The sequence below is a fragment of the Erinaceus europaeus genome, chromosome 2 (assembly GCF_950295315.1).
Source record: "Erinaceus europaeus chromosome 2, mEriEur2.1, whole genome shotgun sequence".
Lineage (NCBI taxonomy): Eukaryota > Metazoa > Chordata > Mammalia > Eulipotyphla > Erinaceidae > Erinaceus > Erinaceus europaeus.
In genome coordinates this window covers 74,678,677-74,750,594 of record NC_080163.1, presented here as the reverse complement: position 1 = coordinate 74,750,594, position 71,918 = coordinate 74,678,677, and the positions used below count along the sequence as shown (strand labels likewise).

At 41.4% G+C, this 71,918-nt stretch overlaps 2 protein-coding genes across 6 annotated transcripts in view; one reads left to right on the top strand and one right to left on the bottom strand.

The window, feature by feature from the left end:
• The window catches only part of UBXN8 (UBX domain protein 8), a 31,259-nt gene extending 7,163 nt beyond the window's left edge, over positions 1-24,096 (top strand). For 2 of the 4 annotated variants that reach the window (XM_060182931.1, XM_060182928.1), the window contains exons 4-9: positions 1,601-1,723; positions 6,228-6,362; positions 7,964-7,993; positions 8,687-8,728; positions 23,018-23,092; positions 23,841-24,096. In XM_060182931.1, coding sequence (XP_060038914.1) covers positions 1,601-1,723; positions 6,228-6,362; positions 7,964-7,993; positions 8,687-8,728; positions 23,018-23,092; positions 23,841-24,008 — 573 coding nt within the window. In that variant the 3' untranslated portion in view covers positions 24,009-24,096. The remainder of the gene's footprint in view (positions 1-1,600; positions 1,724-6,227; positions 6,363-7,963; positions 7,994-8,686; positions 8,729-23,017; positions 23,093-23,840) is intronic. The other 2 variants (XM_007532140.3, XM_016192141.2) reach the window with 2 other exon arrangements.
• Positions 24,097-28,492: 4,396 nt separating this feature from the next.
• Positions 28,493-58,281, bottom strand: PPP2CB (protein phosphatase 2 catalytic subunit beta). Of its 2 annotated transcripts, XM_007532141.3 has the most exons (7): positions 57,704-58,269; positions 42,254-42,463; positions 39,753-39,926; positions 34,829-34,918; positions 34,559-34,720; positions 31,226-31,344; positions 28,493-28,845 (listed from the first exon to the last, which is right to left on the bottom strand). In XM_007532141.3, the coding sequence occupies exons 1-7, from the start codon at positions 57,803-57,805 to the stop codon at positions 28,773-28,775; spliced, it is 930 nt and encodes a 309-aa protein (XP_007532203.1). In that variant the 5' UTR covers positions 57,806-58,269; the 3' UTR covers positions 28,493-28,772. The 2 variants fall into 2 exon arrangements, with proteins under 2 accessions (XP_007532203.1, XP_060038902.1); XM_060182919.1 differs by lacking the exon at positions 42,254-42,463 and having other exon boundaries at positions 57,704-58,281.
• Positions 58,282-71,918: the final 13,637 nt, after the last annotated feature.

Below are 71,918 nucleotides of genomic sequence, written 5' to 3'. Positions count from 1 at the left end.
GGCTTGAACCTTGGTTCTTGAACCCTGGTCCTTGTGCATTGTAACATGTGCGGTCAACCAGGTGCACCACCACTTGGCCCCACTCAGGTTGTTTTTTTAACATTGAAATCAAATTCACATGCTAGAATGTAACCATTTTAACATGTACAGTTGAGTGACATTTAGAATATTCATGATGTTGTACAACCACTACTGTATCTAGTTCCAAAACATTTTCTTCATCCCAGAGAAGACCCAGTATCCATTACATAGTCACTTCCTCACTCCCTGCTTCTTTCATCCTGTGGCAACCACAAATTTACTTTTTTTTTTTTTCTCCAGGGTTATTGCCTGGGCTCAGTGCCTGCACCGCGAATCCACTGCTCCTGGAGGCTATTTTCCCCCTTTTATTGCCCTTTTTAATTAATTAATTATTTTTATCATTGTTGTGGTTATTGTTGCTATTGATGTCATTGTTGTTGGATAGGACAGAGAGAAATGGAGAGAAGAGGGGAAGACGGGGAGAGAAAGATAGACACCTGAAGATCTGCTTCAGCACCTGTGAAGTGGCTCCCTTGCAGGTGGGGAGCTGGGGGATCGAACCAGGATGCTTACTCTGGTCCTTGGCTTTGTGCCATATGCGCTTAACCCGCTGTGCTGCTGCTGGACCCTTGATATTTATTTATTTATTTATTGAGGGGGTTAATGCTTTACAGTGTAGTCATTAATATATGCACAGGACTCTCTAGTTCTCTTCTACCCATCCTTCCCCCCCCCTTTTTTTTTTTTTTTGCCTCCAGAGTTATTGCTGGGTGGGACTCATGCTTGCACTACAAATCCATTGCTCCTGGAGGCTATTTTTTCCTTCTTGTTGTCCTTGTTGTTTTTATTGTTGTTGTTATTGCTGTCATCATTGTTGGGTAGGACAGAGAAATGGAGAGAGATTGGGAAGACAGGGGGAGAGAAAGACAGACACCTGGAGACCTGCTTCACTGCTTGTGAAGTGACCCCCCTGCAGGTGGGGAGCTGGGGGCTCGTACTGGGATCCTTTCACTGGTCCTTGAGCTTTGTGCCATGTGCCCTTAACTTGCTGTGCTACCGCCCACCCCACCTCCCTTTTTTTAAGAAGACTTACTCATTTATGAGAGAGAGGGGAGGAGAGAACCAGAGCATCACTCTAGCACTTGAGATACTGGGGATTGAACGTCAGATCCTCAAAAGACAACTCAAAGCTTCATCCATTCATTGATCCACCCACTGGGCCCTGAAATAGCCCTTTTTCTCCATGTCTTCACCAGAAGTTGTTTGTCCTTTTTAAAATATCATTTATTATTTTATTTTTACCAGACCACTACTAAGCCCTGGCTGGTGGTGGTGTGGAGGACTGAACCTGGGACCTTTGACACTAAAATCTCTCCGCATAACTATTATGCTATCTCTCCCACCCTTGTTTGTCCTTTTTGATACATGACATTCTCACAGTTGTGAGGTGGTAATGCATTGCTGTCTTCAGAACAAACAATTTCTCAACTTTTGTATTTACAACTTTGCAGACAGTTTAGAATCTGAGGAATGTTAAAGTATGGTAACTGTATCTAATTTATTTATTTATTTTTAACAGAGTAGGAGATATATTGAGAATGTTTTAAAGCCTCACCAGGAAATGAAATTGCGAAAACTACAAGAACGTTTTTATCGGATGACTGATGAAACATGGAAATTAAGCAACGGACATAAGCTTGGGGTTAGAAAATATTCTCATTTTCTATTTTGAATTCTTCTATTATGTTTGCCTTTACATGTATTATTTTTTTTGCAAGTAATGTTATACTGCTAGTGCAATCTTTTTAAAATTCTTAGAATTTGTTTTTAAGAAGTCTTCATTGTTAATGATAGTATATCATTTTTCACTCAGCAGTAATTTTGTTTTGTTTTGTTTGTTTTTGTCACTGGGGTTTCACTGCTCCAGGCCTACTTTTTCAAGTAGACAGACAAACATAGAAAGACATCAGGGGGCTAGGCAGTGGCACACCCGTCTAAGCGCACATATTACCAAGCACAAGGATCTGGGTTCGAGCTCCCGCTCCTCACTTGCAGGAGGACTGCTTCACAAGTGGTGAAACAGGTCTGCAGGTGTCTTTCTTTTCCTCTATCTCCCTGTCCACTCTCAATTTCTCTCTGTCCTGTCTAATAACAACAACAGCAAATTGGAAAGGAAAAAATGGCCGCTGGGAGCCGTGGATTCGTAGTGCCAGCACTGAGCTCCCCAATAACCCTGGTTACAAAAAAAAAAAAAAAAAAAAGGAAAGAAAAAAGAAAAAAAAAAAAAGAAAGCCATTGCAGCACTGGAGTAATAGAGGCCAGGCTCAAACTTCCATTATGCCCATAGAGAGGAAGCAACTTAGGGGGCTGGGCAGTAGTGCAGCAGGTTAAGCATACATGGCTTGAAACGTAAGGACCAGCCTAAGGATCTGGGTTTGGGCCCCCAGCTCCCCGTCTGCAGGAGTGTCACTTCACAATTGGTGAAGCAGGTCTGCAGGTGTCTATCTTTACTCCTCTCTGTCTTCCCTTCTTCTCTTGATTTCTCTCTATCCTGTACAACAACAAAAGCTATAACAATAACAACATTGGAAAAATAGCCTCCAGGAGCAGTGGATTCGTAGTGCTGGCACCGAGCCCAAGCGATAACCCTGGAGGCAAAAAGAAAAAGAGAGGAAGCAACTATCAAGTGAGCTCTCTTGCCAGATCTAATAATCAGTTTTTGTTCACTTTGAAAAGCTAAATGACTTCTTTTAAAAAATATTTTTATTTGCTTACTATTGGATAGAGACAAAGAAATTGAGAGGGGAGGGGGATATAGAGAGGAAGAAAGATATATACCTGCAGCACTGCTTCACCATTCATGAAGCTTTCCCCCTGCAGGTGGGGACCACGGGCTTGAACCCTGGTCCTTGTGCACTGTAATGTGAGCACCTAACCAGGCACCTAACCACTGCCTGGCCCCACTAAGTGACTTTTGTAGTGAAAGAGCATATGACTTGTTTCCTTGGAAATATTCTACTGGGAGTTGGGCAGTAGCACAACGGGTTAAGCACACGAGGTGCAAAGCGCAAGGAATGGCTTAAGGATCCCGGTTCGAGCTCCCGGCTCCCCATCTGCAGGGAAGTCGAGTCACTTCACAGGCAGTGAAGCAGGTCTGCAGGTGTCTGTCTTTCTCTCCCCCTCTCTGTCTTCCCCTCCTCTCTCCGTTTCTCTCTGTCCTAACAGCATCAGTAACAATAACAATAATAACTACAACAATAAAACAACAAGGGCAACAAAAGGGAATAAATAAATTTAAAAAAAAAAAGAAAATATTCTACCATATTATAGTACTTGAAAAACAAAACTCTTGACAAAATCACTGTGTTTTGCATGAGGAAATTTTAGTCTTTCCTTAAGTAAGCTTTCCAACTATTATAAATTCATTATATTCACTATGCTTGACTTATTATTTTTATTGTTTATTTAAGAAAGGAGACATTAACAAAACCATAGGATAAGAGGGGTACAGCTCCACACAATTCCCACCACCTGATCTCCATATCCCATCCCCTCCCCTGATAGCTTTCCCTCTGGGAGTATGGACCCAGAGTCCTTGTGGGTTGCAGAAGGTGGGATGTCTGGCTTCTGTAATTGCTTCCCCACTGAACATGGGCATTGACTGGTCGATCCATACTCCCAGTCATTATTATTTTTTAAAGATTTATTTAGGTGGAGGAGGTAGTTCAACTGGTAGAGAATGGGACTCACATGCCTGAGGCTCCTGGTATAGGCCCCAATGTCATATATACCAGAATGGTCCTCTAGTACCACTCCCTTACCAGTGAAAATGTATATATGATGCTAAATAAAGAAAAATAAATGTTTCATAAAGAAAGATCCACTTGCAGAGGGAAAGCTTTGCAAGTGGTGAAACAAGGTTGCAGGTGTCTCTCTGTCTTTATCACCCCTTCCCTCTGGATTTCTGGCTATCTCTATCCAATAAATAAAGATAATAAACAAACAAACAAAAAAAAAAGAAAGAAAGACCATGAAATATCTCTGCTGGTAGAGTACATACATTACAATGTGCCTCGACCCAGGTTCAAGCCACAAGCCACCACATAGAAGCACCTGCAGGGGGAAAACTTAACAAGCAGTTTTGTAGTGACTCCTCTCTCTCTTTCCTTCCTCCTGATCTACCTACAAAAGAAAAAAAAAAAAGTTCATTGGGAGCTATGGAGTCCTTTAGGCACCAAGCTGTAGCAATAGCTTTGGTGGAAACAGTAAAATGAAATAAAATAAAATAACAACTGGCAAGATAGCTCACTTGGGAGGTTGTCTTCTTTTCTGTGAATGTGACCTAGTTTTGAGCCTGGCTCCTACTTCCTTGGGAGAAGTTTTCATGCTGTGGTATCTTTCCCTCTCTCCCTATGTCTTTCTTTGTGTCTGGAAAAAAAAATAAGTAAAGCTGTCCTGGAGCAGTGAAATCTGGAGACTATAAAAGTCTATGTAAAAATTAGGAAGATATTTAATAAGAGAAAGAGGAAACAGCATAACTATGGCACACGTGTTACTGGAGATTGTATCCAGGACCCTATGCATATGGGCTGTGTATTCTACAGCTGAGCTACCTCCCTGAATAGTTAGCTAACTAAGTTAACTTCTGACTTATCTTTTTGCTTTGATATTGAGTATAATTTTTCCCTTTGCTAATGTAAGTTGACAATTAAGTTTTCTTATAAATGGAAAAAGACAAAAGAATTAAATACTACAATAACTTGTTACAGATAATGTATGTGAGATAATCTTTCCATGACTTTTTATTTATTTTGGATTCAGAAATTGAGAGGGAAGGAGGGAGATAGAAAGGGAAAGAGAGGGGGTCTGGGTAGTAGCGCAGTGGGTTAAGTGCACAAGGCGCCAAGCACAAGGACCGATGTAAGGTTTGAGCCCCTGGCTCCCCACCTGCAGAGAGGTTGCTGCATAAGCGGTGAAACTGGTCTGCAGGTGTCTGTCTTTTTCTTCCCCTCTGTCTCTTCTGTCTTCTCTCGATTTCTCTCTGTTCTATTCAACAACAACAACAGCAATAACAACACTAAAAATAACAAGGATAAACAAGGGCAACAAAAGGGAAAAAATGGCCTCCAGAAACAGTGGATTCATAGTTCAGGCACCCAACCCCAGCAATAACCCTGGAGGCAAAAAAAAAAAGAGGAAAGAGAAAAATCTACAACAGTGTTTCACCACTTGTGAAGCTTTTCTCCTGCAGGTGGGAACCAGGAGCTTGAACCTGGGTCTTTGTGCACTTTAATGTGTGCACTGAACCAGGTGCAGTAGCACCCAGCCCACCCCTTAAAACTTTTATTTATTTGTTTGTTTTTTTCTGGGGCCAGGTGGTGGCGCCCTTGGTTGAGCGCATATGTTACAGTGCACAAGGACGCAGGTTCAAGCTCCCAGCCCCCACTTGCAGGAGGAAAGCTTCACAAGTAGTGAAGCAGGGCTGCAGGTGTCTCTCTGTCTCTCACCCTTTCTATCTCCCCATTCCCTCTTGATTTCTGACTGTCTCTATTCAATAAATAAATAAAGATAATAATAAAAAAAAACATTTAAAATTGTTTTTTTCCTAGAACACTACTCAGCTCTCGCTTATGTTAGTGTGGGAGATTGAACCTGGGACTTTGGAGCTTCAAGCACAAAAATCTTTCTGTATAACCATTATGCTATCTCCTCTAGCCTTTTTTTTTTTTTTATTTAATCTAAGGAAAAAATACTTCATTTTCTGATTCTTATCATGACTAAGTTATTATTATTATTTTTACTTAAATGCCATAAAACAAAATAACCGTCTATGAATAGGAAAAAGCTGATGGAAAACTATGTGTCTTGAACTATTGAAGTTTCTGCTGGAGGGTGGTGGAGACACAGAACTGGTGGTGGGAACGGCATGGAATTCTACCCCTGTTATCTTATAATTTTGTAAATCACGAATATAAATAAATAAATAAGAAAGTCTTGTGGTTTGGGAGGTGGAACAGTGGATATAGCATGGGACTCTGAAGCATGAGGTCTTGAGTTCAATCCCTGGCGGCACAGAGTGATGGTTCCAGAGTGATGTCTGGTTCTTCCTCTCTCTTTTCTCAGCCTATCTTCTTCATGAGTAAATAAATAAAACCTTTCAAAAAGTAAAATAAAAAAAGAAAGTCTTGTCTCTTGTTTTTGACCAGGGGGATGAAGATTTGGTGATTGAAGATGAGAGTCACATATCTTTTGAAACAACAAGCAGAGAAGCAGCAAAGAGACGGAAGTTGCCTAAGACTTTAACCAAAATTTCACCACCTGAACAGCCCAAACAGAAAGAGGTTCATTACTTAATACTTATTCACAGAATTGTATCAATGTGCTTTAGGAGTATTAGTCTATGGAATAGGTAGTATACTGAGTGAAAGCTATTTCTATTCAGTGCTGGTTCAATCATCTACAACCTCGTGCATGGGACAGATATGCTATAACCATAGAGCCACCTGGCTATATCTGACAGTAACTTCTTTGTCTTCTTTTCTTTTCTTTTAAATAGAGAAGCAGAAAGATAGAGTGAGAGAGAAGAGAGAAAGAGAGAGATGTGAGGGGGGTAGATATCATAATGGTTATGCAAAGAGACTCTTGTGCCTGCGGCTCCAAAGTCTCAGGTTCAAAATCCCTGTACCACCATAAGCCAGAGCTAAGCAGTGCTCTGGTTAAAAAAAAAAAGGAGAGAGAGAGAGAGAGACTGAGACTACAGCACTGAAATTTCCTTGTTGGGAGGGGGTGGGGACTGGGCTCAAAGCTGGTCTGTACACATGGCAAAGCAGGAACTCTATCCAAGTGAATTATTTTGCCAGCCCTACACTGCCACTTCTAAAGGCCTGGTTAATAGCTATCAGAATCTTAAGTCGTTTTTATCATTTATCCATATTTCCTTTCTTCTAGTGATAAATATGTTAAAAAAGAAGACTTTCTCTTAAAATACTTGTTACCAATAATTTTGAACTCAAGATTTTTTTTTTTTTTGCCTCCAGAGTTATCACTGGGGCTCGGCACCTACACTATGAATCCACTGGTCCTGGAGGCCATTTTTCCCATTTTGTTGTCCTTGTTGTAGTTATTGTTGTTATAGCTGTTGTTGTTGGATAGGACAGAGAGAAATCGAGAGATGAGGGGAAGACAGGAGGAGAGAAAGACCTGCTTTACCGCTTTGAAGCGAGCCCCCTGCAGGTGGGGAGCTGGGAGCTTAAACCAGGATCCTTAGGTGGGTCCTTGCACTTTGCAACATATGCACTTAACCTGCTGCGCTACCGCCCAGCCCCCTCAAGAAGTTTTTGCCTGAGGGGTGGTGCACCTGGTTGAGTGCACAGCTTATAGAGCACAAGGACCCAGGTTTGAGCCCCCGGTCCACACCTGCAGGGGGAAAGCTTTATGAGTGGTGAAGCAGTGTTGCTTTTGTAGAAAAATATTTACTCATCTTAAAAATGTTTGAGTATATATAATTTTGGGATCTTATTGAACTTGCTAATAATACTTATCCTCTTGAAATTATATGTAGCATTATAGGAGATACATCTCTGTCAGGAATATTCAAATCTCTCTTCTAAATTCAAGGAACTGTCTAAAATATAAGTCACTACAAGTGACTAAGATGAGTGCAGAATATATAGAACCTACTGCAAAATGGTGTCTTGAAACTAAGAAAGTACTGGTTTTCATCATTAAATTGAATCCAGTAATCAGTGTACTAATTTTTACAAGTATGTAAAAAAAAAAGAGAAAATATATGTAGCATCATCATAAGGACCTTTATCTAAATGTGTAAATTGGTAGCTGTGATCTAAAATCCTATTTTTATTTAATTTCTAAAATGCTTATTTATTTTTGTTTATCTATTTTTTAAAAATATTTTACTTATTTATTTGTTTTACCAGAGCAGTGCTCAGCTCTGGCATATGGTGATACTGGGGTAAGTTGTTAATAGAAAGTTGTTTTCTTAAAAATATTTATTTACTCAGCTTCCATGCGTGCTCTCTCTCTCTCTCTCTCTCTGGCTGGGGGGAGGCAGAGAATCAGAAAAATTGAAAAAACCATAGCACTGACTCTTTCTTCAGTGCAGTGAGGGCTGGACTCAAACCCAAGTCAAATGCATGGCAAAGCAGCACACTGTCTAAGTGAGCTATTTCAGTACCCCCCCATTTATTTATTATTATTTGTTTGTTTTGTTTTTTTACCAGAGCAGTGCTCAGCTCTGCCTTATGGTGGTGTTGGGGATTGAGCCTAGGGTCTCAGAGCTTCAAGCATAAAAGTCTTTTTTTCATAATCATTATGTTATCTCCCCAGCCTCACTCACCTTTATCTAAAAAAAAAAAAAAAAAAAAAAAGAAAATTCATTGAGTTTAGATGTGTATAAACTCTATATTGAAAGACTTCTTGAGGTTATTTATTTATCTATTTATTTAAAGACATTTATTTTATGAGGAAGGTACGAGAAAGAAAGAACCAGATATCACTCTCTGCATGTGCAGCTGGAGGATCGAACTCAGGACCTCAGACTTGAGAGTCCAAAGCTTTATCCACTGTGCCACCTCCCAGACCACTATATTTATTTTTTCTTCAAAATATTTGTGTCTCTGATACTAACACTTACTTTTTAATTTAGGTTCTTAATTTACCTGAAGAGCCTCCTGAAACAGCTGAAGAAGTAAGCTTTTTTTTCTTTTAATATTTTATTTATTTAGTTTTTTTAATGTGAGAGAAATATAGATAGACCAGAGCACTGCTCAGTTCTGGTTTATGGTGGTGGTGGGGATTGAACATGGGATTTCAGAGCCTCAGGCATGAAAGATTTTTGCAGAACCATTGTTCTGTCTCCCCAGCCCTGTAAGCTTTTTTTTTTCCTTTGAAAATTAATTATATTTTCTATTTTCGTTACCATCAGGTAAGTGTATCTTCTCCAAATTTGAGCTTAGACAGAAAAAAAAAAAAGGGAGTCGGGCAGTAGCGCAGAGGGTTAAGCGCATGTGGCGCAAAGCACAAGGACGGGCGTAAGAATCCCTGTTCGAGACCCCGGCTCCCCACCTGCAGGGGGGTGTTCCCTTCATAGGCAGTGAAGCAGGTCTGGAGGTATCTATCTTTCTCTCCCCATCTCTGTCTTCCCCTCCTCCATTTCTATCTAATGTACTATCTAACAATGACGACATCAATAACAACAACAATAATAATTACAACAACAATAAAAAAAGACAAGGGCAATAAAAGGGTAAGTAAATAAATTTTACAAAATTTTAAAAAAGAAAAAAAATCATACATTTTATGCTCTTGCATTGTAATTATGTCTTATTTTCTTTCTGGTATGATATCAAGCTCCTCAGCTTGAGTTCTAATTTGGTAGTCTGCTGTCCACTGAGTTTGTTTTTAGAACCTTCCCATTGTACCTGACAGAGATGGAATAAATATTGGATTGTCAGAAAAGTCATGATGTACATTTTTTTTTTGAAAAAAAATACATCATGACTTTTCCAACAACCTAATAACATGACGTTCTCAAAACTTCAGATCAGCACATGAATTAGTTGGTTTTTTTTTAAAAAAAGATTTTATTTATTTATTAATGAGAAAGATAGGAGAGAAAGAAAAAACCAGATAGCACTCTGGTACATGTGCTGCCGGGGATTTAACTTGGGACCTCATGCTTGAGAATACAGTGCTTTATCCATTGCGCCACCTCCTGGACCACATGAATTAGTGTTTAAATCAGAATCAAAACAGGCAGAATGATTTCAGATTGTACTTTTCTACTTAAAAATGGAATACAGTTTCTTTGTAGATGTTCCCATTTTAGGATGGTTTGCTGTTTGGGGGGACAGGCTTGATTAGATCGAACCCCCACTCTGCATGGAGTTGACTTCCTCCAACTTCTCTGTTATTATTATTGTCAGGTTTGGTTTCAGGCACATTGTAATGTGTGAGAAACAGGTGTTTTTTTTTTTTTAATTTCTCTTTTGTTGCCCTTGTTTTTTATTGTTGTTGTAGTTATTGTTGTCATCGTTGTTAGATAGGACAGAGAGAAATGGAGAGAGGAGGGGAAGACAGAGGGGGAGAGAAAGATAGACACCTGCAGACCTGCTTCACCTCATGTGAAGCGACTCCCCTGCAGGTGGGGAGCCAGGGACTCGAACCAGGACCCTTATGTCAGTCCTTGTGCTATGAGCTACGTGTGCTTAACCCGCTGTGCTACCACCCGACTCCCTAAAGGACAGGTTTTTACTGTTGTTTTTTTGTTTTGTTTCTTGTTTTGTTCAGTAAAAAACACATCACACCTTCCCCCTGCTTTTCATCATCCTCAATCATAAGATCATCAGTGCTGCAATTGGATCTGTTACACTAGATCATAGTTCATTAAAGCTTTACCCTATACTTCTCTTTGTTTCTTAAAATTCCACCAGAGTGAGATCATCTGGTATTCATCTTTCCCCTTTTGTCTTACTTCACTTAACATGATTCCCTAAAGTGGTAGCAAAAGAAAAATGTCATCGTTTCTTAAAGCTGAATACTATTCCACTTTGTATATAAATCACAAATTTTTTTTTTGCCTCCAGGGTTATTGCTGGGACTGGGTGCCTCCACCACGAATCCACTGCTTGTGGCAGCCGTCTTTTCCATTTTGTCATTGTATAGGACAGAAAGAAATTGAGAGAGGAGGGGAAGACAGAGGGGGAGAGAAAGACACCTGCAGACCTGTTTCATACTTGGGAAGAGATCCCCCTGCAGGTGGGGAGCCAGGGGCTTGAACCAGGATCCTTGTGCTGATCCTTGCATTTTGTACTATGTGCGTTTAACCAGTGTGCTATTGCCCAGCCTCCAAATCACAACAACAACAACAAAAATTTAAAAAATTAAAGCTGAATAATATTCCATTTTGTTTATAAATCACAACTTTTTTTTTTTTTTTTTGCCTCCAGGGTTATTGCTGGGGCTCCAGGCCTGCACTACAAATCCACTGCTCCTGGAGGCCATTTTTTTTCCTTTTGTTGCTCTTGTTGTCTATCGTTGTTAATATTATTGCTGTCATTGTTGTTGGATAGGACAGAGAGAAATTGAGAGAGGAGAGGAAGACAGAGAGGGGGAAAGAAAGACACCTACAGACCTGCTTCACCGCTTATGAAGCGACTCCCCTGTAGGTGAGGAGCCGGGGGCTCGAACCGGGGTCCTTATGCCGGTCCTTGCTCTTTGCGCCACGTGTGCTTAGCCCGCTGCGTTACCGCCCAGCCCCCCAATCACAACTTTTTTTTTAAATTTTTTTTTATTTAAGAAAGGATTAATTAACAAAACCATAGGGTAGGAGGGGTACAACTCCACACAATTCCTACCACCCAATCTCCATATCCCACCCCCTCCCCTGATAGCTTTCCCATTCTCTATCCCTCTGGGAGCATGGACCCAGGGTCATTGTGGGTTGCAGAAGGTGGAAGGTCTCGCTTCTGTAATTGCTTCCCCGCTGAACATGGGCGTTGACTGGTCGGTCCATACTCCCAGTCTGCCTCTCTCTTTCCCTAGTAGGGTGGGTCTCTGGGGAAGCTGAGCTCCAGGACACATTGGTGGGGTCTTCAATCCAGGGAAGCCTGGCCGGCATCCTGATGACACCTGGAACCTGGTGATGCAAACTCTAGTGTACTTCTGCTTTCTTTCTTTGGTGCCATACTCCAAACTCAGTCAATTTCTGCTTTGCGCTTCTACTTCTTTTTTTTTTTTACATGCATAACATTCCCCAGATTCCCATTTAACAATACAACCCCCACTATTTCATTCATCATTTTTCATGGACCTGTATTCTCCCCACCCACCCACCCATACCAGAGTCTTTTACTTTGGTGTAATACTCCAATTCCATTTCAGGTTCGACTTGTGTTTTCTTTTCTAATCTTGTTTTTCAACTTCGGCCTGAGAGTGAGATCATCCCGTATTCATCCTTCTGTTTCTGACTTATTTCACTCAACATGATTTTTTCAAGGTCCATCCAAGATCGGCTGAAAACGGTGAAGTCACCATTTTTTACAGCTGAGTAGTATTCCATTGTGTATATAGACCACAACTTGCTCAGCCACTCATCTGTTGTTGGACACCTGGGTTGCTTCCAGGTTTTGGCTATTACAAATTGTGCTGCCAAGAACATATGTGTACACAGATCTTTTTGGATCGATGTGTTGGGTTCCTTAGGATATATCCCCAGGAGGGGAATTGCAGGGTCATAGGGTAGGTCCATTTCTAGCCTTCTGAGAGTTCTCCAGACTGTTCTCCACAGAGGTTGGACCAATTGACATTCCCACCAGCAGTGCAGGAGGGTTCCTTTGACCCCACACCCTCTCCAGCATTTGCTGCTGTTACCTTTTCTGATGTGTGACATTCTCACAGGAGTGAAGTGATATCTCATAATCACAACTTTTTTAAAGCATATTTTTATTTACTTCTTCATGGAGAAGATAGGCAGAAAGAGAGAAAGAACCAGACATCACTCTCATACCTGTGCTGCCTGGGATTGGACTCAGGACCTCATGCTTGAGAGTCCAGTGCTTTAACCACTGAACTACTTCCCAGACCACAAATCTAAACACTCATTTGTCATCAGATGTTTGTGTTGTTTGATCTGTTGAGACACAGGAAAGCCCTAATGGTCTGCATTTCTTAGTGTTCAGTGACTCCTGCCCTCCTTGGAATTCTTTTTCCCCACCAGGTTTATTGCAGACAGAAAAGAATTGAGAGGGAAGGGAGAGAGATCATCACTGCTTTACCACTAGTGAAGCTTTTCTCCTGCAGGTGGGGACTGGAGCTTTGAACCTGGGCCCTTTCACACTGTAATTTTGCACTGCTCCAAGTGTGCTACCACTTGGCCCTAGAAATTGTTTTTGTGGTAGCCATGAACTAGGAGGGTCTCTTTTTTGTCAATACAGTTGCATCATTTTAGTGTAGGACTTTGGATATGTGTGGAAAATCTGCAAGTCATACATAGACAAGTGTAAAATCTAAATTAGTTAGAAAGAAACTAACTCCTCTCTGTGGACCAAACAGATTTGCCCATGACATGTCTGTCCTGACAGCATCTCTGCTGTCTCACTTCTCATCAAATTCTAGGTTTCCACATCAAGCACAGTAATGGAATGAAGAAATAATAGCTCAGCTTTGACAGGAAATACCTTTTATGAATTAATGACTGGGCCAAGGAGATAGCTTAGTGGTTATGCAAAAAACTAAAAACTTCCATACCTGAGCTTCTGAGGCCCTAGATTTGATTTGCAGCACCAGCATAAGCCGGAGCCAAGCAATATAAACAAACAAACAAAAAAAAAACCAAAAGTAAATAAAGGGAATTACCCTGGTTTGAAGCATATGACCGTATCCCTATAGAACTGTATATTCCGGGAGTCGGACTGTAGCGCAGTGGGTTAAGTGCAAGTGGCGCAAAGCACAAGGACCGGCATAAGGATCCCGGTTCGAACCCCGGCTCCCCACCTGCAGGGGAGTCGCTTCACAGGAGGTGAAGCAAGTCTGCAGGTGTCCTTCTCTCCCCCCTCTGTCTTTCTTCCCTCCTCTCTCAATTTCTCTCTGTCTTATCTAACAATGACGATAACAAAAACAATAATAACTACAACAACAATAAAAAAAACAAGGGCAACAAGAAGGAAAATAACAAAAAAAAAAAAAAAAAGAACTGTATATTCCTAGGGGGTTGGGCAGTAGCACAGAGGGTTAAGTGCACATGGCAGTGGTTTGAGCCACCGACTCCCCACCTGCAGGGGGTTGCTTCCCAAGCAGTGAAACAGGTCTGCAGGTGTCTGTCTTTCTCTTCCCCTCTCTATCTTCCCCCTCCTCTCTCCATTTCTCTCTGTCCTTTCCAACAACAACATCAATAATAACAACAATAATAATAACCACAAGGGCAACAAACGGGAAAAAAAAATAACCTCCAGGAGCAGTGGATTCATAGTGCAGACATGGAGCCCTAGCAATAACCCTGGAGGCAAAAAAAAAAGAACTGTATATTTCTATCATCTGTTACTGAATGTACATATATAAAAGAAAGATTGCCAGTGAATTTTTGAAGTTGTATCTTTTTTGTGTGTACTTATAAGAACAGTGTTTTTTCTTCAGAATCTCAGGTTTATAACTCCAAAAAGATTATTTTTTTCTCCTGCCCCCCAAAAGATTATTAAACAGAGGCAATAATCCTGGAGGCAAAAATTTTTGTGATGAATAGTATGTTACAAGATTGTAAAATTATAGTGTATAGTTCCATACTACACCCACCACCAAAGTTCTGTATTCCCACCCTCCCACCTCCCAAAGATAACCACCATAGTTCTTAGAAATAGTTGACAAAGCAGAAATTTGACTAGATTTGGTTTATTGGGCCAAAGTAAAAGACTCTGGGGAAGGGGATTTCAGCTCCTAGAGCACAGTGGTAGAGAAGGACATAGGTTGGTGGGGGTGGGGGGGGCGTGGTTAGAGAATTATGCAGAAAACTGGGAAATGTCACACATGTACCAACTACTGTATTTACTGTTGACTGTAAACTATTAATCATTCTATAAAAAATTATAAAAAAAGGTTGAGCAATGCATTTTTATGTAGTGACAACTGCTCATGGATTCCTGCCTGCCTGCCTGTCTGCCTACCTATCAGAGTACTGCTAAACTCTAGTTTAATGTCAGAGGCTCAGGCATGAAAGTCTTTTTGTAAAAAAACAAACAAAAAAACATATATATATATATATATATATATATATATATATATAGCAAAAATATATGGTTATGACCACTATGTATTCTCTCCAGCCCATAGATTTCTCAGAATTTAATCTAACGATTTCTATGTGTGTTTTTTTTTTTTTTTTTTTTTTAGAGACAGGCAGAGGCAGAGAGAGAGTGAAAGAGAGACAACAGTACTGAAGCTTGCTTCAATGTGATGGAGGCCAAGTTTGAAATTGGGTTTGTACACTTTAAAGCAGTTCACTATTCAAGTGATCTATTTTGCCAGTTATTTATTTATTTACTAGAGAGGGGGAGAGAGAGAACCATAGTATCACTCTAGTTCATTCAGTTCCAGAAATCAGACTCATGACCTCATTCTCTTATGCTCAACACTCTAGCCATTGTATCACCTACTGGGCTGCTGTCGTTGTTATTGTTTTGTTGTTTCTTTTTTTGTTTTTAAACCAGAGCACCACTCAGCTCTGTCTTATGGTGGTACCTTAGGCATGAAAGTCTGTTATGTAAACCAGTGTGCTGTTTCCCTGGCCCCAAATGCATATTTTAAACATCTGCAAGCTATTAGTTTTATTTCCTTTGATAACTTCAAATGACCCATTCCATCTTTAAATAACTCTCTTGTTCTCATTGACCTAGATCTTGTTATTCTACTCTTGATATTAGATCATTAGGACCTATTTCTGGGCAATTAACCTGGTTCCTCTAGATTTTTCTGTTTTCTTTCTTCTTCATTGTAAATGATTTTTTCAGGACAATAAAAATAGACCTTAAGTATGAGGTGTCACTATCATCATAAAAATTAGAAACAGCAAAGTATTGTTTTAGGGAATGTAAACTTCCAATCCGTCTTCCACCTATCACCTTAATAAGCTATTTACAAGTGTTGCAATTCTACCAAATTATTAGTCTGAACAGCCCCACTATAACAATTTAATCTTTTTTTTTGTTTTTTATTATTAGATAGAGACAGAAAAATTGAGAAGGGGGGGAAATAGAAGGAGACACCTGCAGCCCTGCTTCACCACTCATGAATTTTTCCCTCTTCAGGTGGGGACCAGGGGCTTGAACCTGGGTCCTTGCACACTGTAATGTGTGTGCTTAACCAGGTGTGCCACTGCCTGGTCTCCAAAATTAAATCTTTTTTTAAAAAATATTTTATTTTATTTATTTATTCCCTTTTGTTGCCCTTGTTGTTTTATTGTTGTAGTTATTATTGTTGTTGTCATTGTTGGATAGGACAGAGAGAAATGGAGAGAGGAAGGGAAGACAGAGGAGGAGAGAAAGATAGACACCTGCAGACCTGCTTCACTGCCTGTGAAGCGACTCCCCTGCAGGTGGGGAGCTGGGATTCGAACCAGGATCCTTATGCCGGTCTTTGTGCTTTGAGCCACCTGCGCTTAACCCGCTGCGCTACAGCCCGACTCCCCCAAATTAAATCTTGATATGAATCAAATGCCTTACTCTGCCCCCTCCCCCAAGTAGTGCTTTTCCTGAAGTTTCACACCTGCATGATTTCACCATTCCCAAAGGATTTATTTATTTATTTATTTATTTATTTATTTATTTGGTGAGAAACAGAGGAGGGAAAATGAATTGCACCACAGCGTTGCTCTATGGCTGAGGAAGTTTCCCCTTTGCATGTTGTTTTCATGTGACAGTCTTTGGCTTGAAACCCAGTTCTAATGCATGGTAATGTGTATGCTCTTATCTTCTGACCCCCATCAGTTAATTAGTCAGTTTACTTACATATTTTTATTTTTTGCCACTAAGGTTATTGCAGGGGCTTAATGCCTGCATGATTTCACTGCTCCAGGCGGCCAATGTTTCCCCTCCCACCTTTTCTTTATTTTTTCTGTTTATGATAGAGATAGAAATGAAAGACGGGAGGCGGGTGGTAGTGCAGCTGGTTAAGCGCATGTGGCGCAAAGCACAAGGACCAGCGTAAGGATCCCGGTTCGAGCCCCCCGGGTCCCCACCTGCAGGAGAGTCGCTTCACAGGCGGTGAAGCAGGTCTGCAGGTGTCTATCTTTCTCTCCCCCTCTCTGTCTTCCCCTCCTCTCTCCATTTCTGTCTGTCCTATCCAACATTGACGACATCAACAACAATAATAACTACAACGATAAAACAACAAGGGCAACAAAAGGGAATAAATAAATATTAAAAAAAAAAAAAGAAATGAAAGACAAGGGACCCTGGGTGGTGGCACACGTGGTTGAGCACACATGTTACAGTGCATGAAGAGCTGGGTTTGAGCCCACACTCCCCATATGTAGGGGGAAGCTTCACAAGTAGTGAAGCAGTGTTGCAGGTACTTCTCTGTCTCTATCCCTCTCTTTCTTCTTCCCCTGTCAATTTCTCTGTCCTACCCAGTAAAAAAGAATCAAAGGAGAGAGAGCGAGCGAGCAAGAGAAAGCCACAGCCTGTTCCACCATTCATGAAACCTCCCCCACTCCCACTGTAGGTGGGGACCAGAGGCTTGAACCTGGGTCCTCAAGCATTGTAACTTGTGTCCTTAACTAGATATGCCACAGCCCAACCCCTTGACCCTTACATTTAATAGTGTTTTGTTTGTTTGTTTGCTTGTTTTGTGTAGGTAAACATGGTTTGCAACCTTTAAATGATTTGGAAATAAAAATTTCACCTCAAAATGTGTCACCCCACTTCTGCCCCCATTAAAGCACCAATATCCCTCCACAAAGTCCATCAAACTCTCTTAGCAGCCACCCGGGTTCACACACACACTCCCCATTCCCTGTGTAAACCTTCAGTTCTGCTCTCTGAGTCTTTGCCTTCATTGCCTGTATCTTGGGCTTTTATTTATTTATTTTGCCTCTAGGGTTTTCGCTGGGGCTCAGTACCTGCACTATAAGTCCACTGCTCCTAGTGGCCATTTTCCCATTTTATTGCCCTTGTTATTTATTTATTTTTATAGTTGCTGTTGTTGTTGGACGGGACAGAGAGAAATTGAGAGAGGAGGGGAAGACAGGAGGAGAGAAAGATAAGACACCTGTAGACCAGCTTCACCGCTTGTGAAGTGACCGCCCCCACCCCCCACCTTCTCCACCTTCCCCACCATCTCCACCCTCTCACCCTCTCCACCGGTGGGGAGCTGGGGGCTCAAACTGGGATTCTTATAGTCCTTGTGCTTTGCGCCATGTGTACTTAACCCGCTGCCCAGCCCCTGGCTTTTTAATTTTTTTTTTCCTTTTCATTAGTTAATCTGAGCTTCCAGTTCATGTCTATGTTGCTTTTTCCATGTATGTTGTAGTTTTGTGGTGGTGGCAGCGGTGAAAGTAAACAGGAACTGCTTGCACACTATTATCTTGGCCAGAAGTCTACCATTTCATTTCATTTCCTTGAACGGAAATATTTTATTTTAAAAAATAATTAAAACATTTATTTTATAGGACAGAAGGAAGGGGGGAAATAAGGAAAGAGATACTTGCAGTACTGCTTCACTGCTCATAAATGTTCCCCTTGTAGGTAGAGATTGGGGGCTTGAACCTAGACTAGGTCCTTGTGCACTGTAACATGTGCATTGGGAACATTGTTGCCTGGCCCCAATAGTAACTCTGAGGAGTAGTTGTTTTTTTTAACATTTTAAAAAAATTTATTTCTTTTTGTTGCCCTTTTTTTTATTGTTGTAGTTATTGATGTCATTGTTTTGGGTAGGACAGAAAGAAATGAGGAGAGAGGAGGGGAAGATAGAGAGGGAGAGAAAGATAGACACTTGCAGACCTGCTTCACCAAGCAACTCCCCTGCAGGTGGGAGCCAGAGGCTTGAACTGAGATCCTTATGCTGGTCCTTGCGCTTTGTGCCACCTGCGTTTAACCTGCTGTGGTACTGCCCGACTCCCTGAGGAATAGTTTTCTGATAGGTAGATAATGAGCTTCAGAGTAAGTTATGAATCCACCGTATTTTCTTTTTTTTTCACTGTGTGTGTGTGTGTGTGTGTGTTGTCAGGAAACAATCTCAAGGCCTTACCTATCTGTTTTGCTGAGCCACCTCCCTGGCCAAGTTTTTTGTATTTTTCATTTTTGGATAGAGATAGAAATTGAGAAGTAAAGGGGAGATGGAAAGGGAGGGAGATACCTGCAGCACTGCTTCACTTCTTGTGAAACTTACCCCCTGCAGATGGGGAGCAGAGGCCTGAACCTGGGTCCTTGAGCACTGTAACATCTGTGCTCTGAGATAGAGAGAGAGAGAGAGAGAGAGAGAGAGAGATATGTATATGAGCCAGAGCATGACTTTGGCACATATGATGCCAAGGATCAAACTTGGGACCTTGCCTAAGGGTCCAAGGCTTTATCCACTGGGCCAGCCTGTCCCAGCCCCCCCCCCCGCCATACTTTTTAGAGGGCTAAGGGAGAGAGACAGACACAGACAAAAGTAGGGCCCCATCATCAGTTGAGTTTGTTTGGCTATTAATTGGGCTCTCTTGTGGTGCCAGGGATTGACCTCAATCCCTGATAAAGCATGCTCTTTACCATCTACTTGACCCCCATCTTTTCTTTTTTTATGATGTCTTTTAATACACAAGCTGTTAGCAAGCCTTCTTTCTGATTGCTTAATTGCTTTTTTAAAAATATTTATTTCCCCTTTTGTTGCCCTTGTTTTTTATTGTTGTTGTTATTGATGTCATCATTGTTAGATAAGACAGAGTCCCGAGAGCTTCTTAATTACAAAGACGGGTATTCCATGGACTCCAGGAATGGCAAATGTGTCCCAAGGACAATTGCTCCTGGACAAGCTCTTTTAAAATTTCTAGCTTCTCCCTAGGCAAAGGCTACTGTTCCACCCAGACAGGCTCGTTTGGGTAGTTCAGTTACGAACAGTGCCAGTTACTATTGGGGGTGCTGGTTAGATCTAGAAGTCTTGCAGGAGTGGGTGTGGCTCCCTTCAGAGGCATCTGAGGATATTACTACATCAAGAGATTCCAGCAGATCTCTGCCCAGTAAGTTGGTGCTAATATCAGCTATCAAAGGACGAAAGTGTCCGGTAGTCCCTTCCGGGTCTTCCCACGTAAGTGAATCTCATGTGAGAAAGGCTTGGGTCAACCCTCCAACGCCATGTAAACGGGGTCCTGGGAGGAGTTCCTAACTCTGGGGAACCTCTGCTTGCCTTAAAATTGCCTTATCTGCCCCTGTGTCAATCGAACACTTAAAAGGAATATTACCAATCCTTACTGTCATAGTAGGGTGACCTCATTCTAAAACAGGAGTGGTCCACATAATCTCAGGCTCTGAATTTGTGCCATTTGCTTGCTCCAGCTGGCCATCTTTATGTCGAGAGTTCCCACATGCCCCAGGCTTCTCCCACTCGCCCTCTGCTGGGTTTACATGGCGTGGTGGGCAGAATGATGAGTTGGGTCCCAGGCTGGGCTTTTGTTTATGGAAAAAAGGTGCAGCGCCAAGCGGGCCGCAGCGCCAAGCGGGCCACAGCTCCCTCTTGGGGGCGGGGCTGAAGGTTGTCCCGGGCCTAGTTTAAATCCCTGTTTTAAATCTACATTTGACAGGGGCGTGCCATTTTTATGAAACTTGGACCAACAATCTCTCCTCCAATGAAACCCTTTCTGGCATCTAGGACAAGGCGTCCATGGCCTCTGGCTCCCTGGCTGGAAGCGAGGTTGCGATTTATTTTCTAGACATTGGTTACATCAGTGCCCTTTGTGACCACACTGAAAACAAGCCCCCTTTCGCTTATGTAGGGTAGCTGCATAGGCCTGTGTCATAATGGGTGCCTCATAAGAGCTTGATCTGAGTTCCTGTGTCGCTAAAATCCAGGTATCTGGATGTTCGATTTTAAGACTGAGGCACACCTGACGGAAATCCGGAAGCATGCCATCCCAGACAATATAACGCAGGAGGAGAAAACGAGCATCAGGATTATAAATCTTTCTCTCCAAACTTGATTGGACCCTGGTAATGAATTTAACTAGGTATTCATCAGGTTCTTGGCAAAGGGAGAGGATGGGGGCTGACGCTCCTCCCATGGGTGGAGTTAACCTCTCCCATGCCTGTAATGCGCAGAGGCATACCTGATCAAAATAACTGGGTGGAAACCTGGCCTCTGCCTGTTAAATTCCAGTTTCCAGATGACCCATTCCAAACAATGCCTCAAAATTCCACTCTGGTTGATTGTGACTATTTCTCTGGGATTGCTGTAAAGATTCATCGTGAAAAAATGCCTCCCATTGAAGGAAGAGGGGGGGTGTGGGAGCGTAGCGCAAGCCACGTCCCTCCAGTTTTGGGGGGTGTTAAGGTTCTAGAGGAGGCCTTGTAAAATGGACTTGGTCCATGGAGCATGAACTCTATCCTCCTTAATTGCCTGGTGACGTTTTTTAAGATCTGCAGAGGAATATGGATACCAGACCTGAGGTTTTTGTCTATTGGGGGCAACATTGACTGGGAATGTGTGGACTTGCTCTGGAAGAAACACTTCGTTGTAAAGCCCACAAAGGCATTCTGTGTCCAGTAGTGGTGTATTGGCGGGCGGGAGGAGTCATGGAAGTGGAAGCCACTGGAGGAGCGGCAGCAGCAGCCAGAGAAGCTGAACATGTCAGCCAAAACGGGACTCTTGGGGCAAAATACAGATGGCTTGGGGGGGGGTAAGCACCAAGACTATATCCCTTAACTCTTGGATCTCAGCCTCAAGGTCCCTTACCTTGTTGGGAGGGCACCCTATATATACCCTGAAAGCTGCGACCATGGTCAAGAGGATCCACGGTGCGGCCCCGAATAAAATGTCTCTGAGATAGAAAACCTGTCTCATGAGAAAAGAGTAGAGGGTTTGGGAAGCCTCTTCATAAAAAGGGAGATCTCCCATGGGGGAGAGGAACACAAGGCTGCAGAGAGTCAAGCGGCTGTATGATTACCTGTGTCTGGGCAGGTCAGGTCCCTGTTCAGGGCACCAGATGCTGCGTGGGCACCTCAGAGTTGGGTGAGAACGCAGTGGTTCGGGCCACGTGGAGCTAGCAAAATGGCCGCCTCTCGCTACACGCAGCAACCCTTCTCTGTGAAAAGGGGCAAAGAGAGAGGGGCAGAAGCAGAAGGGCTTTTAGGGAGAAATTCTGGAAATGGCAAGTCAGGATGGGAGAGGCTAGGAAACAAGGCACTCAGGGATAGGGTTACAGCTCTCACGGGAATGGGAAGGGGGAGGAGTAAACAAAGCACTCCGGGAAACTTGGGTATCAGCTCTTGTGGGAATTGGCGATGCCCTGAGGGGACAACATGGTGGATGTGACCGCATCTGCACAATTTCCCAGCAATGGAGAGAAATGGAGAGGGGAGGGGAAGACAGAGGAGGAGAGAGAGATAGACACCTACAAACCTGCTTCACTATCTGTGAAGCAACTCCCCTGTAGGTGGGGAGCTTGGGGCTCAAACCAGGATACTTAGGCCAGCCCTTGTGCTTGGTGCCACATGCGCTTAACCCGCTGCGCTACTGCCCAACTCCCTGCTTAATTGCTTTTATCAAAGGGAAGATGATATGGAAATGAATATATAAAGGAGCAGGTCTGCCTCCAGGAAGAGAGGATCTTTTAGAACTAGCAGTTAGGGGAGTTGGGTGGTAGGTGGTGAAGCAGGTCTGCAGGTGTCTGTCTTTCTCTATCCCTCTCTGTCATCCCCTCCTCTCTCCATTTCTCTCTGTCCTTTCCAACAATGACAGCATCAATAACAACAATAACTACAACAACAATAAAAAACAAGGCAACAAAAGAGAATAAATAAACATATATTTTTAAATAGGAACTAGCAGGACTGAGTCCAGATCAGCTCTCACTTGCTTAGATGATGTGGACCCAGTAAACAGCGTACAATAGGAAGGAGCAGGATGGGTAACATATCCCTTTTTTCCCAGTGTCTTTCTTGTCTACAGACTCAGAGTTGACTGGATCTTGGTTTGTTGGGTTACTTTTGAAGCTCAGCTGCAGTCTGGGTTTTATCTGGGTGACTGATGGATTTCTGTCTCATATTCTCTCTGGGAGGCTGTCACTAATCACATTCTATAGGAAGATGTTTTTTTTTTCTTATTTTGTTTGAAAAGAATTACTTCTTTGTTTAGAGTATAGATTTTTGGTCTGCTATGTTGGTCTACCATTCTCATAGCTAAATTCCTACATTCCTTAATATTTTGTAATTATACCTGTATTTTATAGGAGCAGGATTTTGGGGATTATAGAGAACAGTAGAATGGAATTTTTACTTGAATTTTTTTCCCCCTTTAGGTAGTTAGAATTGCTCTCCGATGTCCAAGTGGGAGGATCTTGAGGAGAAGGTTTCTTAAGTCTTGGAGTTCACAGGTGAGGAAATTTGTATGTTGATAAAGATTTTTGCTTAATTCATGTAGTAGGGATGGAATCACTCGGTTTTCAATTTTATTGAATACTTTTTCCAACACCTATAACTGGGGCTTTCCTAATTGTTAAACTAATGCCTCTGTTTGCTGGGCCTTCTCTGAAACAAAAGGCATTAAAGGGTATTCACATCTCAAAATTCCTGGCATGCTGTTTCCTCTATTTATTATTTATTACCGGAGCACTCCTTAGCTTTGGCTAATGGTGGTGCTGGGGTTGAATCTGGGGCCTTAGAACCTCCCTCCGGCATAAGAGCCTTTTTGCATAATCATTATGCTGTCTCCTCTTTTCCTTTACATTGTAGACTTGCCTTTGAAAGGTGTGATGACTTAAGTGACAGAACTATAAAATACGATCATCTAAAGGGACAACATTAAAGAGTGTCACCCATTACAGTGCACAAGGATCCAGGTTCAAGCCCCTGGTCCCCACCTGCAGGGGGAAATCTTCATGAGTTGGTGAAACAGGGCTGCAGGTCTCTCTTTACTCTTCCTCCCCTCTTAATTTCTCACAGGCTCTATCCAATAGTAAGTCAAACTATTAGAAAAAATTATCAAAGCTCAGCTCTTGATTTATTGACACTGAACTATGACATGAACTATGATATGGTATGAACTATGAGCTATGACACTGAACTTGTGGTCTCCAGCATAAAAGTCTTTTTACATAACCATTATCCTATCTCCCTGCCCAGGTCTTACTGAACTGGATGATGAAAATTGGGTACCACTCATCCCTATACAGCCTTTCTACTTCCTTTCCCCGAAGACTTCTGGAAGTAGAGGGAGGTTGGTCACTGCAGGATATAGGAATAACGGCAGACACTGTACTCAATGTGGAAGAGAAAGAGAAGAACAACTAGTTAAGAAATGAATACTATCTGTAAAATCAGCTATGCTGTGACCTTACTGGACAATGAAGGATTCACATTAAATCAAGCCAAACCTTGACTGCACTCAAGTCGATAAATGTTTAATTAATATCCATATGCATGCCTTCAGGGATAAATGTCTAATATACCACTGTGCTATTTCCTCAGTCCAAGATGACACTTTAGAGAAATTTGTTATATGGCAATAAAGAACTAGTACAGAAACATTTCAGGCCATTTTGCCAACAAAAGATGTCCTTAGAAATGATTTACTTTTCTGGGGGACATTGATTTTTCTAGTTGTTAATATTTCTTTTCTTTTTTTTTGCCTCCAGGGTCATTGTTGGGGCTCGGTGCCACTGCTCTTGGAGCCCATTTTTTCCCTTTTGTTGCTCTTGTTGAATGTTGGTCGTCATTATTACTGCTGCTGTTGTTGGATAGGATAGAGAGAAATTGGATGAGGAGGGCAAGACAGAGAGGGGGAAAGATAAGACACCTACAGACCTGCTTCACCTCTTGTGGAGTGATCCCCCTGCAGGTGGGGAATCAAGGGCTTGAAATGAGATCCTTATGCCTGTCCTTGTGTTTCATGCCATGTGTGCTTAACGAACCCTCTGCGCTACCACCTGACCCCCGTTAATATTTCTTAATCAGGGTTCTGTTCAAAGATTCAGTAAGCTTTCACTTTCATTATAATCTAAAATACTCAAATACAAAAATTTTAAAAATCCTATGTCTGCCTGTTCTGATGACAGTTTCATCAGTTCTGTTGTCTGCTTGTATCCGTCTTCCAGAAGTTTGACCATAGAAACTAGTAATTATAGGGACTGGTTGGTGGTGTACCTGGTTGAGTGCATTCATTACAGTGTGCAGAGACTCAGGCTCAAGTCTCCAGTACCCATGTATTGAGGGAGGACAGCCAAGTTTGTTCCCCACATGGCTAAAGATTCATCACACATAAATTAAAACAAACAAGCAAACAAAACAAACAAAAAAAACTGAGAAAGCATGATTTCCAGGAATTTTTATTCAGGAAAGCAGAGAACACCCACATGTTGGAGTACATGTGAGCAGTGAGAGGGAACAAGCATGAGGGTAGGCCATTTATTCACATGTTGAAGTCCCTACCTTCCCAGAGAGAAACCACATCCGTTAACAGCTTCTTATAAAGTGTCACCACTGCCTTTTAAGCCACATTCACACCTGTTACCACTCCCATTTCCCCGTGCAACAATTTCCTTCCCCGCTAGTACGGGAAATATGTGTGCCTGGGGAACATCTGTTCTGGTGTGGTGCAGCACCGTCTGTGTCCCCCCAGGTTCTCCCTATTCATTCTCTGACCCCAACACCCACCTGCAGTGGGGAAGCCTCAAAAGCAGCGAAATTGCTGGTGTCTCTCCTTATCTTCCCCTTCCCTCTCAATTTCTAACCGACTCTATCCTAAATAAACAAACACAAAACATATACCTAGGGAGTCGGGTGGTAGTGCAGAGGGTTAAGTGCACGTGGCGCAAAGCGCAAGGACCAGCGTAAGAATCCCTGTTGGAGCTCCTGGCTCCCCACCTGAAGGGATGGTGAAGCAGGTCTGCAGGTGTCTATCTTTCTCTCCCCGTCTTCCCCTCCTCTCTCCATTTCTCTGTCCTATCCAACAATGATGACAACAATAATACTACAACAATAAAACAAGGGCAACAAAAAAGTATTTTAAAAAATATGTACCTATATATATTTTTAGTATTCAAAATTTTTTGGGGCCATCATTGAAGCTTCAGTGTGCCATGCTTTTTAATTTTTTATTAATGTATTTAGCCTCCAGGGTTATTGCTAGAGCTCGCTCGGTGCCTGCACTACGATCTACTTTTACTAGAGACCATTTTTCCCCATTTTGTTGCCCTTGTTGTTAACCTTGTCATTATTATTGTCATTGCTGTTTGTTGGATAGGACAGAGAAAAATGGAGAGGAGGAGGGGAAGACAGAAAGGGGGAAAGACACCTGCAGACCTGCTTCACCACCTGTGAAGCGACCCGCCCTGCAGGTGGGGAGGTGGGGGCTCGAATTGAGATCCTTAAGCTGGTCCTGGTGCTTTGCACCACATGCACTTAACCTGCTCTGCTATTGCCCGACCCCATGACTTTATTTTTATTTATCAGATAGAGATAACCAGAAATTTAGAGGAAGCAGAGGAACTAGAGGGAGAGAGATGGATAGACACCTGTAAAGCTTTCCCCCTGCAGGTGAGGACCAAAGGCTTGAACCCAGGTCCTTGCACATTGTAATGTGTGCGCTAATCAGGTATACCACCACCCAGCTCCCCCTTTTTTTTTTTATTGTTTTAATTATTATTGTTCTTGTTAATGATTTTGTCAGTTAGGACAGAGAGAAATGGAGGAGGGGAGACAGAGGGGGAGAGAAAGACACCTGCAGACCTGCTTCACCGCCTGTGAAGTGACTCCACTGCAGGTGGGGAGCTGGGGGCTTGAACTGGGATCCTTACTCTGGTCCTTGCGTTTTCGCGTCATGTGTGCTTAACCCACTGCGCTACCACCCAACTCCCCATACTGACTTTATTTTAGGTAGAGATCACAGCAGCAAAACTTTGTTCAGTGTTATGCTCAAACCAGGGTTGCACACATGAGCTATTTCACTGACCACAAAATATCTTTATCTTTTATTAAGGGCTGGGAGATAGTGAAATGACTTTGCAACAGACATTCATGCCTGAGGTTTAATCTCTGGTGAGCCTTCGTGCTACAGGTGCTTCCCTTCTATGTCTGTCTCTCCGCGTCTGAATAGTTAACCTTGTTTTTTTTTTGGGGGGGGGGCTTTTTTAACAACTGATTAGCAATTATGTAATAGTTTCTAAAACTTGTGAGATGAAAGTGACCTGTCCTACTCTCTCCCTCCTCCCTTCAGTTTCTAGCACAAAATAATTTAGCCTGCCTGTAATTTATACCTCCTTTTTCGGAATATTGTTCAGCTCTGGTTTATGGTCATGCAGCAGACTGAACTTGGGACCTCTGCTTCAGGCATGAAAGATTTTGTATGACCATCATACTATCCTCCCCCCACACCCAAACATTTTTAACACAAATAAAACATCAGTTGTGTGTGCAACTAAAGAGCTAAAAATAGAGATGCTTGTCTCCTTGGTTATAGAAGCACTATTCTTGTTAGGAATTTGGGTAGGAATTTTGGAATAGAAACTTCATATGCCTTAAATCTTTTTTTTAATTCATTATTTATTTTTACCAGAGCACTGCTCTGGAGATTAAACCTGGGACTATAGAGCCTCAGGCATGAGTCTCTTTGCATGGCCATTATGCTATTCACCTTGCTCATGCCTTAAATCTTTAGAATCTTGGTTAGTTCTATTCTTTTGTTATGTCCTCTTGTAAGAAGTTGTAAAAATCAGAAACATATGATTAGGTAGGGGAGATAGCACAATGGCTTTGCAAGACTTTAATGCTTGAGGCTCCAGAGGTCCCAGATTTAATCAGTGGGGCCACAATAAACCAGAACTGAGTGGTGCTCTGGTAAAAACTAAAATATGTGTGACTAAGGAATTGTCTTTTTGGTTTTAGTCCCTCCTCCCCCCGTCCCATGATGATGATACTGTGTATGTGAGAACAAATCCCTGTATCTCTTTTTTTAAAATATTGTTATTTATTTATTCATGACGAAGATAGGCAAGAGAGAGCCAGAGAGAGAGAGAGAGAGAGAAACAGATATCATTCTGGTACATGTGCTGCTAGAGATTGAACTCAGAACCTCATGCTTGAGAATTCTGTGCTTTATCCACTGTGCCACCTTCCCAGACCACTGAATCCCTACATCTCTATAAAGATACACACAAAAGGTCCTGCAAAATAGCTCACTTGGATAAATAGCTACTTTGCCATGTGTTTGAGCCAGGTCCTCACTGTATTTAAGGAAGAATCAGTGCTGTGATCTCTGCTAAGTGAGGTGTGCTACCGCCCAGCCCTGGGTTAAAACTTATCTGCTACTATTTGAATTTTTCTTCTGAAGTAGTATCACTGTGAAGAATATCACATTGACATTACCTCAACAAAACTGTGAAAGATCAGTAAGTTTTCATTTAAAACCTATGGCACAGTAAATCAATGATTTTCTTTAAAATGAAAAGTTTATTTGCTTGGTACACCAAACAGGATGCAAGCACTGTCATGACAAATGTACAGAAATAGGCAGGTCAACATAAAACAGTAATTTAGTTAAAAATGAAAGGAAATCTCTACACGTTATGACAACACACTCCCAAGAAGTATCTTTCCTTCAATTAGACATTTCAATAAAATAAAGGGTAATAGATTAACTGGAAGTTAGCTTGTGAATTTTTCTTAAAAAATAAAACCCCAACTCTATTCATCCATGCCAGTTTAACACTATAACTAGAATTTCCAAGTAAGTGCAAAAGGAGATGAAGTTAGTTACCTTTCCTTCCTTCCTTCCTTCCTTTCTTTTTCTTTTTTTTTGGCTTGAGTAGTCCAGAGGGAAACAGTTACTACAAATACAGCAGGCATACTGTTGAGACTGACCCGTCTAGAACATAGCGTTGTACTAATTTCAGTCTCAAATTGTGCTAAATATTCATTAGTATGGCACATTTTGGTCCAGAATGTGACTTAATGCCAAGACCGATCTCAAGTTGTTATAGAAACACAGTTAATTTTTGCGTGTGTGTGTGTGTGTCCAGTATACTTCCACATACAAAGGTAGGTTTTCCCAAAAGAAATTTACAGGAAGTAATCTGGGGTACGTCGGGTAACATGAGGTTCTCCACGACGAGGTGCTGGGTCAAACTGCAGGCTATAAAGAGGAAACGGGGAAACGGGGAAAAAGGTAAGTGGACAGTTAAAAGATTTGACTTTGCAAGCAAAAAAATCAATATAGAACAAGACATAGTCCCAGTGTTCCACCTTATGACTGAATAACCCTGGGCAAGTTTAAGGCCATCCATCAAACTAGTTCATATTATAGTGAAAGTTTAAAACAAGATACCTAGTTTAGTGCTTGGCATACAAGACTGTGCAGTAACATTACTGGATGAGCGTAAGTGGTGACAGCTAACGTTCATCCCAGATCTTAGGATGAAAGCATTCAGCCTTTCATTTTTGAGAATGTTGGTTTTTTGTTTAGTTTTTCTTTTATATTTATTTTAAAAAAGGAGACATTAACAAAACCGTAGGCTAGGAGGGGTACAACTCCACACAATTCCCACCACCACATCTCTCTTAAACAGATCATTGTTCAATGCTGGCTCATGCTGATTTGGGGGACTGAATGTGAGATCTTTAGTGTTCCTCAGGTGTGAAAATTTTTTTTGTATAACCACTATGCTATAATCTCAGCCCAATATTAAGAATGTTAGACATGGGACTTTGTAGATGCATTTTGTCAGATGATGTTACTTTCTGACGAATTTGTTGTGTATATTTCTAACTTTTAGGTGTTGGATTGTCTGTTTTCATAAATCTGTGGAGCGGGTAGTGGAGTGCTTGGTGCACGCATGGTTTCACCATTCTCCCCGTCCCCAGCTTTTTCATTTGAGACTGATGGGGGTGGGGAGAGGGGTCACAACACTACAGTAACTCCCATGTGGAGCCAGGGCTCAAACCTATGCCATATTCATGCCAAGACATGTGCTCTACCTGCTAAGCTATCTCTTGGGTCCTGGTGTTGGATTTTGACAAATGCTTTTTCTAAAAGTTGTGAGATGATCATGTATTTTTGTCCTTTATTAATATAGGGTTAATTACATAAATAGGATTTCCTCTCTCAGAAATATAGATATATTATATTGTTAGATTAAGTTTTACTAGTATTTTTATGAAGATTTCTGTACCTATATGCAGAAAAACAATAGGATGATTATCACTCACTTGTGGAATTTAAGTAACAAAAGCAAATGAACTTGCAAAAGAAAGGTGACCAGACTGTTTCTTACACTTGTGAACCATGGCGGTGTTCAGAGAAGGTGGGAGGGGCATAGAACATTGGTGATGGGTACAGTGACTTATAATACGTGTGAAGTTTGCTCCTGTGGGTGAGAACTGGAGGCTTGAAACCTGGTGTTTGAGCAAGGTAACGTGAGCTTCACTGGCCCCCATTTTTTAAAAGGGACCATGGTAGTTTCACTGGTTTCTGTGAACCTGTTTTCTGAGGTAAAAATTCACATCTAACTTTATAGCTTCAGGTGTACAACATCACAATTTTGATATATGTAAATATTCTGAAATGGGAAAGGGACACCACAGCACAAAAGCTTACTTCAGTTCCACAGTACTCGCCTGTAGTGTGCTAGAGACTCAAACCTGGGTCATACACAGGGCAAAGCAGGTGCCTTCTCAGGTGAGCCATCTTGCCAGCCTCCACAGTATAGTGCCATTAACTATAGTCACCACATTGCACATTCTATTCCTGGGACTTAGTTTATAACTAGAATTTTATACGTTTTAGTCACCTCTACCTACTGCTTAGTAATACCCTATTCTATGAACAGTTCACCAAGCAAAAACAACACCTTTCTATGCAGGCCTGGAGTCGAGCTTCCAGCCTCAGAAGTAGACGGAAGGAATTTCAGTCAACTTGCAAGCAACCAGAGGGCTGGGGTAGATAAGATATGCTAGCATCTGTTCCCCTGATGGTAAAGATGTAATTCTAGAGTGTGAGCTGAGGAGTAACCCTACCTTCTGGCCACACCCACCAAGAGTTCAGTACCCAGGACAGTTTCTGTAATAGAGACCTGGGAGTAGGGGAGGCAGCACATTGTGGCCCAAACTTCAGATTGCTGTTTCTACTGAAATGTAGGAGATTTTTCCATAATAAGAATTTATCAAATTTCTGTATATACTTAGGGCAATTTCCAAAAACATTCTGGGGAAAAAAAAAAAAAAACTTTTAGAAGTTCTCTAGAGGACCTAGTGATGGTTGAACTGTTATGTGGAAAACTGGGAAATGTTACTCATGTACAAACTACTGTATTTTATTGTTGACTGTAAATCATTAATTCCTCCAATAAAGAATGTTATAACAAAAAGTCCTCTAGTTAAATAACTGTTTTGGGGGGTGGGATGGGAAAGGGTTTACCATGTTCCTCATTTCACCATCCATAAGCAGATATCCTCTTTTTTACACGTAATTTTTTCTTTCCAAGACACAACTAAAACATGCATTTACAGTTACTTACAAGGAATATTTTAAAGTGTCATCTAATTCCATGATAGCAGCCTGGTTCCCACAACGGTAACAGTAATTAGGTGCACTGAAAATGGTCACTACGTTCCGATCGTGACACCAATTGTATCCCTGCAGCATTAAAAAATTACTTGAATATTTCATTCTTAAGATGGTATCAACACAGAAGTTTAGTTTTTACACTTTTTTTTAGACAGAGGCAGAGAAAGAGAGAGCTATGCCATTGCACTGAAGCTTCCTTTAATGCCATGTGGATAAGGATAAAACTGGGTTATAGACATGGCAAATCAGAACAGTATCTAAGTAAGCTATTTTGCCAGCCCATCACAGATAAGTTTCTTTTTTTTCCTCCTCCAGGATTATCGCTGGGGCTCGGTGCCTAAACTACGAATCCACTGCTCTTGCAACCATTTTTTCAATTTTTTTGATAGGACAGAGACATTGAGAAAGGAGGGGAAGACAAAGATGGAGAGAGAAAGACAGACACCTGTAGACCAGCTCATGGTGACTCCCCTGCAGGTGGGGAGCCGGGAGGCTCGAACCTGGACCCCTGCACTTAAAAGGATGACAGAGGACCTGGTGGGGGCTGTATTGTTATGCGGAAAACTGAGAAATGTTATGCATGTACAAACTACTGTATTTACTGGCGACTGTAAAACATTAATCCCCCAGTAAAGGAAAAAAAATGACAAACACAAAGCATCACTCAACCATTTCATGTAGTATGGGAGTTGAACCTAGGGCCTCACACATACAAGGAATCTGTCCCAATTCCACAGCACCTCTTATACTGTGCACCTGCATTAAATCCTCAACTGCTGGGAACAGGGCCATTACATCACAGTAATTTCACTTATTCTATACCTGAAATCTTGACAAAAAGGAGCCAGGTGGTGGTGCACTGGGTTATACACACATAGTATAAAGTGCAAGGATCTTGTCTTGAGCCCCTGATTCCTCACCTGCAGGGGGTCAACTTCACTAGCAGTGAAGTCTCCACTATCTCCTCCTCCTCTCAAGTTCTCTCTGTCCTATCCAATAAAATGGAAAAAATGGCCGCTAGGAGCAGTGGATTCACAGTGCTGGCACCAAGCCCCAGCAATAAACCTGGAGGCAGGAATTTTTTTTTTTTTTTTTTAAACCACAGCACTGATCAGCTCTGGCTTATGGTGGTACAGAGGATTGAACCTGAGGCTTAGAAACCTCAGGCATGAAAGTTTCTGCATAACTACTATGTTATCTACCCCTGCCCCCTCCAATCTTGATAAAGATACATAGTTGTAATTTCTCCACAACAATGGCAAGTTTCTCAAAAAATTTTAAATTATATTTATTGAATAGAGACAGCCAAAAATCAAGAGGGAAGGGGGAGATGGGAGGAGGGAGGGAGGAAGAGGGGGGTGGGCATCTGGAACACTGCTTCACCACTTGCAAAGCTTTCCCCCTGCAGGTGGGGAATGGGGGCTCGAACCTGGGTCTTTGCACATTATAACATGTGCGCTCAACCAGGTGCACCACTGCCCAGCCCCCTCAAAATTTTTTTATAAGCTATGTCAATTTCTGCTTTTTTTTCATTTAAAATATAAATTTAATTATTTCTTCTTTGAGTCTGGGAGAATTTTCCAATAGTAATAATTTATTTTTTAAATATTTATTTTTCCTTTTTGTTGCCCTTGCTGTTTATTATTATTGTTGTAGTAATCATTATTGTTGTTATTGATGTTGTCGTCATTGTTGGATAGGACAGAGAGAAATGGAGAGAGGAGGGGAAGACAGAGACGGGGAGAGAAAAATAGATACCCGCAGACCTGCTTCACTGTGAAGCGACTCCCCTGCAGGTGGGGAGCCGGGGGCTAGAACTGGGATCCTTAGCTTTGCGCCACATGTGCTTAACCTGCTGTGCTACTGCCAGACTCCCTCTAATCATACTTTTTATATACATTTTGAATACCTACATTCGGATTACTATACAATTTGTCTTCAGTTTTTTTTTTTTTTTTTTAAATAACAGAGCACTACATAGCTCTGGCTTATGGTAGTGCTGGGGATTAAACTTGGGACTTTTCATCTTTGTCATAAAAATTTATGTTCTTGGCTAGGCGGTGGCGCAGTGGGTTAAGCACACATGGCGCAAGGATCCTGGTTCCACTCCCAGCTCCCCACCTGCAGGAGGGTTGCTTTGCAAGGTCTGCAGGTGTCTGTCTTTCCTCCTCTCTGTCTTCCCCTCTCAATTTCTCTCTATCCTATCCAACAACAACAGCTATAACAACAATAACAATAACCACAACAAGGGCAACAAAATGGGAAAAATAGCCTCCAGGAACAGTGGATTCGTAATGCTGACACTGAGCCCCAGTGATAACCCTAGAGGCAAAAAAAAAAAAAAAAAAAAAAAGTACGTTCTTTACTTAACTTTGCTCTCACCTCTATTGGGCTAATGAAGTTTTCTCTAACATCTTGAAGTTACTCCTTACTGGCCTGAAGCATTATTTAGCAGACATCACCTTAACTATGTAATCCAAACTAACACTAGTACCACTAACATTGTGATAAATTTTACAACCCATAATATGATAGACTAGGGAGAGCACAACATCATTCAGTGGTATGCTTGCTGAAAAAGCTTATTCTAAAAATGAGGAAACATCAGTCAAACCATGAATGAAGGAAAGTGCTACAACATAAAATTGCCTGAACTCTTCAAAAGTGTAATTATATAGTTTTGTAAACTATTGTTTATTACCAATAAAAATTACAAAAATTTCATTATTAAGTGTCAAGATTATGTAGAGCAAGGAAAATCTGAGGAATTATTTCCATGTCAAAGAAGACTAAAGCATGATCCCAGATTAGGCTATACATGTACATACATAATTAAGATTTTGCTGTAATGAACACAGTACTGCAATAAACATTTGAAGAATGTTATTTAAACAGTATTCTATCAATGCAAATTTCCTGACTGTGATAACAATGCAGTGGTTCTGTAAAGAGAACATTCTTATTTATATGAAATGCACGTGGAAATTTGCGGAGGGGTAAAGGTACAGAATGTAAAGAGAGGGAAAGAGGGCAGGAAGAGACAGATGAGAAGGTAGATACCGTAATATTTGCATTTTAGGAATCTGAGTGCAGGGTACAGGCAATTGGGGACACAATTTTTGCTTCAGCTAACTAGTGATTTCCTTACTCGCTAAAACCAGTTGAGTTTTTAAACCCTTTATTTAGGTAACAGGGAAGGATGGTTTTGACAGTATAAGTTATAAAACCTTATAGAAATAAGTATATCTGGGGAAAAAAATCACTCTATCAGAAAAGGACATACCTCCATTACAAGCTGATGAGCTCGGGAAACCAGTGTGAGACCATTGGCATGGTTAAATGTTTCAGAAATGTCTTGTCCAAATGTATAGCCAGCACCACGTGGAGAGATACCCCACCCTCCACGATCATCTGGATCTGACCATAGAAGATCACACATTGGACCCTGGTCAAGAAAATTAAACACATTATGCAAATTAGTAGCAGTCATAATTAGCTGATAGAGCTTTACTACAATGACCTTTCTGTTCATTCTTTGGAAAGCTATGTTTACCTCATGTGGAACTTCTTGTAAACGATCCAGGGCTCTTATGTGATCCAGTGTGTCTATGGATGGAGAAAGGCCACCATGGAGGCAGAATATCTATGTATGAAATTTAAAAACATGTTTGTTTTATTAATTTCTAAAAGTTAATAGGGGAACAAATGCCAATTTTTGTTTTGAAATAAAGTTCAGTGATATTTATTGTATTTACAAAAAGTACAATGGAAATGAAAACAAAAATACCATCAGAGACTCAGTTTAACATTTCTATTTCTTGTACCTTTCCTGTCTGTAACTTTAGCCAGTTTAAATAGTATTTTTTCTCTTCTCTAGTGAATGGAATCTCCATACTTTGACCCATTATTACATTTTCTGTCATTACTGCCAATGTCTGAAATGTTTTTCTTTTACAGTAAACAGCCAACATTGTTACTGGTTCCAGTATTTTCTCCATTAAAAAAAAAATTCTCCATTTTTAATTATGTAATTTTTACTTTTTTCATCATAGTATTTGTATTTTTTCATGTATTTTTATTTTTAAATTTTTTTATTATTTTTATTTCTTTCCTTTTGTTGCCCTTGTTTTATTGTTGTAGTTGTTGTTATTGATGTCGTTGTTGTTGGATAGGACAGAGAGAAATGGAGTAAGGAGGGGCAGACAGAGAAGGGGAGAGAAAGATAGACACCTGCAGATTTGCTTCACTGCTTGTGAAATCGAACCGGGATCCTTACTCGGGTCCTTGTGCTTTGCGCCATGTGCACTTAACCCGCTGCGCTACCACCCAACTCCCTTTTTCAAGTATTTAAAAAATATTTTTATTTATTATAGACAGAGAGGAATTGAGAGGGGAGGGGAAGACAAGAGAGGGAGAGAGACACCTGTACCCCTGCTTCACCACTTCTGAAGCTTCCCCCCTGCAGGAGGGAACCAGGGGCTTGAATCTGAGTCCCTGAGCATTTTAATGTGAGTGCTTAACCAGGTGTGCCACTACCTGGACCATATTTTCTCATATCTTATTGTTCAGTGCACAGCCTGGGACTTGTAAAACATATAAAATGGTTTTTTTAAAAAACACCTCTCTCCAGGATGATCCTTTACAAATTCTAAATCAGAGAGGGATTCTTTAAATTTAATGAAGTTTTTTATGTTTTGTTGAAGAGTATAATAATCTAGTTTTATTTAAAAAAAATTCTTTTAAAATGCAAAACTAAAGAATGAACTCAGGGCATCATGCATTCAAATGTGCTTAGTGGTCTTCAGGGTCTATTTTCAAGTGATACTTAGTGAGAGACATATAAGATACAACTCAGAACTGCTCCACCATCCATGGAATTATTCAGTGCAGTATGTGGGGAACTGTCCTTTGTAGTTCTGAGGCTTAAACCCAGGGGCTCATGCACGCTAAGGCTAAAGCAGGAAATCTATCTCCTGGTCCCTCATTTTAAATTTCTTTATTTTATATTAGTTTATTGTATTATTTTGCTTATTTTTGTAGCACTAGGGGATGAATTCAACGACTTACACATACTTGATACTGCTGAGTGGCTCCCTGGCCCAACTTTTTATTTTATATCTCTAGAGAGAAGTAGAGGAACAGGGTAGTATATCCATTTTGATGATGTTAATTCTTCCAGCCCATGAACATGGAATATCTTTCCACTTAAAGATACTTTGTGTCTTTTTCTATTTCCTTGAATAGTGACTCATAATTTTCAATATACAAGTCTTTCACTTCTTTGATTAGGTTTATGCCTAGATATTTATTGTTTTTGTTATATAGTGAAAGGAACTGATTTCTGGATTGCTTCTTCTTAGTGTTTGCATAAAGGAATGCCACTGGCTTTTGTATGTTAATTTTGTAGTCTGACACCTTACTGTATTGCTTGATAGTTTCTTTCTTTCTTTCTTTTTTTTTTTAAAGATTTTATTTATTTATGAGAAAGACGGGAGAGAGAGAAAGAACCAGACATCACTCTGGTATATGTGCTGCCAGGGATTGAACTCAGGACCTCATGCTTGAGAGTCTAGTGCCTTAGCCACTGCGCCACCTCCTGGACCACTGCTTGATAGTTTCTAAAATCTTCCTGCTGGATTCTTTGGGTTTTTTTTTTTAAATATTTATATATTTATTTATTCATTTATTCCCTTTTGTTGTCCTTGCTGTTTTTTTATTGTTCTAATTATTGATGTTGTCTTTGTTTGATAGGACAGAGAGAAATGGAGAGAGGAGGGGAAGACAGACGGGGAGAGAAAGACAGACACCTGCAGACCTGCTTCACTGCTTGTGAAGCAATTCCCCGGCAGATGGGGAGGCAGGGGCTCGAACCGGGATCCTTATGCCGGTCCTTGTGCTGTGTGCCACCTGCACTTATCCCACTGCGCTACTGCCCAACTCCCTCTTTGGGTTTTTCTATGTATACTTGAGGAACAGGGGTGGTGGAAAACAAGAGGTAGGGAAAACTACACCATCCATAGAATTACCTCTGATGCTGTCCATAGTGCTCCCTCTGGTGCTGGAGACTGAGCTCAAGGCACCACGCCTGGTAAGATGTGTGTTGTACCCATAGTTATCTTCAGGATGCCTAATTTGCTCCTTAGCAACCAATAATGAATTAGATATGGAAGTTTTTCCAGATGAAACTGGCCTGATTTTATTTTCCTACACTTATGTCTGGTTTGACCAAGATGACAATTTCTTGGTATTTGTTTCTACTTCTATCTTCTATTAAAAAGAAATTAAAAAGATTTATTTATTAGTGTGGGATGTGATACAGTGGATAAAATGTTGGACTTTGAGCCATGAAATTTTGAGTTTGACCCTTTCCCTGTCCCTTAACTTCATGTACCAGAGTGATTATCTGGTTATCTCTCTCCCTCCATTCCTTTATGATTAATAAAAAAATTAAATGTTTTTTTTCATTTACTTATTAGTGAGAGAGAGAAAGCGAGATAGAGAGAAAGAGAAGTCACAATCTTGGCTACTGCTTTCAACTCTATGCAATCATTTAAGTTTATTCTCTGTGAAATGTTTATAATATTATTGCCTAATTATAAAATAATATTTAAGATTAATTCCTTTGCTGTCATCCCTTATTTACATCTGAAAGTTTTAGTCTATACCATACTTCTATGGTTATTCAAAAATTACCTGGATACTTGCCTTTCATTTTATTTTACTGCCACCAGGGTTATTGCTGGGGCTCAGTGTGGCACTATGAATCCATTGCTTCCAGCCACCACTCCCCACCCTTTTTCCCCCTTCCTCTATTTTATTTGATAGCACTGAGAGGGGAAGGGGAGACAGAAGGACAGAGAAAGATGGGCCGGGGGGGGGGGCCTGGGTGGTGGCATACCTGGTTGAGTGCACATTACAATGTGCAAGAACCCAGTTTGAAGCCCCCAGCCCCCAGCCGCAAGGGAAAAGCTTCACAAGCAGTGAAGCAGGGCTGCAGGTAACTCTGTCTCTGTCTCTCTCTACCTACCCCTCCCTCTCGATTTCAGACTCAATAAATAAATAGAAGATAATATATATGTTTTTTTAATTAAAAAAAAAAAGAAGAGAGACACCTGCAAATCTACTTCACCGCTTGTGAGACAACCCCCCTGCAGGTGGGGAGTCAGGGGCTCTTTCTCCGTCTTTCTATCCGAAAAAGTTTTTGAACAATGAAGCCCCAGTGATGACCAATGGGCAAAAAAAAAGTTTCCAAGCAAGTAGATTTTCGTTATTTCTACTTAATTTCCAGTCTGAATTTTAGCTTTACTTTCAGGATTAAACAGTCATTTAACATTTAACAGATGGACTAATTGACAGGGACAAAAATAGAAGATATAGTAGGGGAAGTGATAAAAAGGGAAAGGAAAGAGGGATGAAAGTATAATACATAGTTTTATGCTTGTAATTCCTATGAAAGTAAGAATAAAAGTTATTTGTGGTAATCAGAAAATACTATATATGTAATTAAAAACAGGTATGCTTTACTATTATGGTATAGTAGGATCTTAAGCATTTACATAAATATTTATCAATAATTAAAACACATTGGCAGGTGGCTGGGCATTAGTGCACTGGGTTAAGCGCACATGGTGCAAAGCACAAGGACCATCACAAGGATTCTGGTTCGAGCTCCCGGCTCCCCACTTGCAGGGGAGGTCTCTTCACAAGCAGTGAAGCAGGTCTGCAGGTGTCTATCTTTCTCTCCCCCTTTCTGCCTTCCCCATCTCTCTCAGTTTCTCTCTGCCCTATCCTATCCAATAACAACAACAAGGGCAACAAAATGGAAACAGAGGCCTCCAGGAACAGTAGATTCCTAGTGCAGGCACCCAGCCCCAGCGATGACCCTGGAGGCAAAAGAAAAAACAAATTGCCACGTTTATTTTATTTATTTGCCTCCAGGGTTATCGCTGGGGCTCAGTGCCTGCACTTGGAATCCACTATTCCTGGAGGCTATTTTTCCCCCTTTTTTTGTTCATTCATGTTGTTATTATTATTGCTGTCATTGTTGTTGGATAGGACAGACAGAAATTGAGAGAGGAGGGGAAGACAGAGGGGGGAAGAGACAGACACACCTGCAGACCTGCTTCACCACTTGTGAAGCAACCTCCCTGCAGGTGGGGAGTCGGAGGCTCAAACTGGGATCCTTACTCCATCCAGTTCATGCGCTTTGTGGCCAAGTGTGCTTAACCCACTGCGCTATCACCCTTCCCTGCCATGTCTTCTAGCCATAAGATATATATATATATATATACACAAGGAAATTTACGTCTCAGTGTGTATAAAATGCATACAATTCCCTGTCCTGAAATCTTAAGAATAAAAGAGGCAGAAAAGACCAAATGATGAAGAAACATACATGTGAAACTCTTAAAATTAATAGCATAAAACCTTTTTATATTTTTCTCCCACCCTTCTTCCCCAAGCATATACAAACACACCTGTCCATCTACTAAAGCTGTAAGTGGAAGATAATCAAATAGATCTGTAAAATACTTCCAAACGTTGGCATTTCCATACTTTCGTAGACATTCATCATAAAAGCCATATACTTGGGTGATTTGTCGACTTTCATGGTTTCCTCTCAATATTGTAATTCGTTCTGGATAACGCACCTGGATAAAAGAGAAAGAGAAACCCGTGTTATAAAAGCTATTTTTTCCCCCCAGGGTTATTGCTGGGTCTTGGTGCCTACACTACTATTCCACTCTCCTGGACGCTATTTTTTTTTCCTTTTGTTGCCCTTATTGTTTATTATTGTTATTGCTGTCATTGTGTCATTGTTGGATAGGATAGAGAGAAATGGAGAGAGGACGGGAAGACAGAGGGGGAGAGTAAGAAAGACACCTGCAGACCTGCTTCACTGCTTATGAAGCCACCCCCCTGCAGGTGGGAAGCCAGGGGCTCGAACAGGAATTTTTACGCCAGTCCTTGTGCTTCGAGCTACGTGCGCTTAACCCACTGCACTACCACCCAGCCCCCATAAAACATTTTTTTAAAATCAATTTTGTGTTAAGCACATTAACCCCTGACCCATTTCTTTTTTTTTAACTAAAAAAATTATATTCATTTACTTATTGAGTAGAGACAGTCAGAAATCAAGAAGGAAAGGGGAGAGAGAGGGAAGGGAGACACCTGCAGCACTGCTTTACCACTTGCAAAGCATTCCCCCTGCAGGTGGGGACCAGGGGCTCCAAACTGGATCCTTGAGCCACCAACCCCGCCTGCGGTCCATTTTTTTTTTTTTTTTTGAGATCTTTTTCTTGCTAGTAAATGAAATGCTATTTTCCACAATTAAAAAAAAAAATCTCATTGGGAGCTAGATCTTATTAAACTTCAAGTTATGTTTAATAGTCACCCTTCCTCACTGCTGTCTATAGCACCCTCACAGAATCCTTAACTGATTTCAGGATTACCATAGTAACTTAGATATCTGACTCTTTGACTCAAATTTAGTTTCCTCTATCCAGAACACTGATTTTTTACTGCTGAATGGATACTAAAAGATAGAAAATTGGATCAAACTATTCTATAGACAAATTTCTTCCTCTCTTTTCAACTTTTGTTTTCTACAGGAAGACTGATTTTGCCAACAAAATAGCCCTGGCAAAATCTGGGCAAGATTTCAAATGTATTACAAGTCTTTTTTATTTACCAAAAATTTTCAAAAAACAAAAACCAGAGACATACCTTACAATACTACTTTAGCTAGAAAAATATTTAATAAGAAGTATGAAAAAGCACCAGACTATATAAAGCAAATTAAGCAAAAATTGCAAGTGCCTGTGTCATATAGATTTACTAACTATTCACTTCATGTCCAACTTTAAACTTAGTGTTTAAAGCTAGGGGACAAGTCCACATGACTCTTGCTCTTTAGGGACCAACTTTACTAAGGAACTATGTGAAAAAAATAATAAAAGGTCATAAATCACTACACAAATAAGGAGCAGGACAATGCATTACATGGGAGTTAAAGGTTTCAGGGAAAGAATAAGATCTGAACAGAGTTTTGGTAGAAATGGTAAAATATCACAGAATAACCCTGTGAGGAGATTAGGTAAGAAAAGAACTGAAGATGGGCTGAGTATTGAAATACTTTAATTCAAGGGAAAAGAGTATAGTACCAATGACTAGTAGGCAAATTCAGGTTTGACTACAGAGATCCAGCCACAGAGTCTCAGCCTGATTCTAAAGGCAACATAGAACCAGCTGAGTGCAAGATAAGCATTACTAGTTTACTCTGTGAGTATATGCCAGGATGATTTAGATCCTAGAAATTGAGAAGTTCTTTTGCTACTACCATTATAACTGAAATTATAAATACATAGAGTGTGTGGTCATACTAAAAACAGATAGATACAGGAATCAAACATTTTAAGGCAAGAGTTAAGAGACATAGGAACTGGCTAAATATGAGAAATAAGAGACTAAGTAGAACATGATTCCAAGATGTTGGCTGTAGAATAGCAAAAAGAGGCTTACTGTATTATTTCATTTTTTTAAAATATGCAAAACAACTTTATTTATTTATTTAAATATTTATTTTTTATTCCCTTTTCATTGCCCTTATTGTTGTAGTTATTATTGTTGTCTGTCTTTGTTGTTGGATAGGATAGAGAGAAATGGAGAGAGGAGGGGAAGACAGAGAGGGGGAGAGAAAGATAAGACACCTGCAGACCTGCTTTACCACTTGTGAAGCGACTCCCCTGCAGGTGGGGAACCAGGGGCTCAAACCGGGATCCTTACGCTGGTCCTTGCCCTTTGCGCCACCTGCGCTTAACCCGCTGTGCTACCGCTCGACCCCCCAACAACTTTTATTTTAAGGGGCCACACTAAATTGAATGGATCATAAAATAAGACATGTTTTGCAATGCTGTTATTTTTTGCCTTTTGTTGGTTTAAATCTTCAAAAAAAGAAAAACAATTTCATTAATCATACCTTTAATGCCACAAGAAGAGTCACAGTCTCCACTGAGTAATAACCTCTGTCTACATAATCTCCCATGAATAGATAGTTTGTATCTGGTGATTTCCCACCAATTCGAAAGAGTTCCATAAGATCATGGAATTGACCATGTACATCTCCACAGACAGTAACAGGACAACGAACTTCTTGCACATTTGATTCCTTAGTTAAAATTTCCTTAGCCTGTTAGAAAAAAGAAAGCCAATAATTAGATTCTCTTACAAATTTAAAGGTATTTATTAGACTTTAAAGGAAAGCTGGGAGTAGTGGGGCTACAAGTGAAATGTAGTCTTAGTTTTGTTAATTTTATAAGGCACGAAAAGATACCATTTTATACCGACTGGAATGGTTAAGACCATTGTTTGTGAGACTGCAGAAAAATAACACATACTGTTGGCAGGAATGTAAAATGGTGTCGTTGCTGTGGAAAAGTCTGAGAGTTCCTCAAAAAGTTAAACAGTACTGCTATGCAACCTAGTCAATTCCACTACTAATTAATGAAACATATAACTTAAGAGATAATTATATTCTCTCTCTCTCTTTTTTTTGCCGCCAGGGTTACTGCTGGGGCTCAGTGCCTGTACTGAAAACCCACTGCTTCTGGAGGCTATTTTTCCCTTTATTGCCATTGTTGTTTATTGTCGTTATTATTGTTATTGCTGTCATTGTTGTGGGACAGAACAGAGAGAAATCGAGAGATGGGGAAGCCAGAGAGGGGGAGAGAAAGACAGACACCTGCAGATCTGCTTCACCACTTGTGAAGCCACCCCCCTACAGGTGGGGGACCAGGGGCTCAAACTGGTATCCTTACGCTTTGCACCACCTGCGTTTAACCCGCTGCGTTTAACCCACTACTGCCCGAATCCTGCCTCCCCCCCCCCAAAAAAAAAAACCTTTCTAAGAGGTGGTGCAGTGATGGAGCACAGGACTTGCAAGTATGAGGTCCCAAATTCTATCTCTGGCCCTGTATATGCCACAGTGATGCTCTGGTTTTCTCTTTCTCATAAAACAAATACATCTTAAAACTCAGCTTGTGGTACTAACTTTATATAGAAAATGTTTCATTTACAACCATATAACTTACTGCCCTACTTTAAATATAGAAATAAAAAGTACCCACAGGTAAGTATTACCCAATTCAATTATTCTTCAAAGGATTTATGGCTGTGGTTGGACTAGGTATATGATACAGTGTGTTGTGTGTATATGTATGCTTTAACAATACTTTCTGAGCCTTTATCTACATAGTGAAGAATGAGCTTTGTCAGGCCAGTGAGTCACCCTCCACCCCCATATTTTTATCTGCATTGTACAGACCTGTGATGTCTTTAAACATGTGATTTATAATGCATACAGTATTAAATCACTTTGGCTTGCTTTCCTAAAAGAGTTGTGCCAGACTGTATGGCAGAAGTTAGTCTAAAGTTTATTTGACATGCAGAATTTTCAATGTAAAAGCATTTATCAGGGGACCCCAAATTTGGCAGTGTGATGCACAAAGAAGACCCAGAAAACTCAGCATAAATGATTTTTTTTTAAACCAGAGCACTACTCAGCTTTGTTTTAAATTTTTTTAGTATCATTATTTATTGGATAGAAATAGCCAGAAATTAAGAGGGGAAGAGAGAGAGAGAAAGAGGGAGACAGAGAGACACCTGCAGCCCTGCTTCACCACTCGCAAAGCTTTCTCTCTGTAGGTGGGGACTGGGGGCTCAAACATGGGTCCTTGCACACTATAATGTGCCTCTAGCAATTAATTGTGAAAACATGCAAAAACTCTGTCTACAAGCTCATTAGAAACTCAGTACTCAGGATTTGTAATTGGGAGCTGGTCATGTGTAGGTAGGCTTTGCCACGCATATGCCCAAATTCTAGACTATCAGCAGGAAAACACATGCCCAATATGAATCATTATTTACATGAGCAATTTAGGCTCAGTGACCCATTCCTAGCTGGAAATGGTGGGATTCTGTCCCAAGTCTATGTTTCCAGACATCAAACAAAGAAAACCTTCAGATGAGGCTTTATTTTAAAAAATATTTTGTTACTATTTATATTTTACTATTTATATTTTAAATTTTATTTTGTATGAGGAATCCACCATTCCTGGTAGTCACTGTTTTTCTTTCTTTTATTTGATAGGACAACAAAAATTAAGAGGGGAGAGGCTAAGAAAGAGGGAGAGAGAAAAAGAGACACCTGCAGCACTGTTTTACCACTCATGAAACTTTCCCCCTGCAAGTGGGGACCAGGGCAGGTGTCTCTTTTTCTCTCTTTGCCATGCATATGCCCAAATTCCAGACTATCAGCAGGAAAACACATGCCCAATATGAATCATTATTTACATGAGCAATTTAGGCTCAGTGAACCATTCCTAGCTGGAAATGGGAGGTAGCTTACCCTATAGAGATTATGTCTGTTTTTTTTTTTTTGCTTCTAGGGTTATCGCTGGGGCTCGGTGCCTATACCACAAATCCACTGCTCCTGGAGGCCATTTTTCATTTTTGTTGTCGGATAGGACAGACAGAAATTAAGAGAGGAGGGGGAAGACAGAGAGGGGAAGAGAAAGATAGACACCTGCAGACCTGCTTTACCACTTACAAAGTGACCCCCCCTGCAGGTGGGGAGCTGGGGGCTTGACCCAGGATCCATGCACCGGTCCTTGTGCTTTGTACTATGTGGACTTAGCCCCAGTGCACTACCACCCAACAACCCCAGAGATTATGTCTTATCATGTGCAACCCCTTCACCATATGGGAGCATCACGGTGCTGAGGGGGGAAGCTCCATGGTTGGTAGAGTGATACTGTGGTTAACTCCCCTCCCTGGAATAAAACGAATGAGAAAAATCAGTCCAGGGACAGTAGAATCACACATGCAGAAGGACCCAGAATCACACACACACCCCTCAGGAGACTGCTAATATTAACTCTCTTCTGTACACCTTTTAATTCTATATATAGGTCTCATGAATATTATTTAATGTGACTGACAGTTTGATTCTTTCCAAGACAAGGATAAGACCAAGTTTAAACCTATAAAACAAAGAACTATGATGATGAGAAATTCCACTTAGCAGAGACATGTCTAGGCAGAAGCAGTTATTGCGGTAAACATTACAATATACCTATCCAATCAACCTTGCTTCCTGTCTCACCCATTTAAAAATCAACACATTCTTTCTTTGCTGCTGTAAAAGCAAAACCACCTGAGGAAGAGAATTGAGAAAATGAAGCTTTGGGATTGATATTCACACATAAAAGAAAGAACAGAATGCTTCATTTTCCCTTCTGCCCATGTTTTAGGAGTGCAGGATACGTAAATATATCCAAGTCTACCTACTTTAGAACTGGTGACAGTCTCTTTCCATTTTTGTGTTGTTGCCCACTGCCAGTCATAGGAGCAAAAAACCATCATGATTGGTTTTTTTTCTTCCCGTTTTTTGTTGCCCCCCCTTTTTAAAAAATTTATTTCTTTATTGGGGAATTAATGTTTTACATTCAACAGTAAATACAATAGTTTGTACATGCGTAACATTCCCCAGTTAACAATACAACCGCCCTTGTTGTTTTTATCGTTGTTGTAGTTATTATTATTGTTATTGCTGTCATTGTTGGATAGGACAGAGAGAAGTGGAGAGGAGGGCAAGATAGAGGGGGGAGACATGCTTTTGAAGTGGCCCCCTGCAGGTGGGGAGCTGGGGACTCGAAACGGGATCCTTATGCAGGGTCCTTACATGCTTAACCCCCTGCACTACTGCTCAATTCCCCCATAACGATTGGTTTTATCAGTCAGTAAACAAATTCTCTTTCTAATAATCTTACAGAAGATAGTTTATAGCTTTGTAAGCACATCCATCTAAAGAAAACCAAAGTAATGAATCTCTGAGGCAGGTAAGTTTAAATAGAAGAGTTAAAAAAAGTCCTACAGGACTTCTAAGTATGAAATCCAGACCTTTATTTCCATCACTGCATGTTCCAGAGTGATGCTGTGTGTGTGTGTGTGTGTGTGTGTGTGTGTGTGTGTGTGTGTGTGTGTGTGTGTGTGTGTGTGTGTTAAAAGGCATAGCTTGGTGGTCCGGGAGATGGTGCAGTGGATAAGGCATTGGACTCTAAAGCATGAGGGCCTGAATTCAATCTGGTTCTTCCTCTCTCTCCTTCCCTCCTATCTTTCTCACTAATGAATTAATAAAATATTTAAAACAAGTAAATAAATGGCTTGGGAGATAGCTCACCTGGTGGAGTACACACCTAACTGCGACTGGGTTCAAGACCCTGTATTACATGTGATTAACATGCACAGCAGTTTCACAAATGGTGGAGTGATATGTGTTATTTCTCCTTTCCCTCCCTCCGTCTCCAAAATTTAAAAAGACAAAAAAAAAAAAAATCCTTTCATCGACAGTCAAATGCTGTATACCAAATAATGCCAAACTTTTGGAAGCAGATGCCCTACCTCAAACAAGAAAGAATACAAAATATGTGTATATGCATAGGCCAAGATATATTACTATGTGCACTTAAGCCAGTGCACCACTGCCCAATCCCCAAGACATACAGCTTACAACATATCAAAAAATCTTCCCTCCCTCCCCCCAAAACATGTTTTTTGCTCACAGAGAGCAGGTCTTAAGAGCTGTAATTGAGACAGGCTGGGAGTATGGACAACCTGCCAACACCCATGTTCAGTGGGGAAGCAATTACAGAAGCCAGACCTTGCACTTTCTGCACCCCCATAATGACCCTGGGTCCATACTCCCCGAGGGATAAAGAATAGGAAAGCTGGGAGCCGGTAGCACAGTGGGTTAAACACACATGGGGCAAAGCCCACGGACCGGCGTAAGGATCCTGGTTAGAGCCCCGGCTCCCCACCTGCAGGGGGGTCGCTTCACAAGCAGTGAGGCAGGTCTATAGGTGTCTATCTTTCTCTCCTGTCTTCTTTCCTCTCTGTCCTATCCAACATAACGACTGCAATGACAACAATAAACAACAAGGGCAACAAAAGGGAAAACACAGCCCCCAGGAGCAGTGGATTCGTAATGCAGGCACCACACCTTAGCAATAACCCTGGAGGGGAAGGGAAAAAAAAGAAAAGAATAGGAAAGCTATCAGGGGAGGGGATGGGATACAGAGTTCTGGTGATGGCAACGGTGTGGAGTTGTACCCCTCTTATCCTATGGTCTTGTCAGTGTTTCCATTTTATAAATAAATTAAAAAAAAAAACCCATTTTTGAAAAAAAAAAACTATCTTTGAGGTAGAAGGGCAGTAGGGGAGATGAGTGTTACAGTGGGAAAGCCAACTGCTTTTTGTGAAATGCTTGAATTTTAGAAAGTATTGTCTTTTATTTTGAAATAAGACAGGATTCCTTTCTCTCTTTATGATAGAGACAAAGAAAAATTAAGAGGGGTGGAAGAGATAGGCAGAAAGAAGAGAGACATCTGCAGCCTGTTTTACCCCTTGTGAGGCTTCTCCCCTCAAGGTACGGACCAGCGGCTTGGTTCTTGCTCATGGTAGTGTGTGTGTTCTACTGGCTGTGCCACCACTGGTGCTCAGAGGTAGAGTTTACCCTAGACAGAGACAGATAAGCCAGAGCACCGTTCTGGTACATGTAGTACCATGGACAGAACCAGAAGCCTTGGGCATGCTCTACCATTTGAGCTATTTCCTTAGCCACAAAGGTATTACTTCTTAAACCTGAAAAAAAAAATCTATTAAACACTGACAAATCCCAGATGCCAATAATTTATAAAAATCAGGGTGCCCGGTGGTGGCACACCTGGTTAAGTGCACATGTTACAATGCAAAACAACCTGGGTTTAAGCCGCTGATCCCTACCTTCAAGAGGAAAGCTTCACAAGTGGTGAAGCAGGGCTGCAGGTCTGTCTCTGTCCCTATTTCTATCCCCCTTCCTCTCAATTTCTGGCTGTCTCTATCTAATAGACAAATAAACACAATAAATAAAAAAAAACTGCAGTGCTATATTCATATACTGGGATTTCATTTGGTTATAAAAAGAGATGAAAGTGAAGGCAGCTGATCCTGAGATTATGCTAAGTGAAAGAAACATAAAATTATTGACTGCATGATTCCACAGGCAAATCCACAGGAACAGTAAGTAGATTAGTGGTTGCCAAGGAATGAGGAGGAGAGGGAGGGAGTGATCATGGGTATATGGATTGGTAACGGGTACATCATCACCAGAAGAGTGGTGATGACTGCAAAAATCTACAAATACACTCAAACACATTTTAAAAGGGCAACTTTCATAGTATACAAATTACACTACAACAAATAATTTGTGGGGAAAAAATCTGAAATTTGAATCTCAATTGTGTTAGCATAAAACTAGGGGATCTGAATTCTACCTATTCACTTTTCCTTAAGATAGCAGCATGTTGGCTATCAATGTAACCATTTTATTTGCTTCCCAAGTGATTATTATGCACATGCAAAAATCTAACAAAAACTTGGACAATTCTGACTACAAAAAAATGTTAAAAGGAGCTTGGGTGATATAGTTCAGTGGTAGAGCATGCATAAATGCTTTCCTAGGTTTGATTCCTGGGATCACATACAGCAAAGGGATGCCTTGGTGTTCTCTATCTCAAGTTTTTTTAATGCTAAAAAGTATAGTAAATACTACTTTACTTGGTAAAAATATTTTTACATATTTGAAAAAAAGAGCTCACAGAGTAAAGAAAAAAAAATACGGGCTGGCAAAATAGCTCACTTGGATAGTATGCTGCCTTGCCATGTGAAAAAAAGGAAAGAAAGAGTGAAATGAAGGTGAGGAAAGACTTAATGCCAACTTAATTCATAGGGAAAAACCCTCACACCCTACCCACTCTGATTCTGATAAACTTACCTATGTTTTCGTCAAGTATTTTTTAAAGTCACCACCAGGGTATCTTCTGGGGAATGGTGCTTGCACAACAAATCTACCACCAATCCTGGTGGTATTATTTATTTTTGGATATAGACACAGAGGAAGAGAGAGACCCATAAAGCTTCCCCCTTGAAGGTGGGAATGGGTGGGGGGGTGCCTTGAATCTTGCATTTGTGTGTGCTCTACAAGGTGCTCCACTGTCTGGCCCCTTTGTGCATTATTATTATTTTTTGATTTATCTACTGTTCAATAAAGTCATTGCTAACTTTATGGAAGAAAAAAAGCCTGTTTAATAAAGAATTATGATGAACCTAAGAGGAGCTTGGTCTTTTCTCTTGGCAGAATGTCTAGCAGAATGTCTAGCTAGTATCTCTGCCTCAGGACTTTGACCATTGGACTGTCTAGTGATGTGACTAAAGAACAGCTACCAGTGCTGGAGGGAACTGCAGAACACAGAGTGGACACCTGAGGGGGCTGGGCAGGGGTGCACTGGTTAAGTGCACTGAGTGCAAAGTGTAAGGATCCCAGTTCGAGCCCCCTGCTCCCCACCTGCAGGGAGATCGGTCTGTAGGTGTCTATCTTCCCCTTCCCTCTCAATTTCTCTCTGACCTATCCATTAAAAGAAAGAAAAAAAAAGAAAGAAAAGAAAAAAAAAGAGTGTATTCCTGAACTCTGTTTAATAGTTTCTCCTCAGCTGACTTTAATCTGTATGTATTCTAGTCCCCTTATAAGGAGCCATAATTGGGGGTAATTGGGAGTATAATAACTTTTAGTGAGTTGTTAGTCATTCCTTCAGCTCTTGAACTTGAAGAGTGGTTCTGACAATGCAATGAATTTGTAGTGCAGAAGTGAGGGCAGTCTTAGAAAATTGTCTCTGCAATACTTTTAGTATCCCTTAATCGAAAAGAAAAATCACTTTATTTTGTGTGCAAAAAAAGACTCTCACCAGAGAGCCACTAATTTAGCAGTTGGCAGTGCTGAGGACTAAAAGTGAAACCTTACTTATTATGCAATTGCTGTTCTCCACCACTCAGTCATTCCTCAGACACTGCAGTCGTCTGCCTGCCTCTCTTTCACTATAAAAGTCTCCTGAATAACTCAAGTATCTAGCTCTCTCCTGTCCCCTCGATTTAAGAACCACTGCCTGATATTTTGTTAAATTTGTTTATCACCTTGTCCCTTCTTCTGTTCACAGCTGAATCCTCCAGTACTTGGAACAAGGCCTGACACCTAAGAGTTCAACTAAAACTTTCTGATGAATGTGAATGTATGATATAAAGACACAGTAACATCTTCCAATCACTCTTTTCTTCTTTCTCACTCCCCACAAAGCAAGTGCCTCATTTGCTTCTAAAGCAAAAGTAAGACTGTATGGAACCAATTCTGAATCTTTCTTAATCCAGACATAAGCATTATGCAAAATCTTTCAAGAGGGGCTGGGGAATAGGGGTAAAGGTAGCACACAGGATTTGCAATGCAACAGGTCCCAGTTTTCATCCCAGCACCATATAGCTGAGTGGTGGTGCACAGGTAAAAACAAAACAATAAAAAAAATATATATACCTTTCACCGGGTGCCCAGCAGTAGCGCCATCGGGTTAAGCACACATAGTATGAAGCACAAGGACTGGCACAAGGATCCCAGTTCGAACCCCTGGCTCCCCACCTGCAGGGTGGTGGGAGGGTGGGCAGGTGGGGGGGGTCACTTCACAAGTGGCGAAGCAGGTCTGCAGGTGTCTAGCCTCTCCTCCCGTTTCTTCCCTCGCCTCAATTTCTCTCTGTTCTATCCAACTGTAGCAACAGCAACAACAATGGGAGAAAAAAAAAAAAGGCCTCCAGGAGCAGCGGATTACAGTGCAGTCACTGAATCCCAGAGATGATAATCCAGGAAGAAAAAAAAAATCTTTCAAACATAGGAGAAACTGTAATTATTTCTTGTTCAAAAATTAAAGAGTAAGATCAAAATATAGCCTACACACTATTTGCACATTAAAAAAAGTCTTTGTATAAAATATTATTTAGGCAGCTGCAGAGGTGGCTAGGTAGACACAGCATAGGATCAGTGTGCAGGAAGCCCTGGGTTCTAGTCTCAGCACCAAAATGCTGGAGCAATACACTGGTCTCTCTTATAAGTAAATAAATATAAAAAAATATTGTCTAGCAAATCGCTTGTGGAGTTTTGCACATTTTCAGAACTGTATCATAGTGTCATTATGGTACAAGTCAATCATCACAAAACTGAACATTTTTTTTTGCACACAAAAGTCAAAATACAGTTTGCAAAGGATAGAGCTAAACCCAGACTACAAGAGACAGCAAATCCAAGTTTTGTGTTTCCATTTCCTAGAAAGAAAATTGTACCTGCAATAAAGACCTCATTACCTGAACTATTACATAAGTTCCAACTTGAAGGCAAGGCAGATAGTGAGCTGTAGCACACAGGACTTGTGTGTGGACACCCCAGAAACCCCAGGTTCAATACCCTGCACCACCACATGTCAGAACTGACTAGTGCTTTCATAAAAAGAAATTCCAACTTGAAAAGCAACTAATAGGAAGCAAGAGAAAACATTTAGTCATTAACAAGAGAACACTATGAAAGAACAGATTTCTTGATGCAAATTATTTAAGGACAAAGATTACACTAACATTTCACTACATTCACTTGGAGGAATAAGAAAATCAGTTCAAAACAACTCAAAATTCCTATTTAATCTGACTCTCTTCTTTGCCTCTTTGTCTTTGTCTCTCCTTCTCTCTGAAAAAGTCATCCAGGAATGGTGAAGCCCTGGTGATAACAAACAAAATAAGTAAAATTCTACTGACTAAACAAATGGCTGTTTTCCATGAAGCCTTTTAAGCCAGTCTTTTATAGAAGACAGGTAAAAAAAATACTAGACTAACATGAACTACTACTAATGATTAGAAAACAAGCTTTTAAAAATCAGTTAAACATTTTTCACTGTTTAATTTTACTCTTCAGTTTCTGGCCACTAGATTTTCTCTTACCAAAGAAGGACTTAATTCACTAAATCCTTTATAATATTTTGCTGAAAAAAAGAAAAACATGTACATGACCTTCAAATCAGAGTGACAGGCATATGTTGCAAATAAAACTGCTCACTGTGTGTGGGGAAAAGCCTAATGTAAGTATCTTCACTTTATCTCTGGTATGCTTCTAAATTCTGCTTCTAAGACCCCTTCTGTTTCATTGGTTTAATCCCCCTGCTTAACACTGTATTCTATTTTCATAACCACTGTTAACTAAGCACCGCCCTGCCTCCAGGGCATTGGTTTAATCCTCACTGTTTTGCACACTTTTTCCTTCTCCCCACCCCCCTATCCTACGTACATCCTCTTCGGACCTGACTCTTCCACCTCAGGATATATACGGACAAGATGGTGATTAGAGATAGCTTAGATTGCGCTGCATTCCACATGAATAAAGACTGAACTGCGTACCACTCAGCCATGAGTCCCTGGTCGTCTCTCTCGCCTGCGAAGCTAGCCCGGACAAGAAGCCAAGACCTATAAATAAATGTATATGCTCATCTATATATAGTATAAAATTTATGTATTTCTTTTTTTTTAATTTTTATTTTTTTAATTTTTTAATTTTTAAAAATTTTTTATTTAAGAAAGGATTAATGAACAAAAACATAAGGTAAGAGGGGTACAACTCCACACAATTCCCACCACCCAATCTCCATAACCCACCCCCTCCCCTGATAGCTTTCCCATTCTCTATCCCTCTGGGAGCATGGACCCAGGGTCATTGAGGGTTGCAGAAGGTAGAAGGTCTGGCTTCTGTAATTACTTCCCCGCTGAACATGGGCGTTGACTGGTCGGTCCATACTCCCAGTCTGCCTCTCTCTTTCCCTAGTAAGGTGTGTCTCTGGGGAAGCAGAGCTCCAGGACACATTTGTGGGGTCTTCAATCCAGGGAAGCCTGGCCAGCATCCTGGTGAAAATTTATGTATTTCTTAACAAGCTTCAGGACAAAGATCTGCTAGCGTACAAACAGGTTAACTTTTCTTTCTTTGGAGTGTTATTGCTAAGGTTCTTCAGTCTAAAACAAAGTTATCAGGTCAAAGAGCCTAACATTTTGAGACTCTACCAAGAGTTAAATATAGTTCTAGTCACAGAAAGTCCTGAACCGGGACAGGCAAACTTAATTTTAAGCATGGTTATCTTTAAAAATTACTATATTTTTAATTGTTACTATAAGAAAATCTCTTACAAAGTACTTTCACCACAGATGTCCTACCAATACATTTATTTTGCATCCTCCCCCCCCCCCCCGAAAACGGAGTAGCTGGTTTAGGGTTATCACTGGGACTTGGAGCTTGCACAGTTCCACCAATCCCTTGGCCATTTTATCCCTCCTTTTTTCTAGCAGAGACAGAGAGAGGGAGAGTGAAACAAAGATGCCTACAGTGCTGTTCTGCTGCTCACAAAGTCCTCCGCCCCGATTGGGGACCAGGGACTGGAACATGGATCCTCATGCATGGTAACTTGGACATTCTATCAAGTGTGTCACTGTCCAGCCCTCAAAAGAGTTATTTCCATTTTTGTTTTTCCTCCTCCTTTCTCTTAATATATATATATATACATATATTTTCCTTTACAAATTTTTAAAATTATCTTGATTTATTGGATAGACTGCCAGAAATCAAGACGGAGATAGACAGAGACACCTGCAGAACAAACCCAAGTCCTTGTGTATTGTAACATGTGTGCTCAACTAGGTGCACCACCACCTGGCTCCCCAAATATATATATTTTTTTCTCATGGCAAAAACAGAGAAGTGACAGCACACTGCTCAGTTTTGGCATATAGTGGTGCCACTGATTGAGTCTGAGACCTGTTGGACCTCAAACATGAAAGCCTGGTGTGTCACGCTGTCAGCCCTAATTTCTTTTTTCTTTAACACTCAGTCAGAATTTTATCTTAGTACTCACAATCACTCTCAGAGATCAGCAAATGTTACTACTCTCTCCTCCATCTTACAGACAAGAGGTACAAAGAGTCTGGAGGTTAGGCTTTGAATTAAGACAGGCTACTTATCAGAGTTAATTATGCATTGCACACTACAGTAGGGATTTTCACTAAAAGATTTTTAAGTTTAGGGACCAGGCAGTGGCACACCTGGTTAAGTGCACATACTACAGTATTCAAGGACTTGGGTTCAAGGCCCTGGTCCCTACTGCAGAAGGAAAGCTTCATGAATGGTGAGGTAGAGCTGGAGGGGTCTGTCTCTCTCCCTGTCTTCCCCTCCCCTCTAAATTTTTCTGTCTCTATCCAATAAAAAAAAATAAATTCAAGTTTAGTGGAAAAATACAAATATTCAAAGTAAAATGTGGGTAAGATATAAGCTTTAACATATGGCTTTAGGGATTGGCAGTCCAGTTTATTTAGGGGTGAAGTCAAAATAATACTCACTAATACAAAGAACTTCTTATAGTAATAAAGACCCAAATGTGATTGTATAGTGGGTACGATGTTTTCTTCTAGGAGTTCATCTTTTTTTTTTTCTTTTCTAATATATTATTAGATAGATAGCAAGAAAGTGAGAGGGGAGGGGGAAAAAAGAGAGGGAAAGAGACAGAGACACCTGTAGTCCCGCTTCACCATTTTTCAATATTTATTTTCCCTTTTGTTGTCCTTGTTTTTTATTCTTGTTATTGTTGTCGTCGTTGTTGGATAGGGCAGAGAAAAATGGAGAGGAGGGGAAGACAGAGAGGGAGAGAGAAAGATAGATACCAGCAGACCTGCTTCACCGCCTGTGAAGGGACTCCCCTACAGGTGGGGAGCCAGAGGCTCGAACCGGGATCCTTCCATCAATCCTTGAGTTTTGCGCCACGTGAGCTTAACCTGCTGCGCTATCATCTGGACTCCCCTGCTTCACCATTTGTGACGCTTTCTCCCTGCAGGTGGGGACCAGAACCAGGTGAGCAGTTAACCAGGTGCACCACCGTCTGGTCTCTTAGGAGTTCATCTTAAAGATAATAAAATCAGGAGTCGGGCAGTAGCGCAGCGGGTTCAGCGCACAAGGCGCAAAGTGCAAGGACTGGCGGAAGAATCCCGGTTCGAGGCCCTGGCTCCCCACCTGCAGGGGAGTCGCTTCACCGGCGGTGAGGCAGGTCTGCTGGTGTCTATCTCTCTCCCTCTCCATCTTCTCTCTGTTCTAATGACAACAATAGCTACAACAATAAAACAAGGGCAACAAAAGAGAATAAATATTAAAAAAATAACAATAATAAAATCAAAGATAAAAAAAAAATGACTCAGCAAGTTTATCCATAACTTCAAGTCTGTATCTAATGTTCATAGTGAGATTAACTCGGCTAATTTCAAAACTGGGCATTTCACTTAATATGACAGCTGACAAAATAACTGATTTTAAACCTCTTTTTTTTTTTTTTTTGCCACGAGGGTTACTGTTGGGGCTCAGTGCCTGTAAGGCCTGATGGACATCCTCCAGAACCTTTTTCTTTCTTGTTTTGATAGAATATGATAAACAAAGAGGAAGGGAGAGAGACAAAGAGGAGGGACACCTGTAGTACTGCTTTACAGTTATTCAAGTTTTCCTCCTGCAATTTCTCTCTGTCCTATCTAATAAAATGAAAACTAGCCACCAGGAACAGTAGATTTGTAGTGTAGACAACAAGCCCCAGATATAACCCTGGAGGTAATAATAGTAATAATAATAAATTAGAAAACCACGCTCAAGAAAGTTTTCAGAGATCATGAGTTTTTCCCCCCAGAGATCATGATTTTTTAATTGTTTTTTTTTTAATGATTGGATAGAGACAGAATTGAGAGGGGAGGGTAAGATACAGAGGGGGAAGAAAGAGTGATACCTGCAGCCCTGCTTCACCACTTGTGAAGCTTTCCCCTGAAGGTGGGAACCAGGGGCTTGAACCTGGGTCCTTGTACACTGTTAATGTGTGCACTTAACCAGATGCGCCACCGCCTGGCCCCTGAGATCATGATTTTAAAACACAAATATACTCAACAACAGTCAAGGGTAGATAACCTCATCATTCCTTCAAGGAATATTAGTCTGTATTATTCAATGAGAACAAAACAATAATCAGGAAACAATAATGAATTCAGAAAATTAAGATCACTTTAAGATCATGTAGGATCCCGGTTCGAGCCCCCCCACCTGCGGGGGGGGGTCACCTCACAAGCGATGAAGCAGGCCTGCAGGTGTCTTTCTCTCCCTGTCTTCCCTTTCTCTCTCAATTTCTGTCCTACCCAACAACAGCAGCAAACACAACAATAACAAGTCTGTATCTAATGTTCATAGTGAGATTAGCTCAGCTAGTTTCAAAACTGGGCATTGCTGTCTCAATTTCTGTCCTATCCAACAACAGCAGCAACGACAACAATAACAAGGGCAACAAAAAAATGAGGGGATGGCTCCCAGGAGCAGTGGATTCGTAGTGCAGGCATTGAAGTTCCAGCGATAACCCTGGAGGTAAAATGAATAAATAAAAAGAACCACTGTACAAGGGACAAGAGCTGGTGCATCTGTTTAAGCACACACATTACAGTGTGCTAGGACTCGGGTTCAAGCCCCTGGTCCCCCACCTGCGGGGGAAGTAGGGCTACAGGTTTCTCTCCCCCTCGAGTTCTCAATTTCTCTGTCTCTATCAAATACTATATATATATATATATATATATATATATATATATATATAATCTCACTGTACAGAGGCGACCACTTAAATAGTGTACTACTCTTTAGGAAGAGAAAAAAACAACTACATTTAGGAGAAGTAGAAACAACTTTCAAAAGTGAGACCCAGCAGAAAGAAAAAAAAAAAAACACGCTCCCTTCATCAATTCTAATAAACGGAAGGCTTGCTTTCTTGTTTTTGAAAGACCAACATTCCTCTTCCAAGTGTTACTCAGTGTGAAAACCAATCACCATGTTTTCACCAAAGACAATCTCTAGCTTAAAACAACAAAAATCAATCTGTCATCACACCCACCTCTCTTTCTCTACACACACAAACTTGGCACGCCCCGCCCCCGTTAGTGATTTAAAAAAAAATTATTTTGGAAGAATCCGAGTCCTGATAAGCATTCTACTTTTATTCACAAGCTCGTTACTACGAACATCATTGGGTTCATTTTTTTTTTTTTCAAGTAAGAGCTTGCAAGAGCCTAATAATGAGCTTGCACTCGATCGCCAGTGTATACAGGTGAAAAGCTGAGTGTCAGGAACCCCTCCCACTAATCAGGGTCGACGACCTCAATCAATTTCAAGGCGTGAATTCGGGATGCCGGTTTTCCCAGCCTCGCGCGTCTACACCCGACCCCATAGGCCTGGAGCTTTTTTTGTTGTCGTTTTTTGGGGGGGCTCGAGTCCTGGGCGGGGCCAAGCAGGTCGGGGGAGGCGGCGCTTCGCCTCCCCGGAGGAGTGGGGGGCGTTAGGGGGGGTGCGGAGTTCGGCCGGGAGAGAGGCCGGAAGGGAAAGAAAATGGGGGGAGGGTCCGTCCCGCTCCGCTTCTCCTTGGTCGCTCACCTTCTCGCACAGCGTCCGCACTTGGTTCTCGTTCAGCTGTTTACACTCGTTCAGCTGCTCGACCCACTGGTCCAGCTCCTTGCTGAACACCTTGTCGTCCATGGCTGTCCGCGGTCTTCCCCTCGCCGCCGCCGCCGCCGCCGCCGCCCCCCTCCCCGCCCCCACCCCCGCCCCGAGGCCGCGCTCTCCGCAGCCGCCGCCGCTTCCAGCTCCCGGCGCGAGAGCTGGGGACCCGCGAGGGAGGCCTCCGCGCCCCGCCCAAGCCCCGAGCGCGGCTCAGGCGCGCGGCCTCGGGGACACCCCCGCCCACGCGCGATGGGCCTCGCGCGCCCGAACACGGACAAGGGCTCCGGGAAGGACGCGGCAGCGGGGCGCGGGGCTTCAGACGCAGCTCCGGCCGGGCCGAGTCCAGCCGCCGCCGCCGCAGCAGCCGCAGCCGCAGCCGCCCTCTGCCCGCGGGCTCCTCTCGGCCCTCTCAGCCCTGCTCCCCAGTCCTCGGCCTCCCCTCCCTCAGGGTTTCCGTCATCGCCCGGGCATTTCCGCCGGGAAAAGGCGAACCGGCTGCAGCGCCGGGGCTCGGGATGCGACGGAAGGAGGGAAGGGGCGGGATGCAGCGGCCTCGTGCGGCTCGGCGGTGGAACTCTGCCCCCAGCTTAGTCTTCCTGCAGTGCTGCTCCGCCTACCAGCTTCGTCTTCCTGCAGGGTGGAATTGGGAAGCTGGTGTCTTTCCAGCAGGGTTGTGTCTGCAGTGTAGCACTCTCGGGTAGGCAGTATTGAACATGCTTGAATGAACAAATGGGAATTTTCTTTTCTTTTCTTTTCTTTTCCCCATTCTTTTTTTTTTTTTTTTTTTTTTCTTTTAGGGCTGGGGTAGATAGCATAATGGCTATGCAAAGAGAGTCTCCAAAGTCCCAGACTCCAAAGTCCCCCACACTACCATAAACTAGAGATGAGCTGTGCTCTGGTTATTGCTGGGGCTCGGTTCCTGCACTACGAATCCATTGCTCCTGAAGGCCGTTTTCCCCATTAAAATTTTATTTATTTATTCCCTTTTGTTGCCTTTGTTTTATTGTTGTCGGATAGGACGGAGAGAATTGGAGGGGGGGGAGACAGAGAGGGGGAGAGAAAGACACCTGCAGACCTGCTTCACCGCCTGTGAAGCGATGCCCCTGCAGGTTGGGAGCCTGGGCTGAACCGGGGTCCTTATGCTGGTCCTTGGGCTTAGCGCCACGTGTGCTTAACCCCCTGCGCTACCGCCCGACTCCCCATTTTTCCCATTTTGTTGCCCTTGTTGTTATTGTTGCCATTGCTGTTGTTGTTGGATAGGACAGAGAGAAATCCAGAGAGGAAGGGAAGACAGACACCTGCAGACCTACTTTGCAACCCGTGAAGTGACCCCTTGCAGGTGGGGAACTGGAGGCTCTAACCGGGATCCTTACACCAGTCCTTGCGCTTCAAGCCATGTGCGCTTAACCCGATGTGCTACCGCCCGGCTGATTATTATTATTATTAATTATTAATTATTATTATTATTAACCGGAACACTGTTCAGCTCTGGCTTTTTGTGATACTGGGGATTGGACCTGTGACAGCGGAACCTCGGCATGAATATCTTTTTTTGCATAACTGTCAACATTATCTCCCAAGTGGGAAATTTTCTAGTCTGCCACTAACTAGACCTGAAGTCCTACCTTCTCAAATTACCCTTACAGCATCAGAAAGACCAAGTGAATACTGTTTTTATGTTTAGAACATATACATATGATAGATGTGTATGGATATATAGTGTTCTATCTTATCCTCTGTCCCTGCCAGCTCCAGTATTCTTCACTGTATTTATGCATAGCTATTTATTGTGATGTCTACTGAATTCTAGCTTTGTTCATTTAACAGATACTTATCTAGCACTTGCCAACTGCTGGCATACTTGAATGTACTTGTTAAGTATGTACAAAACAACCATACTTCCTTCATCTGAGCTGTGTACTCTTGCTGCGTGTTTTGGGGCGATCATCAGTTGCTTTCAACCTTAGATTCATTATCTTTTAAAAGTAGCCAGGCTGGGGGGGGCTGGCAGTAGCACAGTGGGTTAAGCACACGTGGCACAAAGCAGAAGGACCAGTGTAAGGACCCCAGTTCGAGCCCCCGTCTCCCCACTTGCAGGCGAGTTGCTTCACAGGCGGTGAAGCAGGTCTCTCCCCCTCTCTGTCTTCCCCTCCTCTCTCCATTTCTCTCTGTCTTATCCAACAACAATGACAACAATAATATTAACAACAACAACGATAGACAGCAAAGGGGAAAAAATGGCCTCCTGGAGCAATGGATTCGTAGTGCAGGCACCGAGCCCCAGCAATAACCCTGGAGGGAAAAAAAAAGTTGCCAGGCTGCTGAGAATACATATTGAGATTACATATTACCATTCGCTAGGATCAAGCCTCAAGCCTCCCCTATCCCACCACCATTTGCAGGGAGGAAGCTTCACAAGTGGTGAAACACTGCTGCAGGTGTCTTTCTCTCTTCCCCTTCCTTCTTGAGCTGTCTCTATTCAATACATAAATAATAAACAATTTTAATAATGAATAAAAGGTGTCATTATAAGTGGACAGCACCAGAGGAGCACCATAAATGCTAAAATGGTGCTGTGGTTTCACTCCTTTCTTTCTGTCTCTCGTTCCACCTAAGAAGAAAAAAAGAAAAATCCACCTAGGGAGGCTGTTTGGCAATATGAAGAATCCCTGAGTGATTCCTCAGCCTGCATGCAATTAAATGGGGACATTTGTAGAGCCCAACTTTTAGTTGTGAAGATTAGTTTGGGGAGCTGTGTGTTAGCGCAGTGGGTTAAGCGCACATGGCGTAAAGCACAAGGACCAGAGCAAGGATCCCAGTTGGATCCCCTGGCTCTCCACCTGCAGAGGAGTCGCTTCACAAGCAGTGAAGCAGGTTTGCAGGTGTCTATCTTTCTCTCCCCCTCTCTGTCTTCCCCTCCTCTCTGGATCTCTCTCTGTCCTATCCAACAACAGCGGCAATGACAATGGCAACAACAACAATAATAACAACAACAAAATGGGAAAAATGGCCTCCAGGAGCAGTGAATTCATAGGGTGGGCACCAAATGCTAGCGATAACCTTGGAGACAAAAAAAAAAAAAAAAGATTAGTGTGTGTGTATGTGTGGTGTGTGGTGGAGGGGAGCTTCACTGTGTTGAAACTAAGAGATAGACAGAGACAGAGATACCATAGCACTGGAGTTACTCCCACTGGGAGTCAGGGGCTCAAATCCAGGTCCCAGAAATCACAAAGCACAGGAGCTATCTCACTGGACCTTAGATAAAACTTCGTATGTGCTTATTCAATAGTGCAGTATGGGAGCAATATGTTGATTTAGCCCTCCCAGGTAACTTAATTTTTTTTTATTATTACTTACTTGTCTGTTGGATTGAGGCAGCCAGAAATTGAGAGGAAGGAGGAGATAACAGGGAGAGAAGCAGAGACACCTGCAGTCTTGCTTCACCACTTGCAAAGTGTTGGGCAGTACCCTCTCTTCGTCACATCCTGTTTTCCACCCTACTATTCCCTTCTCGGCGAGTATAAATACAGATTCTTTTCTGATTAAACACTTTGGATCGCCTTCCGGCTCCCAGAGTCTCTCTCCTGCGACGCTGGCCTGACAGGAGTTCCTGATCCTTCTCCCACGCAGCAGCCTAGGTTGGCTCCAGTCAAGTTCTATTCAACCCAGAGAGCACTTGCTCGGGAAGAAGCACCTTCAGGCTATCCTGGCAGTAAAGCTTTCCCCTTGCAGGTGGGGATGGAGCCTGAACCCAGGTCCTTGCTCACTGGAACATGTGCACTCAACCAGGTGCACCACCACCCCACTTCCCCAGGTAACTTTTATAGAAAACATTAGAAAGGTGTCATTTGAACTATATTTTGACCCTTCTCCCAGTGAAAATCTTGAAAAAAGAAAATTTTAAGGATTTTTTTTTTGAAAACTATAATGAATCTAGGGAAAGAAGTCATATGATAGGAAATAAGGCTGTAAAGGCTCCTGTTCCCAGGTGACTTTAATTAGTGGCAACCCAATTAAAGAAGAAAAAGTGATAATAAAACACTGAAAAGATACTGCAGTAAACATTAAGAGAGGTTAGTCTATAAAAGTTTAAAATGAGGCTGAATTTCAGTTAAATATGGAAAGCTCAGAATGATGATATGAATATTAGGAGTTCCTACAGATGATGAATTAAGAACAGATTGTTTTATCATAGTTTCTAGAGAAGATACAGAATAGAAATAAGAGAAATCGGAACGATGGGTAGTTGGTGTGTGGGGGGAGGTTCTCGAAATAGAAGCAAAAGTATGAGAATGATCTTCATTGGATGTGGGAAGACAAGTGTGAAGATTATACTTCTTATAATTTTTTTTTTTGTCATCAATGGGGTTTCACCACTTTGGACTCACTTTTCTGGATAGAGATAAAGAGGGTGGGGCAAAGTTGGCACAGTGGTAAAGCACCAAGCTGACGCATGGGCCCCTGAGTTTGACCCCTGGTATCACATGTGCTAGAATGATAGTCTGGTTTATATTTCTCCTGCCCTCCCATTAATAAATAGGTTTTTAAAATAAGAATAATTAGAAGTAGAGAAATAAGAATAAGTAATAAGAGTAAGAAATAAGAATAAAATAAGAATAAGTAGAAGTGGGAGAAGACACTATAGACAGCACTAAAGTTTTCTCCCCATTTCAATGGGAGTCAGCTCAAACTTGAGCTGTGCACATGGCAAAGCTGTACTTATGAAAAATTTTAGTCAGTTTATGCTGTTGAGCAAATTAGAATCCTTTTTGAATCTTTTCTATAAGCTAAGTGTTTTAATGTATTTTCTCATTTAAAGCACCAATAATTATGTGAAACAGGTGCTCTTGTTATCCTCGTGAAGTGCACCCCCAGCAGTTGGGGAGCAGTGGCCCGAATCCGGTAAACAGGGTGCTCCACTGCCAGCCTCCCCTGTTTCCACAAGCCTTTTGCTGTGGTGAACATGTTGATGAGCATGGTAAAGAGCCCGAATTCCACAATAACAGAGGACGCAGAAGCTATCAATACCGCTCCACTTCCAAATAACTTGCCAGAAACATTTCCTAGTTTGTTGCTGACCTGTAACCTTTAAAACAGGACTTTACTTATAAGTATAAACCTTCACTGAGCTCTAGCAAATTATTGACCTTGGGGAGTTTGTGCAATCTCCAGATCTGTAGTCACCAAAGCTTGTGTGGAGTCTGAAGTGGAGAGGCTGATAAAGGACTACAAACTTTGTGGTGTTTGTGCAAACCATACAGTGTCAGAAATGAAATCACTTGCAAGACACACAGTTCATGTCATGGAATTAGGGAAGAATATTGTTAACACATGATTTAAGTTTTTGTCTTAATGCATCTTTTGATAGTTGAGCTTATGACATTTACAGTCTTTATTAGCACTATATATAGTTTATTATCTTAAAACTTTTAAAGTTACATTTTAAGTTGCCATAGTTACTTGATAATTTTTATAGTGGATGAGTATAATTTATATACTTTTATAACTTTCTATGAAAATTTACTCTTCACTTTCTCTTGGATCTCACACACAGGTGTAGTTAATTTATTTTTATTGTCAACATGTCTAAAAAAAAAATCCTTGCTTTTTTTTCTTAATTTCTGTTAATCGTCTCTGCTTTGAAAAGCATCTTATTTGGCATATTAAATTATGCATGTAAAATATATAGCATTATGTATTTCATACATTTAAGTATATTGGCACTTTGCTAAACAGTTCATTGTTTCTAACTCTTATCACTAAATGTGATCTTCACTACATTTTTTTTTTTTTTTTTACTGGAGCACTGTTCATCTCTGGTTTATGGTGGTGTGGGGGATTGTTCACTGCATTTTGTATTTAGCTCCTAGCTGAATTTCTAAGTACTTAGTTTCTAACTTCTATAGAATGCATTCTACTGGAATATTTAAAAATGGGAATACCCTACACTCCACTCTTCAGTATATCCAAAGAACATGGAAGCACTAATTCAAAAAGATCTATGTACTCATATGTTCATAGCTACACAGCTAGGGTAGCCAAAATATGAAACAACCCAAATTCCCATCGACAGTTGATTAGATAAGGAAATTATGGGGCATATGTTCAATGGAATCCTAGTCTCTAATAAAAAAAGAATAAGGTTGTATCATTTGAAACAAAAACACATGGAACTGGAGGTGTTTATGCTATAAATGAAAAAAGAGGCAAAGTACAACTGCCTGAGGGTTTTGCTCATAGGTGGAATATAGATGGTAAAGTAGATGAGCTTGGGGAAAATGTTGAACAAACTGCCTCTTGGACTTTGTGTAAGGCAATTATTGGGGGTGGTGGTGGTTGGCAAAGGCCTTGAGAGAAAGGTATGGTGATTTATATGCACCATGTGTGAAAATACACCCGAAATCTTACATTGTTTTATAAAACAGTTAAAGCACTTATAAAATGCATTCCATTCTTCTTCTTCTTCTTCTAGTGTTTGCCCTTCTTCCGTAGCCAGTCAACAGCGTCAGGTTGAGCCTGATGTAAAGTTTCGAGACCTCCTTTGAATCTGGAGAGGTGGCAGTCGTTGACTATTGCATCATATGGATCCGCAATATTTATCCATCCCCGCAGTGATAGTGTATCTTTAAGATGTTTTTTGCTATTCTGACATGCAAAGTGTTATCTCATAATACCACTATTGCTGATTGATATAAACACCTCTTTATTCATTTTGTGGTCATTTGAGCTTTCTTTTCTATGACTTTCCTATTCATGTCGCAGTATGCTCAATATATTATTTGTTGATTTCCAGAAATTTGTCCTGTTAATTCATAATTTTTTTGATCAAGGCACTTTCTGCCATTTATGATGTTCTGTTTATTTGTTTTTTATTTATTTATATTTTTTTGCATTTAAGGCTGCTGGGAGTCCAACCAGGACCTTATATGTAGGGCATATACACTCTATCGCTGAATTATATCTACCTCCCCAACCTTCACAGATTTTACTTATAAAAATAAGTAAATAACATCTCTCAGTCTGTCATCAGTGTATGGAATTCTTAGAAAATTTTGTCAGATCCACTTTCTAATTTTCCTTTTTGTGTTTTATGGGTCTTTAAACAATATTCAAATTTATTAGTCTTCATAAATCTGGACAACCACTACAGGCAGTCACTGTAGAATTTTTATTCCTCCTTGTCAAAACCAACTTTGTGTCTGTGTGATCCCCCTGACTTTCATTACTTTAAAAATATTTTAGTTATTTTGGATAGAGACAGAGAAAGTGAGAGGGAAGGGAGAGATAGAAAGGGAGAGATGGGAAACTGGGGAATGTTATGCATGTATAAACTACTGTATTTACTGTTGAATGTAAAACATTAATTCCCCAATAAAGAAATAAAAATGTCTTCCCCTCCTCTCTCCATTTCTCTCCATCCTATCTAACAACGACAACAACGATAACTACAATAAAAAACAAGGGCAACAAAAGGGAATATATATATATATATATATATATATATATATATATATTAAAATAGGCAAGATAGAAGTTTCAAGTTCCTCCACTAACCTATATAAATATTATCTAAAACTGAGAAATGGGGAGGTAGGTCTCAGCAATTTCCCTGCCTGTCTTGCACTCTAAAAAAAATAATAAATAAATAAAAATAAATAAAAATAAAGAAAGGGAGAGACACTAGTAGCACTGGTTCACTACTTGTGAAACTCCTCCACACAGTCCCTACAGGTGGGGACCAGAGATAAGAACCTGGGTCCTTGTGCTTGGTGGTAATGTGTTCTCTACCAGGTGTATCACCACCAGCCCCAATCCCCTCCCCTCAAAAATGGAGCACTGTTTAGCTCTTGCTGACAGAGTGCCAGGGCTTGGACTTAATTATATACTTACAAGTTTATTTTTGGATTTATTTTTCCTTACATAATCCACTGAATCAAATGTTAATCATGCCAAAGTTGGTTATCTTGTCACCACCAAAATGGGTTTTCTAAACAGCATTATTACTGGGACTCAGTACCTACAGCATGAATCCACTGTTCCTGGTGGACATTTTTTCCTTCCCCTTCTTTATATTTTACAGGATAGAAACTGAGAGAGAAAGGGGGAGATAGAGAGGGAGAGAGAGGGATGAGGTGGTGGCACACCTGGTTAAATGCACATCCTACAGTGTGCAAGGACCCAGGTTCAAGCCTGGGGGGAAGCTTCATGAGTGATGAAGCAGGATTTCAGGTGTCTCCCTCTTTCTCCCTCTTCCCTCTCAGTTTCTCTTTGTCTCTGTCCAATAATCAATAAATAGAAGAATTAAAAAAAGTGAGAGAGACACACACCACCGTGTATATGGGGACTAGGGACTTGAACCTGGGTCCTTGTGGATGGTGACTTGTGTGCTCAACCATATGCACCACTACCCAGCCCCCCAAATGGCTTTTGAATCCAAACTACATGCAGATGTAAGCTCAAAATAGACTTATATGTTTGACTGGAAACCATACTATACACTGAAGAAACAATGGTGAAACACTTGATGATGTCTGTTTTGGAAATGTCTTCACAATTCACAACTCAACAGCAAGAAAAACAAAAGCAAAAACTAACCAACAGGATTACATAGAACTGAAGTTTCTGCACAACAGAAGAAATCATCAATAAAACAACAAAAGTATCTTACTGAGTAAGAGAAATTATTTACATGACACATATCAAAGGAATAGTAAGTAAAATATATAAAAAACTCACAAAATTCAGACAGGAAAAAAAAACAGCCCTATTTAAAAACAGGGAATGAGGGGGTCGGGCGGTGGCGCAGTGGGTTAAGCGCATGTGGCGCAAAGCGCAGGAACCGGCGTAAGGATCCCGGTTCGAGCCCCCGGCTCCCCACCTGCAGGGGAGTCGCTTCACAGGCGGTGAAGCAGGTCTGCAGGTGACTATCTTTCTCTCCCCTTCTCTGTCTTCCCCTCCTCTCTCCATTTCTCTCTGTCCTATCCAACAACGAATTGTGTCAACAAGGGCAATAATAATAACCACAACGAAGCTACAAGGGCAACAAAAGGGGGGAAAAAATGGCCTCCAGGAGCGGTGGATTCATGGTGCAGGCACCCAGCCCAGCAATAACCCTGGAGGAGGAAAAAAAAAAAAAAAAAAAATGGCCTCCAGGAGCGGTGGATTCATGATGCAGGCACCGAGCCCAGCAATAACCCTGGAGGAGGAAAAAAAAAAACAACAGGGAATGAAGGACAGGGTAGATAGCATACTGGTTATACAGAAGACTCTCTTGCCTGAGGCTCCAAATTCACAGGTTCAATTTCCCAATCCACCATAAACCAGAGCTAATCAGTGCTCTGGTGAAAAAAAGAGAGAGAGAGAGAGAGAGAGAGATAAAACTAGGGAAAGGATATCTAAACAGATACTTTAACAAAGAAGAGATTCAGAGGCCAATGGGCATTTTAAATAAGAAGTGCTTAAAAGTGTTAAAAGCCACTGATTATCAGTAAATCAAGATAATGATATACTATCTCAAACCTCTGAGAATGCTTTACATTAAAGACAGAAACCACAAGCATTAGTGAGGATATGGTGAAAAAGAAACCCTTTACATTATTGGTGAGAATGTCAATTGGTCCAATTTTCTTTATGGGAAAGAATTTAGAGACTGTGCAAAATATGGACAGGGGATCTACCATACAACTCAGAAATTCTTTTCCTAGTCATTTATTAGAAGAACACAAAAACACCCCTGCAAAAGATCTTTTACAGGGGGGCTGGACAGTGGTGCAGCAGGTTAAGCGTACATGGCAAGAGGCGCAAGAACCCGCATAAGGATCCGGGTTCCAGCCCCCGCCCTCCCCACCTGCAGGGCGGTGGTTTCCCAGGTAGTGAAGCAGGTCCCCATCTCTGTCTTCTCCTTCTCTCTCGATTTCTCTCGGTCCTATCCAACAACAACGACAGCAATAACAACAACAATAATAACAACAACGGCAACAAAAGGGAAATAATGGCCTCCAGGAGCAGTAGATTCCTAGTGCAGACACCAAGCCCTAGCAGTAACACTGGAGGCAAAAAAAAAAAAAAAATTATGCATGCCCATGTAGACAACAGCATCATTCTAACAGCCAAAATATGGAAATCCTAATTTCTAATGTCAGATGAATGGTTAAGGAAGCTGTATTATATACAAAATTAGAATATTACTTAGAAGAGTCACCTGGCTACCACATGGGAGTGCTTGTGGTGGGGGGAAGCTTCATGAGAGGTGGAATAGTGCTATAGTGTATCTTTTCTCTATATATTTGTCTGTCAACTTCTATTTAAAAATAATGCTGCTGGGAGCAGTAGAGTAATGCATATGATAACTCAGGTTAAAAAATATTACTACTCGGGACTAGAGGTGTTGCATCTGGTAGACTTTACCATTTGCAAGGATGGGATTCACGCTGCTGGTTCTCACCTACATGGGGATTGGGCATTGGGGAGGTTTCACAAGCAGTGGAACAGTACTGCAAGTGTCTTTCAATCTCCCTCTCCATATTTGCCTCTGTCTCTGTCATGAAAAAGAAATAGGGAAAAAAAAAGGTCACTAGCAGTGATTGAACTCTTCATACAAATACCAAGTCCCAGTGATAACTATGATAGCAAGAACAACAGCAGCAACAAACAAAAACCAAACAAACCCACTGAGCTGAAAGAATGAAATCGCTCTTGTTACATAAATGGAGTTGGAAGAAATTACACTAAATAAATCAGGAGAAAGATGAATGCCAAATAATCTCATTCACAGTTGAGATTGAAAAAATAAAGCAAGGAATAATACAGGGTAAAAACCTGGGCGGTAGTGCAGCAGGTTAAGCGCAAGTGGCGCAAAGCACAAGGACCAGAGTAAGGATCCCTGTTCTAGCCCCTGGCTTCCCACCTCCAGGGGCGTCGCTTCACAGGCGGTGAAGCAGGTCTGCAGGTGTCTATCTTTCTCTCCCCCTGTCTTCCCCTCCTCTCTCCATTTCTCTCTGTCCTATCCAACAACAAAAGACATCAACACCAACAATAATAGGGCAACAAAAGGGGGGGATGGCCTCCAGGAGCAGTGGATTTGTGGTGCAGGCACCCAGCCCCAGCGATAACCCTGGAGGCAAAAAAAAAAAAAAAAAAAAAAGGATTGTATTAACAGTAGATGAGGGACTTGGAAGGACAAAGATGGCACTAAAAGGCAGCTGGAAATCTAAGTGCCCTGTGGTGGAGGAGGGTTACAATGTGGTGGAGAGTAAGGAGTACTGACACCTATCTTGGGGAAATGTAGAAATGTACCCCATGTGGCACCAACCCTATATACCAACATTCCTCAATATTTCAGTGGTTACTAAAGTTGAAAAAGAATCTTTAGGGTAATGTAAATCAAAATCATGACACAGAATCTCACATCTACTAGGCTATTAAAAAAACAACCCACCAGATTCCAGGGATGCAAGTTTGGTTTAATATATGTAAATCAATCAACGTGATCCACCACATCTACAAAAGCAAGACTACTGCACCAAAGTAAAAGACTCTGGGGTTTTTTTGGGGGGAGAATACAGGTCCAAAAATGATGATAAAGGACCTAGTGGGGGGGGTTGTATTGTTATATGGAATACTGGCAAATGTTATGCATGTATAAACTATTGTATTTACTGTTGAATGTAAAACATTAATTCCCCAATAAAGAAATTAAAAAAAAAAACACTTGTAGTAACTCTTGCTGGTGAGAATGTGAAGAAACTGGGAGTCATATTATATACACTGTTGGTGGGAATACAAAATAGTGCAGCTGTCATGAAACATAGTATTTAAAAAATGAAAGGGGGGGCAGGTGGTAGTGCACCTGGTTGAGCACACATATTACAATATGCAAGGACCCCAGTTCAAACCCCAGTCCTCACCTGCAGGGGGAAAGCTTTGTGAGTGGTAAAGCAGGACTGCACATGTCTCTTCTGTCTCTCTCACTAGCTCCCCCTTCTCTCTTGATTTCTGGCTGTCTCTATCCAATAAGTAAATATAATTAAAAATCATTAAAAAATTAAAAGGGAGGCTAGGTGGTGGTGCACCTAGTTGAGTGCACACAGTACAGTGCACAAAGACGTGAGGTTCAAACCTCTGTTCCCCATCTGCAGGGGTTAGACTTCACAAGCAGTGAATCAGTGTTGCAGCTCTCTCTCCCTCTCTCTTTCTCCCCCCTCATTTTCTCTCAACTTCTGTCTCTAATGAAAATTAGAAATAATTAAAATTATGAATAGTGACTGGAATGTGCATGCTTTAGAAAACTCTGTGAGATTTTATTACCAGCGCCACATGTAGTCAGGGCAGGGCTCAGGTCTCGGCCTCTTTCTTACTAAATAAATACAATATGAAGCTGAAAAAATTAATTTTTATTTAAAAAGAGTGGAATTTCATATGATTTAGCAACAGCATTTCTGGTTACATAGATCGAAAATAATTGAAAACAGGGCCTTTTATAAAGATGTATTTATGTACCATTACTCATAGTGACATTTTACAAAAGCAGAAAGACTGCAACCCAAATGCTCATTAAAGGTGAATGGAGAAACAAAACAATGAAGTAGGTGGGGCCAGGTGGTGGCACACCTGGTTGAGTGCATGCATTATAGTGCACAAGGACCTGGGTTCAAGTCCCTGGTCCCCACCTGCAGGGGGAAAGCTTTGCAAGTGGTGAAAGAGTGTTGCAGGTGTCTCTCTGCCTCTCCCCTTCTCTATCACCTTGTTCTCTCTTGATTTCTGGCTGTTTCTATCAAACAAAATAAAGATAATAAAAAAAAACAATGAAGTAGGGCTCAGATTTATGAAGGGAATTCTGAAATAGGTTGCAACATGGGTGATCTGAAGGTCATTATGCTAAATGAGACAAGTCATTTATAAAAAGACTGTGATTTCATTTATGATAGTCTAAGTCACAAAGTACAATGCAGATTGTCAGGGACTAGGGAATGAGGTCAGAATTTATTTTGTAAAATATGAAAGTTCAGGGCAGGGGTAGATAGCATAATGGTTATTCAGAGACTGTCATGCCTGAGGCTCCAAAGTCCCAGGTTCAATCCCCCGCCCCACCATAAACCAGAGCCACTCAGTGCTCTGGTTAAAAAGAAAAATAAGTGGGAGTTGGGCAGTAGTGCAGCAAGTTAAGCGCAAGGATCGGCGTAAAGGTCCGGGTTCAAACCCCAGGGGAGTCGCTTCACAGGCGGTGAAGCAAGTCTGCAGGTGTCTATCTTTCTCTCCCCCCTCTGTCTTCCCCTCCTCTCTCCATTTCTCTTTGTCCTATCTAACAACGATGACATTAGTAACAACAACAACTACAGCAACAATAAAAAACAACAAGGCAACAAAAGGGAAAATAAATAAAAAATTAAAAAAAGAAAAATAAGTAAATAAAATAAAATTTAAAGGTTCTAGAGATTAGTGGCACAATATGAATATATGCACTACTACTGAACTGTATACTTGAGAATGGTTAATATATTAAATTTTGTGTGTACTGTAATTAAAAAAATAAAAATATAGCAGGGGAGATGTTGTAATGACTATGCAAAAAGATGTTCATGACTGAGGCTCCGAAGTTCTATTTTCTTTTCTCTTTCTTTCTTTCTTTCTTTCTTTTTTCTTTTCTCCAGGGTTATTGCTGGGTTCGGTGCCTGCACCATGAATCCACAGCTCCTGGAGGCCATTTTTTTCCTCCTTTTGTTGCCCTTGTTGTTGTAGCCTCGTGGTTATTACTATTGCCATTGTTGATGTTGTTCGTTGTTGGATAGGACAGGACAGAGAGAAATGGAGAGAGGAGGGGAAGACAGAGAGGGAGAGAGAAAGACACCCGTAGGCGCGCTTCACCACCTGTGAAGCAACTCCCCTGCAGGTGCCCCCCCCCCCCCGGGGGGGGGGGGCTCCAACCGGGATCCTTACGCCGGTCCTTGCGCCTTGAGACACATTCGCTTAACCCACTGTGCCTGCACTATGAATCTACGAATCCACTGCTCCTGGAGGCTATTTTTTTCCCTTTTGTTGCCCTTGTTACTTATCATTGTTGATGTTATTATTGTTGTTATTCCTGTAGTTGTTGTTGGATAGGACAGAGAGAAATAGAGAAAGGACAGGAAGATAGAGAGGGGGAGAGAAA

What these genes read in the sequence shown, in the direction of transcription:
- PPP2CB (XM_007532141.3), bottom strand. Translation starts at nt 57,805, where the DNA reads ATGGACGACAAGGTGTTCAGCAAGGAGCTGGACCAGTGGGTCGAGCAG. An exon ending in TACAAGAAGTTCCACATGAG is followed by an intron (nt 34,721 to 34,828) that starts GTAAACATAGCT and finishes TTTCTTGACCAG; the next exon opens with GGTCCAATGTGTGATCTTCT. An exon ending in CTCATCAGCTTGTAATGGAG is followed by an intron (nt 31,345 to 34,558) that starts GTATGTCCTTTT and finishes TTAATGCTGCAG; the next exon opens with GGATACAATTGGTGTCACGA.